This window comes from Manacus vitellinus, unplaced genomic scaffold (genome assembly GCF_001715985.3).
Source record: "Manacus vitellinus isolate BGI_N305 unplaced genomic scaffold, ASM171598v3 scaffold_2_pilon, whole genome shotgun sequence".
In the NCBI taxonomy this organism is placed as follows: Eukaryota; Metazoa; Chordata; class Aves; order Passeriformes; family Pipridae; genus Manacus; species Manacus vitellinus.
In genome coordinates this window covers 1,281,908-1,353,996 of record NW_021940208.1, presented here as the reverse complement: position 1 = coordinate 1,353,996, position 72,089 = coordinate 1,281,908, and positions in this window count along the sequence as shown.

Genomic DNA, 72,089 nt, shown 5'->3' with positions numbered 1-72,089 from the left:
ATGTTCTGGTGGTAAACAAGTATTGTATTTTAACTTATTATCCACTTGTTTATGTTCCTTTAAATATTCTACTCTTCATAATACAGTCTTCAAAATTTGGAGTTAAAGGCATTTAGTTACATAGATCACTTTTGTTCTCCAAACTTAGCTATTAAACTTTTTTTTTCCAGTCATATGGTACCTTTCTGTCTTGAAATGTTTGTTCCAATCCTGGTGCCTGGATTACACTGCCATAAGAAGGAGACATATGGTGTCACAATCTGGGAAACGGATAAAGACCACCAGATCATGTCACACATCTTGCGTACCAGCTCCTAGTCACTGGTAACATAAAACTAAAAAGATCTTCTGATCGATATTTCAAGCCATACAGTTTGTGCTTGGTACTGCTTTACATCCAAGTTCATTTTATCTGATAAAAGTGAAATTTGTGTGGAAGAAACTGAAATTATTCAAATGCCTTATATTTACATTCTGTGGTTGGTACCTTCCTAATGTTACTTTATCTGTGATATATAGATCTATCACAAATTGTGCTACTGTGCTATAAATTTAAAGACTTAAAAAAAATGATGAATGTAGACATTAGCAGTCTCATGGGCTTGGTCATCAATATTTCATGTTAGGTAAACAGCAGCTTTTCCTAATTTATTGGTTCTCATTATGTCTGGCATGAAGAAGCTGAATTCCCCTCTGCAAGGGAAATTTCCCATCTGCCTGGAAAATGACCTTTTCTGCTTTGCAAATCAGTAGGGACACAAATCAAAAGGGACACAGTTGGTTAATATTGTAGAAAAATGACTTAATTTGTCACTAACTAAATTGTCATGAATTTGACCCATTTTGAGATTAGTTAACATTTGCTTCTTTTCTCATGTTTCATGTATAATTCATTTGGATTCTCACTATACTTGTGCTATGCTTCCAGAGTGGGGATGTTTTGTATAGTCACTCTTAAGATCAATAGTAACACAACATTTGTCAAAGTGTAATAATGAACAATGACACCTTATTATATGTCACTCAAAGAGCTGAATGAAAAGTGATGCCACATCTAGACAATTTTATAACCAAATCATGGAAAGTGAAAGATGAAAAACAGGTTTTTATTGCTTTGATTGTATTCCAGTTTGATTTGTTCTCTGAGAGCTCCCACAAAAGTCAATGCTAATATTCCTGGTCTTGATCCTGCTCTGCAGGAGGTACTGAGAATTTCACCAGTGACTTCACTGGGTACAGAAATAAACTGCAAGTGAATAAAATTTCTCATTTGTAAAAGTTTGCAAGATATGATCCTCAAGGGCAGAGACTCAATTTTGTTGTACTGCACAACCCTGAAGACGCTCTTCATGCTACTCTAAAAAAAATACAGGAGTTGAACACTTCATGCCGTACAACATTGTTTTACTGCAATCCCCCCAAATAAGAAGTCATTACTCACACCAGAAAAACAGGCATTATGAACAGTTCAGTTTGGCTACTGAAGAGGACCTTGCAAGCTATAATTTCTAATTCAAAAAAATATACTGAACATTTACACCCTATCTTTGAACAAAAGGCTTTTTCTGTGCCTCTTTCCTTTTTATCTTGTCTACCTATCTGCATATAAGGCTTTTTCTTTACTGCTATGATCATGAAGTGTCTCTATCCACCAACCTTGAATGCAAAGAAAAATAATTGCACCCATGTATTGATTATATCCTAAATATTCAAATTCCATGCCATAAAACCTCTTTTCTCAAAGTTAAAATTTACTCACATTTCATCAAATCTAATCCTTCCATGGAAAAATAAGTAGACTCAAATGCCCATCACTAATATAAAACTTTCAACAACAAAGCAGGAAATATAAACTAGACTTTCTTAAAGTGAATGTAATCTCACCATGAAGTGAAAAAAACAGAAGCAGCATCAGTGTTTAATAGGTTTACCTGTCACTTCACCTATAATCCATCTTTCCCTAAAACACAAGTCACTTCTAGGGGTGAGGGGTGAATCAAGGCTTCCCAAAAGCGTGAAATGTCTCTATCTAGGAATTTCATTAGAAAAGTTTTATGTGATCAAAGATGATAAAAAAACCCAGGAGTTAATCCAAGGATGACAATATAAAAACATAAGCATAAGCTTTGCCAGGTCGATATACAGCCATACTGTCAGTCATTGTCAAAATTATAGAGCAGAGCAGTATATCACATCTTTTCCTGTCAAAATGTTCCTTCTGACAAAGGTCAGTGCCTTCATGACATAAATCTGTTATCCTATTATTGTCATAAGTATCATGAGAAGAAAGGAGTCAAGTGTTTGGAACAGATAGAGTCAATGCAACTTAATTCAGGAAAGGGCCATATTTCCCACTTCCCTTTGTCAGGCTGCCAGCCATCAGCATGAGCGTTCCCTCTCACAATCTGTTTGTGTTCCAGTGAGTAATAGCTTTTTACTGGCCTGGAAAATGACTATCCCATTACTAGCAAAGTGCATTCATGGAATCAAGAACCTTTTGAATAGTTAAGCACATTGTGCCCTTTAAATAGACCAGACAGCTTCAGATGAAACCCTTAAAACTGTGGCCAATCTGTTGGAAAATTAAAAATATAGTAAATCTAGGGCTGAAATCAGGCATATTTATGAGGTAATCAAATATACAGACACTTAAAATAGTTTGCTACTCATTGGAATTTATGAGGGTTTTTTTTCTCCACAATAACCAACATCTCCAATAAGTCATGTACATTTGTAATAGATGGAAAATAAAGAAAAAATATAATATCTGGCATAAATTATGTCAAATTGCTCACAGCAGTATTTAGTTTCACATCTATTTGAAAAGATACCAAATCACAAAAACTGGGAGCATGATTCTCTTCCCAGTAACACCAAGGTGAACTGGCAGTAAATGGAACTGAACTTAATAAATGCACATGAATTTAAAGCTACAGTGAACAGGAACATTGAGACTACTGGATATGAATATAAATTGCTTAAAACACATAGAAACATGCATAAACATGTGAGGAAGTGGAAATTATAGATATCAAGTTTTCTAGATGGGACTGGCCTGCTTCATACAATCAACAAGAAAACTGGTCTAAGTATGCTCCCCCACAAATATGATTCATAAATTGTATTTGTATGATCCATGTGACTTAAAATTTTATTTTGACATAGTCATAATATTATAAGCATGCTATCATAAACTTAAAGAAATGGGAGAGGACAGTGACATGGAGTTTACAGACTAGTATAAATTGTAGAGTAAATTCTAGAGTAAAATTTGAAGGATTTGATTATTCACCCACTGAATACAGAACTGCAGCATTGGAGGATTAATTGGGCTATTTTTCATCTATCTCTTACTGGTTAACTTTGTGCTTTACACTAAATTACTTTTTTTTCTATTGAAAATAAAACAAAAGCTTTGCAGATTTGATACATAAAACACCTGCTGATCCCTCCTTCTGCATGAATAGACCTCCAGGATTTACAATTCTAATAACAGGAATTTGAAGAAGAAGGTTAAAAAAGTGTATGGTTTTTTCCCTTCTTTGTTTGACAGCCTGTCTTTTTTTTTAGAATATGGAAATGGAAAAATACAGAAACTGGAAAACAAAATAAAATTGGAACCAGCTTAGAAGAAATAGACAAAACACGGTCAATCTCATCTTTGCTCCCTAGAGAAATTAATTAGGGCTTCATTCCCACCCACATTTGTTTCAAATACCTCAGTTCTGGTTTGGCCTCCTCCTGCATTTAACATAACTGGAGAAACTCTCCTGGTGAATGTCACACAGCTTTGCAGTTTTCAGAGAACTAATGCCTGTACTTTCCCCACAACTTCCTTCCTCAAGATATTTAATAGGTTCCAGCTGTAGCACTAGCATCCTCTTTACTCAAGTTCCCTGTAAATGCTTAATACACTTGGAAACAACCCTTATGGGAGCAGCAGGCATTACAAGTTTGAGTAGGAAGGCATAGGATGTTATAAAAGAGAAGAGGAGACTGAGAGGAGACCTCATTGTGGTCTTTAACATCCTTATGAGCGGAAGTAGAGGGGCAAGTACCGATTTCTTCACTCTTGTGGCCAGTGACCGGACTCAAGCAAAAGGTATGAAGCTGAGCTGGGGGAGGTTTAGGTTGAATACTAGGAAAAAGTTTTTCACCCAGAGGGTGGTTGAGAACTGGAACAGGCTCCCCAGGGAAGTACTTACAACACCAAGCCTGACAGAGTCCAGATGCATTTGGACAACACTGGTAGGCACATGTGGAGTAGGTGTGATTCTCTGTAGGTCCAGGAGTTGGACTTGATCATCCCGATGGGTCCCTTCCAACTCAGCATATTCTATGATTCTATAAAATCTTTTCACTGGGGTACTTCAACTCTGATAGGGTGGGGTATTTCTGAATTATGCAATAAAATTAAAGCAAAAGGAGGTGCAAAAGGGGAAGTAGGAACTTGGGACTTAAACAAAAGATTCATTTCCACGGGCAGCTTGAGGAGAAGATCAAGACTGACCTTGGTATTTGCTGTTAGTTACTAGGAAAAAATATATTCTAAAAGGATCTTAAAATGGGTGCTGTCACTTAGGTGTTTATTCTGGTGTTGAAGAACAGTTGTGTTGAAATACAGACTGCACTCATGCTCTCAGTCTTTTAGAACACACCTGCATAAGGAAACTGAAGGTAAATCAGTGATAACTCAGCTTCTTACTTTTAGGCTTTTTCACCCCTCCCAGAACAATTAGTGATGCATATCTGAGTCATTGAAAACAAATGCCTGAACCTGTCCTTATGCTAATTCATTTGGTCATTTCATCACAGAAACACAAAGTGAAAGGTATTTGAGTGAGAAGTTCTCTGATTAGAACTGAAAGAACTTTTCAGGGTTTAGGGCTTAAAGCACATTAATTTTTACTTTTCTGTGAATTCAGACATGAAGCCTCTTTCCTAAATGCTTTCATGTCCACTTATGCTTTCACAGATATCTTGTAGCAATGAGTTTTAGAAGCTCAAGAAGAAACTTATGAAGAAATAAGTGTTTCTTAACATGCTTTACATTTTATTTCCTTCACATCTATTTAATTTCCCCTAGCTCTTATATTATGACTAAAACTTGAGTAGTAATATCACTTTTGGAGTTATATGCCTTTAGTTTTTACTGATTGTCTTAAAATTGCATGAAGAATAGTAAGATAATATAATTTTTCTAATATTTTTAACTTACATTAAAATCTGTAATTTTTAGTTTCATTAGTCTCAGATCTCAATTAAATATAAAAAGCAAATAAGGATAACCCTCAGGTATGATGAAAAAAACTGTGGAACTAAAATAATATCTTCCAGAAATCTGGAGAGAACATTCAGCTATTGTTTTGAAACTAGTCGTCCTACTAGTAATGTCATGAAAGATAAGAAAGCATTTCAATCATTATTAGTTTCCTCTATAATTTTGGATGCAATATGTAGGTAAGTTTCATATGCTGATCAGACTTGGGACAAAAAAAAATTTAATATTAGCAGCAAATAATATAATACATATTTATTTATTTAATAAAAGTTTAAATGTTCATCTACAGTTGGGGTTAACCAAACACTGGGGAGGAGGATGTGTATCCTGATTTGTTGCTGGCATAAGAAGTTCTCTGCAGACTGATTATCTTCATTTATTGAACAATCATAGTTTTGAACACAGTATTTATTTGTGTATATATATATATATTTTTTTTTTCCCTTAGGAAGTTGGCTGTATTTTCAGAGGATTTTTCCAGACATCCTGCTGGCTATATTAAGGTAGGAATACAAGGTACAGACTATATATAATTTAAAATAATCTGTCATCTACACTGATGTACAACCAAGTATAAAATCAATTAAAAATTCATGAGAGGTAGGTTGTGTCAGAAGAAAAAGTGTTGTCAAATGAAAGGAGTGGATAAAGCTATTAATTTTACGCTTTAATATGGTACAACCTGGAGAGCTGGTTTCGGGAGTTTAAGTCACCATTACATGCACAACCATTGGGGTGTCTGTACCCTGTGCACTCACCAAATATAAGAGAGGGAAGGACAGGGTTTTGATATCCACTACGCATTTATATTTCAACAGCAGTTCTGTTCCTACTGTCATGACCAGATTCTTATCACAGAATATTCAGAGTTGCAAGGGACTCGCAAGGATCATCAAGTCTGACTCTTAAGTGAATGGCCCATATGTGAATCAAACCTCCAACCTGGATGTTTTTAGCACCGTGCTCTAACCACCTGAGCTAATCTCAGAGTCAGTTTGTTGGTACTCAACACAGTCAGACCAGGCATGTGTGAAAGAGCTGCTCAGATGGTGATTTCAATTCTAAAAAAAAGAGCAAAAAGTAGAAAGTAATAATTTTCTTTTCCTTTCTCTCCTTAAAAATACCACCTCTTCCCTCTTATGTATTAGCCATTATATGGCCTTGGTTATAACTGGAGTGCCAGAATCCATTTGACTTGTATATGGATTTTTCACAGCTTCGTTTGGAAATCATAATTTTAAACTTTTGCTAGTTTTTACATCTCAGGTATGGGGAAACCTTCGTAATGGTTTGGCAGCCTGGCCCCAAGATGTGGTGTATGCTGCCTTGGACAATGCATCTGTCTTTTCTGACACACACCATTGTTATGTCAACAAATTTAAAAGATATATATATTCCCATGTGTGATATTTTCACTAGTGGCTAGATTAAAAATGGCATTAGACACACATATCTAACCATGACAGAAGATAACATTTTCAACCGTTCTCATCAAAGTGCAAAAGTCCGAGTCAAAATCTGAATAACTCTTTGTAATTAGCAGTATATGGTTCTATCTCAAGGAGATTTACAGTTCATTCCCATGAATAAAATAGCTGGGCCCAGAAAGCTGCGTATTATTAGAAGTCAATGAAATATTTCACAGTGAAACAAGACAGGCTTCCACTCTCTATCACCAAGTCCTGCATGAGTTTACTGAGAAGGGGACTAATATAATTTCTTCACTTGTTAATTACTCTTATTACTATTTTCAGTTATTTCATGTTTTACTGAAATTATTTTGAACTCTTGAACTAGATTGGAGTCAATGAATAATTTCATGCAGGCAGAAAGATGATGTGTAACTACAGTCCTTTCCCGATGAAAGCTGGTACTGTACCCTAACAGGTCAGAAAGATGAATTGAGTAGATTACCCCTTATAATACAAAAGAAATCAAACAAACTCAAGTCTGGTTTAAAAAATTAAATCAATCCATTAGAATACATATTTTAGCTTTCATCTTTCTGGTTTTGTTTGGTGATGGTTTTTTGTTTGGTTTGGGTTTTTGGGGTTTTTTTGGTTAGTTGGTTGGTTGGTTTGGGTTGGTTTAATGTAGCTCAGTTTATTATTATAATTATAACCTATGTTATAATAAAAAATGAGGTTTTCATATGACTCCTGCAGTTACAGATTTTAGAAAAAAGTGCAAAGAGATGCGAGCAATACAAGTAAATATTCTTAGTAAAACTAAGAATATTTATTAGACAAATAAATATACTTTTGATGGAATCAAGGATTTTATTTATTATCTATGCCTTATCCCTATTTACCCAAGTCTTCACGATGCTATTGAAATCCTCCTTCCTCCCCCCCAGCCCTATGATATTGCAAATTTGATAAAGCAATATAGTATAAAGGGAGGGAGTCTTCCTGTATTCCATATTTTCTCATATTAATTGCCATGCTTTTCTTTTTTTCTTTTGTGGTGTATTCCAGATAGCTTTTCTTTTTTTCTTTTGTGGTGTATTCCAGATATGTTTTGAATTAAGTTATCGCTTATGACCTTGGATAAAATTGCTCAACTCTTTTTGTTGGCTGTTTATTTCTCCATCATCCACTCGATAGAAGAGCCATTGAGAAAAATGTGTAATATCCCTGACATTTAGAAACCTCAGTAGAAAAAGCATGTGCTGCAGCTACCCACCCAGTGAACATATGTGGAGCAGTTTGTGTGTAGTATATAGTGTCAAAAATTAAATCCTTGTGTGTTACTACTGCATATTCAGGAGATTCAAGATACTATGGAACAGACTTCTGAGTCTTGTATGGTGTGAGTGTGATTGTCACTATGATCTTTATAAAGTAAATCCCCAAAACATTATGGGATACTGTTTGGAGATTCTGAGGCTGGGGTCTATCTCACATGTCCAGTATCTGCTGTCTCAGCCTACCCTGTTTACAGCAGGCTTGTGGCTGCTCTGACATATGCTGCTAACATCAAGTCTTTAAGGGGCTAATACTTGCAGAACTGAGCTCTGCTATGTTCTTCACACATCCTACACAAAATCCCCCTGGCTGAAAATGGACAGAAATAGCATTATCAGGAGACTTCTTTAGTACAAATGTGTCTAAATCAAACTACTTTTCAGTTTCTGATCAAAAAGAATGAATTAGAATCATGCCTGAAGGTTTCGTATTACAAAAATTCAAGTTGTGCAAAGAAGTTCAAAGAATCCCTTTGTGCACTGGTAACCATGACGCTACAAACAATTGTGCAGTCTCAGCTGTCCTGTGATGCAAAGGGTCTCCAGCTCAACAGAAGAGTGGCTGATGCCCAGCACTTTGATATTGTCTTCTCTTTATTAATCTCCTTAGGTTAATTTTGGCACAATCTGCCCTGCACCTTGAGATCTTCATGGCTGGGAAAGAGTTTTGTTTACCTTGCAAAACTCACTCAAGGCATCCTTTCCAAACACAGGGCAACATACTTGGATAACATTGAGACACCAAGATGAAAGGAGACAGTTTCCTAGCAGGATCTATCCAACTGTTTATTAACACAATCAAGCCAGGGCATAATGGTGGCACTCACTCAAAATAAGAAAGAGTCAGCTGCTGAGTCCTCTGGGCTGCTTCCTCTTTTCTCCCTGATCATGGTTATTTCAGAAGTTTAGTTTAATAATATATCCCCTTCATTGCTGCCCAGCTGAAGAACAGGGGACTTAGTATTTTGTTACATATCTCTTTCAGATCATTTCCTTTATTCAAAAGCTTCCTTCCCTGTATACGCTCATTCCCTGCAAATAGCCTGTCATCACCTGTTCTCCACTTGTTTGCATGCTGATAGCACTTCTCCTCTCATAAATTCCATTAATTAATGAATAGTCAGCAGGGAATTGTTTCCTCAGGCTCATTAAAGAAATGGACACTAAATTGATATGAAAGCAGCTGCCTCCTTTCTGTCATTCCCTTCTGACGGCTACTGCTTCCCTCATCACTCTTAAATTATAACAGTACTTTGATTAGCAGTCCTGTTACTTGCTGCAGCTGCATTTAGAGATGGAAGTTTTAACTACAGAGTCATGTTTAATAGATATTCTCATCAAACTGTTAGCATTGTAAAAAAAAAAAAAATGCAGCACTTCAATACATCAAGCTTGTGTACATATATTAAATCCTGCTGGAATTTTTTGACCTTGTAGGCAGATTGAAAAGACATGTTTCTTGATTCTTTCTAGTAAGTCACTGATTATTAGCAGAGCTCATTTGGGAACCAGATGTAAAATTTGTGAAAAATCTCAGGCCAGGGATCATCCTAAAGAGAAACATATTTGATCACCAACCCAGTGCCAAAGTGTGAGTGCTCATTTCTGTGTTGAAAAATTTAGAAATTATTTATTTTAAAGTGCAGGGTGAGATCTGAATTTCACCAAGATTTCAAATCGAAAAATGTTCCCCATCAGAAGAGTAAACCTGTGTCAGGTAGATAATTTATATCATGGCTGGCACAAATTATCATAGTTCGGAAGATGCTCTAATTAATAGAAGAAGGATGGTTCAGCCAAGCTTGCCTATATTCGGGGTTTAGCTTCTAACTCATCCCTTATTGAAAAAACATTATTCATAGAACAGTCCAAATGAGGACAGGTCCCTCTACTCTGAGGTGCTGACACATGCTGACCCTCTGCTACCATAGTCTTTAAACAAGATACTGTAGAATCCTCGAATCACTAAGGTTGAAAAAAGCCTTCATGATAATCGAGTCCAACCATTAACCCATCTCTGCCAAATCCACCACTAAACTGTGTCCCCAAAGTGCCAAACCTACATGTTTTTTGAACACTTCCAGGGACAGTGATTCTATCATTGCCCTGGGCAGTGCTTGAACACTTTCTGCGATGAAATTTTCCCTAGCATCCAATATAAACCTTTCCTGGTGCAACTTTAGGCAGTGTCCTCTTGCCCTAAAAGATGATGTCTTGCAGGTTTGAGATAACATATCAAGAATTGTTGCTCACTGCCTTTTAGCGGTTGATATTCTCACTCAGATTAAATAAAATCCCTTATATCCTCTGAGGCTAAGTGGTAGATTAGCCACAGGACAAGGGGAAAAGACTTTGGTGTGGTACCAACTTGTGATGCTGAAATCCATGTGAAAGTTCTGCCCAAAGGATGGAAGAGGTCATTTGCCATGGTATATACCAGCAAGCATCCAAAATCAGAACAAATGAGAGCAGCTCTTTAAACCCTATCTCTAGAAATAATATACTGAACACAATTCTGAAATTTTCTAAAATGGAATGGAAAGGCTTCTGAACTATTTTTCTCCCTATTCATTAATTTGCATTTCAACGTTGGATTTGGACTTTGGTTATCAAACATAATCACTTTTGATGACAAACCAAAACCTTTCTAATTCAAATGTGTTACTTATTTTTAAAAATAAAAGAAAGTCCTTACCTGACCTTGAGAACTGCTCGGCTTCACTTCGAGAGACTTTGTTAGATGTTTCAAAGTTTGTGCAGGGTGAATATAGTTTCTGATTAACCTACAGTACTTAAAATCACAATTTTATTTCATATCAGGATGAACATTTAAAGGGAACCTCTCAGCTGTCTCTAATTTCTGTGTTGTTGAAACATCATCTGTTTCTGTTCTGCTGCACCTTCAGTGTGGGCACAGCCTCTAGTGTCTGAGATCTGGTCTAGATTCAAACTGCTTTTCTGGTTTTGTTTCTGCTTTTAGAGTTTCAATATCTAAAAAATGGGATCCTAACTTGTTACAGAGATCGGTAAAGGTGAGTACAGAAAAGCACTAGGTGAGACAATTCCTTGTTGATCAAGCAGGAAACATATGCTCTTGCTGTAAACATTTTAAATTTTCCTGCTGTGGAGAACCTCAGCTTTTCTACTCTAGACATAGCGGAAAAAATTGACCTTAGAACTGAGGCAACCAGATTTTGAAAAAGTAGTGACAACCCCTTTTTCCCCTTCAATTCTTCATTTGAAATGTTCTCATGTTTTGTTGATGGTTGGTGTTGTTAAATATTTCTACTTGAAGTAAATATCCAGAAATGATCCCTTTCTTCTTTCAAGTGCTTAACTTCTTTCTTTCTTTGATAGCCTGTAATTACACTGTATTATTCTCTATTAATTGAATGATGTCTCCCTCTGAACTGACTTGTAGCAGCAGTGAAAATGTCTAGGTAGTTTATTATATTGTCTATATATATCAATATATATGTGGGGGATTCACATCTGTTATTAGGATTATTTAGAAATGTCACGTCTCTACCATAAAAAATAATTTTAAGAAATCATTCTCTGTAGCAGTTTGTAGCTTGGCTTCAAGTATGGGCATCTCAGCTGCCTTAAATTAGATTAAATTATTTCAGGCCTAAGAGGATGATTCATGGGCATGCTATAAAGTTTATGGTGCAATTTCAAAACTTCTAGTGGCTTCAGTATGTTTTGGCTTGAATTCAAGCAGAGCAAGATTCTAAAATGAAAGAACTATTATTCTTGAAGTGTGAGTACCTCTTCTGATTGGTTCAATACCTAACCTTAATTTTAATATTTGACTAGAAATTTTAATAACGGTTGTATTCACTAAAGATGTTCTAGATTTCCAGTACCTTCAGACCTTTCCTTTGGTGAACAGAAGTCTCTTGAAAGCCACTCTCTAATCCAAGGATCCAATAAGGCAGACAGCATTTATCAATCTATTATACATAAAAAGCCCACTTATCCTGTGGTAGAATTTCTTTTCTCTCTCAGGAGGGTTAAATATTAATTTATTCCATGAATGTGAAAAAATTTTACCTCTTATTAAACCTCTCATATGTTTTCCATGCCTACATCAATTTTTGTGTATACTGATCTCTAACCTTCAAGTCATTAAAAGATTCATGCCTTTAAGGTAATTTATTAATTATAACACACATTTATTGTTAATTAAAAGGTTCAGTTAGCTTAGTACTTGATATTGTTGCTAAATTAATTCATTAGAACCTTTAGAAAAAGCCAAGAAATGACCTTCCTATAGTGTTATACCTGATGTTGTTGTTCTACACCAACTACTGCAAGATGTAGTAATAATTACAGAAGATTCAGGCTATCTAGCTGCTAGTAAGGGTCTCAAGACAGGAGAGGAGGGCAAATTATTAGAATTAAGATCTGTGACCACACTCATAAAGACAAGGAGCTTGTATAAAAGGAAAAGGAGACTCCTGACAGCACAGACTATATATGTAAGAAATTTTTATTTAGCCATACTGGCAAATGAATCAGTGTTTCAGGGCAGTCGGAAACAATGCCCTGAAAAAAAACCTGTTTTTTTTTCCTAGTACAAGAGTGAAGAATAAGAGGCAGACTGAATTAACCTAATCTGGGTTGTTTTTAATTTAGAAATGTACAGTATATAGGTCTATAAATATTGGAAGTCCAGTGATGAAAATGCTTCTATATCTTTACCTCACTGTCTGAAAAGCCTTGCTGCTGGGATTATTTAAAGTGTTTGACAGTGTAGTGATCTGCAGCCTTTTCTATTTGGTAGAGAATCTGAGATATTTCCAAGGTAAAGAATTTTGGGTTTTTTTGGGACATCCCTGATATTTGTGCTGGTTTGGAGAATAAGACAAAATCAATTCTGCAAGACAGATCTAACAATATGTGGAGGGAAAAATTAGTTGGGATGTAGTCTTTGGTCCAGAAGACTTCAAGAAGGCTCCAACAGATGCAGGAAATTACTGACATCTCTCATCTCTTCCCAGGCAGTGATGTCCTAGCATTCCCTAATGCACTGACATTCTCGTTTACTCTTGTCCTGAATTATTCCAGTCTCACCAAAGGTCCCCACGGCAGAGTACCTGCTTTGTTCTTCCTGTACCACTCATTTCTTCGTATATATCCATGTTTATTTTTGATAATTATTCTTTGGCTATTACTAGTATCGACAACACATACTGTGTTTGGGCCATACGCACATTTGTGGCCAGTATGACAATCACAAATTATTTTCTCTATAATTAATTCTCATATATCAGTTTGGTTTTATTTGCTTTTTTAGAAACACAGAAACACCCATCTTTTATATTAATTGCTGAACTTTTAACTAATTGGTCAGAAATCGAAATCAGTGGAAAAAAAACTACCATGTGAGAAGATGAGTGTGAAGATCATGTGGACAGGTCATTGTTTGCACTAATTATATTATTTGGTCTAATACACTGCATAAATGAAAGTGGCACCAGTTCCTCATCTATTCATACAGATAATTTTAGATTTCTGAACAACTAAATACACTTATGCTTTTATGTAAAACTCTCTCACATCTTCAGGAAAAGAAATATATTCTCATTTATGTAAACTCCACCTTTCTAGAAGTTCATACAAATAAGTTAAAAGAAATTACAATAATCTAAGTCATTATGTAAAAAATGGTAAAAAGGAAGACATTCTTTCTAGTCATATGTTTCATTTAATTCAAGGACTCTGGAAACTAAATAATATTACTATAGATTTAATTTTTTCATTTTCGATATTCTATTTTGATGAACTTTTTCAAAATGTTACACCAATGTGAGCAAAACATGAGATCAACATTCTTTCAGAATTATGCTGGGGTACTGTGGTCGCATTAGAAAATGATATGTCACTCTGGTCACTTTTTAGGAATGTATATTAGCTAGGGATACATCAGTAAAATGTTTAGTCATCAGAGTCAATAGGAAGGTGCTAACTTGTGCCAAAGCAAAATTGTAATTGACTAAACACCAGGCTAACATAATTTATTTCAAAAAGGAATCTTTTCCTCACTGCTTATCCTGCACAGTTCCAGTTAATTGGAAATAAATTGTGCTAATGTGGGATTGAAAGTCATATTTACCCAGATACTAAAAAAGGCTTTTACTGGTCCCTTAAAGCAGAAGTTCACATCGAACCACTGTCAAACCTGTCAAAAGCATACTTTTCAGCTCTTTAGGAAGAAATTTGAAATTTTAATGATAATAATTAGAATTATTTTGATAAATGACACAATAGAAAGGACATGTTGTTTAGGAGAAAGAATAATCACAATTGTCTGGTGCAGAGTTTGTAAAAAATAATAAACAGATCTGCATCCCATGCTAAATATAAAAACAGCTTCACTGGAAAGGAAAATAAAGGCATCAGAAGGATAAGGAGCTTCCAAAGCCACAAATGTGAGTAAATATGAACAGAAGGAATTTAAGGTTATTTGGGGTTATCACGGCAACTCAAATAAAATGGATTTTAGTGTCGATCTTGTTTTGTGAGATGCTAGTGAAACACACAGATGCTTTAGAGATGATCAAATTTAACAGCTCTGAAACTTTGTGTATTTAAAAGCATAATATAAATTTTAATCAGCATTTCCATAAGGGAAGTTCTGTGGATGAAGCTGCAGAGCTCACAGAAATACAGCCACTGATACCAGTGTTTGTGGTGCTGGGGCTAATAAGAAATGCCTCACAAGGACAAAAGAGAAAGGTGTTATAAACACTGGGTTCAGCACCATGCAAAAATGCTGACTTCCAGCCACTGACACCTTCCACAGTCCTCAGCCCTCCTGTTCCTTTTCTAGAGCACACTGTAACTAGGATTCTTTAGGAAGGTCTGAGCTGTGTGGGATTTGGAAGCACATGTATCATATATTTGCTGTATGTTTCCTGCAATCACAAGTGATAGGACTTGCTGATCAGATGATTATTCATGTTTTTCATCATGAGGAACTGTTGGCCACTAGAAGTGGTATCATAACTTTAAGAAAACGACTCCTAAAAACTGCATAATGAATCAACTGATAAATTACCATTATTAGGCTTCTTGTTAGAAAGACTTTTTTGAAACAAATGACATTGTACTCTAAGCTTTTACTCAGTAAAAACAGTACTCAGGGGTCTTAAACAATGACCAGAAAAATGTAAAAGAAAATTAAAGTTATTCCATTTACATGATTACATAGCACATAGGTTGCTGAGTTTGTGATGATTTTTCCTCTTTGTACTCAGTCTAAGCAGCTTTTAAAATTGGGATATGACAAATGATCAGCCACTGACAAGATTTATGATATTTTTAAATTCTGGGGGGAAAAAAAAGAGTAAAGATCATTGCATTTCAGATGAAGTGTATTTAGCAAACACAGCTTCCCCTGGAGTTTTGTACTCCACATAATTATGTTCCACATACAGTAATTGAAACTTGTGAATACGTCAAACTGTGTGTTTTCACAAACCAGAAGTAATCAGCTCAAATTATTTAAATTCACTATTTGACATAATTGCTATAAATATGACAGAAAAAGACATTTCTGGGGTGTATTGCTTCATAACTTTATCAAATGACTACCTAGGGAGATAACTGCATTGTGTTCCTATGGAAATCTGCAGGATAGCAACATTCAGTACTGAACACATGTTTTTCCACAAACCCTATTTAGATTTACTAAGAGATCTACTGAAATTAAAGGGAAATTAAAGGAATAGTCTGGGACTATCTGTGTACTTCTCTGATTCAGAAATTACTATAAAATTAAGCAACTGGAACTGCTGACCAGAAGCTGAGCAGCTGTCATCAGGAACAGCTCCACTGAAGTCCGAATCCTGTGATACATGTCACGGCTGCTCCGTCCCTGGAAGTGTTCAAGGCCAGGCTGGATGGGGCTCTGAGCAATCTGATCTGCTGGAAAGTGTCCTATGACAGGGTATTTGGAACTTGATGATCTTTAGGGTCCCTTCCAACCTAAACCTTTCTATGATTCTGTGATACACAGAAAACATTTCTGATCTGTGTTAACCATCATGCTGCAAAGGAATATTTGTAGTGTGCTGCCCTTTGCTCAACTAGGATGACCTTCCTTTGGATCACATTATAGTCATCATGGGAGAAGGGAGCAGAGACAGCTTAGCCTTTAGAAAATGTTTTAGAAACCTTTTTCTGGGTGCTGTATGAAGTCTCTTTTGAGTTTTGGCATGCCCTTGTCACTTTTACTTATAGCCTCCTGTCTTTCTCTTCCATTCTACGTGGGGCAGGTTTTTTGTGGCAAATTGAAGAACAAGCAAAGACAAAAATGCCAAAATCATGGAAATTACTTCAGAATATACAAAAAAGTAATGGAATTTTACAGACACGTAAAATTTTTTTTTTTTTTTTTTATTTTTCTGTGATGGATCTTTATTCAAAGGGTGGCTTGCTAGTCATGGACTTTATGTCTATTAGCTTTCTTTAAGCTCAGACTGTAAAAATATGACATTTGTGTGGACTTAGAATTTTTCTTTCCATTCGTACTTGATGCCACCTGTATTTGTTGTTAAGCATGAGGTGTTCAGACATTTCAGATCTACTTCCCAAACCAGTTTTTCTCTTGATATTGTTCCTCTTTCTTTTAATATGATTACCATTTAAAAATCTATGTTTTTTAATGTTAACTGGTTTGGTTTGTTTTCTTTTTTATTTCTCAGTTATATAAGAAATGGGTTTATCTAGGTAGATATGTAGAAGCCATTGGCACATTTTCATATTTTATTTAATAGGTAAGATACCTACTCATCCTCTGACTGCTTTATGAATTTATAGATTAGAGGGAGGGGGCTCATCTCTGATATCACTGCTGGCCTTTGCTCTTGTCTTGTCTCATGACTTATTCTTGAGCTACTCATTCACCTACACTCTCACAGATCAGAACAAAAATTTCAAAATATCAAAATGTCACTAGAGGAAGAACAGAGAATCCTGTCAGTGACTTTAAGATACTGATGACAACTATGACTTACAATCTCTGGTGTTCTGACACAATGGTATAAAATAAAGATCTTGTGGATCTCAGATCATTCTCATGTTGCCATAAATTCAGTGGACCTTTTTTCTCCCAAACATTTTGTAAATATATGCAGGCAAAATTACTATAAAAACACTGCAACTGAGAATGGAGAATATTTTCTATTTTTTTGGATACAGGTGAATAATTTATTGGTTGGGCTTCCCCTGAGTGGCTTTTTCTGACACAAATTTATGGTGTCCAAAGACAACATTATCTATTTTCTGTGGTAGTCACAAGATAATATATCATCTCCCATTGAGGAATTCAACTGAGCACTCTTTCCAAATTGCAGTTCCAATAGGGGACAATTACTGTTGGTAAATGCTAATACACCCCTTCCTATACACTTTTTTTGTTGCCTAATCCATCTAATAGCCAGCCATGGAAAAGGCATTACTTTCTGCAATGCAGATCTCTCCTTTCTTTCAATTTTTGTGACGGTGGCAATGTCCTATCCTAAACTTCTCTACAGGGAACATATTTATAATTTGATCTCTTTGAGTGCTATTCCACCTCCACATAGTTGCAAGTAAATTTAATGGCTAGGTTTTAAAGTCAGCTTATCTCTCAAGCTTGGTCTGTATAGATAAGGAGGTGGGAAAGAAGTAGAGAGACAATCAAAGCTGATGGCTTTGTATTGCTGTACAATGTGTTTCTATGAAATAGGAAGTACTTTGTTTTTAGGATAGGCATGAGTACATTTTTTGCTATCTTATGCAATTAATTTGCAATTTCTCTAGCAAAATTTTGGTTATTCGACTTGTTGCTCACTTTAAATTACATGTGGAATTCGTTTAACCTAATGTCAGGATCAGGATTCAGCTGTCTATATACATCCTTCTTTACCATTTGAGATATCATGATATACATGAGATATCCTCATGGAGGTCACAGATGTAATACAGGAAATTTGTATCCAGCTGGAGCAGTAGCTGGAAGACAAGTCCACACAGTTTACAGATATAAACTCTCAGGTACAGACCTGAATCCCACGCTGCAATTCATATGAGATCAATCCTATCCTTGGAATAGCTATAATGGGAGCTTTTAGCCAGTTATGCATCACAAACCTTCTGTAATACTAAATGGGTTTCATAAGATGGTGTAGATATTTTCACATTTGGGGTGTGAAATTTGACATCATTTAACACAATTTCTTTTCATACATATGACTTCCGCAGACTAGTTACACACTATTGAAAAAGCCCACCACATAAGGGACAGACTTTTAGGTAAAGACCAAGCTACTTGTTGGTGTACACTTTACCGTAACTGATAAATAGTATTTTTCCTAGGTTGAACTCCGTGTGTTTGTTTGGCTCTCAAGATCATTTGTAGCAGTGCCATCTAGGGGCTGCATCTAACAGCAACGCTCACAGGAAGGGAAATTTTCAAACCCATTTTTCTGTTTCACAGGCACAGCTAAACAGTTCAATAAGATTCATTTGGAATTTTAACATTTCTTTGTTCAGTGAACTTCAGTGAATCTTTTTTTTCTTTTCTTTTTTTTTCTTTTTTTAGTCTGAAATATAGAGATGTGAGGAGAAAGGAAGTGGTTTTGACTTGATTTTTAAATGAAATCTCTCGGTGAAAAGCTGGCTGCACTGAAAGCAGTGAAAAAGCTTCCATTGATGTCTATGAGCTGAAACCTCACTTGATTACTTTTCCTATTTAAACACATTTCTCCTTTAATGAAATACATTTACATCTATAACCATTTGAGACAGACAATTCTAAGGCTTAATCTTTCTGTAGCATCTTTAATCTTGAGTTGAAGAGTTGAAAGCAAATCAGAAATAATAACCAGACATTTATGCTTTCCACTCAAGAGACTGTGCAGAAATGCATTGCTCTACTTTGTCTGGTTCTCTTCCCTTTCCAATACACAAACCATTTCATCTATCAGTAGCTGCTGCCTCAAAGCCCCAAAGACTCCGTAAATCCTGGATTGTCTTCACAATCTCTAATAAGAAAGGAAATATTTGAGGGATGACCTCCTTCTTGTTAATTTTCCTGGTAAAAGCACAAATAGCCGATCACATCAGTAGGATTAAATTGATGGAAATAATAGTATCTCAAGAATTATCCGCAGATATTATAGTCCACCTTCAAAAATTATCTGCAACAGTCATCTGCTAGTTTTGCTTTTCCTTTCTACCTGTTTTACTTTAAAGGTTTTCACATACAGGAATACTCATGATAATGTACTCCTTTCCAATTAGTAAGCTTTTCGTGGATTTGTAGAATGAATTACAAAATTATGTAGGAAACTAAGATACTGTAAAAAGCCAAGACACTGAAGAAAATTCATGCTTGCTTTAATATTACTATTAGCTTCAATTAGCTTACATCGGGAAGGGAGGTAGCACTTAGTACACTGCTTTTTAAAAAGTAGAAACCGGTGTTATGTCCAGATCTGCTCAGCGGGTTTAGGACAGGATTGTTTGATTCATACTGCTCTCAATCCATTGTCTGCCCAGCCTGTGCTTGTGCTTGGGATGTCACTAAGCAGGTTTTTATTTTCCTTTATTTATTGCCTATCCTTATGCACTTTTTCTACGTACATTTCACTGTGCGTGTTTATGCATATTTATGAGTTATTACGTAAATCACCTCCTGGTTCTGGCCAGGGCAGGATTAATTTTTGCAGTAGCTGGGATGGGACATGGCTAAGACCCGGAGGTTATTCTATACCACCTCACATCATTTTCCAGGGATGGGGGAGGAAGTTATTCCAGGTTGTGTAGCATGGCGGAGGGAGCAGTCAGGTACTGTCAGGGGTTTCCCGTGTGAATTGTTCACCTCTTTCTTGTACCCTCTGTCATTAGTATTGTTGCTGTTACTGTTCATTGCCTTTTGTGCTTCCAGTTCTCCTGCCACAGGGTGGAGGGAGGGGAGGAGGGGAGAGTGAGCAAGCAGCGCATGGATTGGAGTGTTTCAGTGGGAACAATAAATTGGGCAATACCATTCCTAAACTACAACAGCTTGTGAGAAAACTATGTGATTTCTTTTGGAGATTTTCCCCTCTCAGGGGAATTGAGGAAGCTTAAAATCCTCTTTCCTCCAGCATTATACACAGTTGTTTGTGAAAATACACCCACCAGGGCAAGAAGTAATAGCATGAATACATTTTGTGTGGTGGATGAGTGTTTATGGAAACATCTTCACAATATTTATTTTTTGATTCGATAGTAGTGTTTTTTATGGATAATAAAATTTATTAGTAGAAAATATGAAGAAAAGTACAGCCACAAAAAGCACTGTTATTTTATGTGGTTCGGCTTCTTAACAGCTTGACTTTGCCTTTGTATCCACTTCTTGATTATTATTTTTCTATCACTAGTGATAAAAGTAAAGGAGATGGAGTAACTGTTTAACTGAACTCACGTTTCTACTGAACACATATGTATGTAAGATTTAAACCACCATAGAAGTGAAGTTATTTTTAATATTACAATGCTCTTAAAGAATTGTTGCTCTGCAGAGTCTACTTAGGCAGAATTTCTCTGTCTATATTCAGCCCAGACCACATCCTGACTGTGAAAGTGACAATATTTTCCTGGTCGCTTTAACGAAATTGAGATTTGATTCTACACACAAATTTCACTGTTTGTATCCATTTTAACCTAGTAGTTTATCTTCTTGCCCCCATCAACATAACATTTTGTTATAGAAAAACATGGTTTTGAATAGAAGCTACGTGGCTTCAATACAGTGGGAGCGTCCATAGATTCATTCAAATGGCTCCATGTCACAACTTTTTCTCAGGCTGCTTTTTCATGTCACCTTCAAGTCAGTGTTTACATGATCTAATGCTAATGCAGATGTTGCAGGGCTCCTTAGAAAGTAGGGAGCCATAAGAGGATGCCAAGTTTGCTGAGCTTCTCTGAGGATTTATGCCTGACTCATCTACTAGAAGAAATCAAATCATAGAATCATGCCACAGAACCCTAAAATGGTTCTTAAAGATCCTTAAAGATCATCTAGTTTCAACTCTTCTGCCATGGGCAGGGACACCTTCCACTAGACCAGGTAGCTCAAAATCCCATCCAAGCTGGCCTTGAACATTTTCAGGGATGGAGCAGACGCAACTTCTTTGGAAAAGAAGTCAAGGAGAGTCCCGCTGTTTTCTGCATCATCTTTAAAGCATTGTAAATCATGTTAACATGAGTACTCGTGTCTAAAAGTGCATATATATTTATGTTCTTGACTGAACAAGGATCTTCTATTGCTACAAATGGAAAGAGAGGAAAGAAAAGGGTTTTTTTCTTTAAATCTTTAAAATCAGGTGGTTTTAATGCAGTAAAACCATCATTAAACTTCAGCGACAATTTACAGAGAGTTCAGAGCATGAAATCAACGTGGTGTTTTGGACACAGGAGTACAGCTTCTCTTTGCTGCCTCAGAAGGAAAGAGTGATGCCTTCCAAAGAACTAGAAAACAAAACCTCTGCAGGCAAAGGGCTGAGACAACTGCATGGTAAATACAGATGTAAGCAATGCTTGAATAATTTATTTGTTCTGTGTGAAAGAGAATTTCCATCTTCGCTGTACAAATTCTCCCTTGATCTGCTTTGCTACACATTTACATATCAGAGCTGAAGGTCACTGAAGAGTTATAAGGCAGAACTTTTCCATTGTATTAATCACTTACAATCCTAATTTCACACTGCACCAGTCCTTTTTACTTGGGCTCACAGAGCCCACTGCAACCTCTCTCTAAAAATCTTACCTCAAAATCTGCTTGCTCACTGTGCATTCAAACAAGGAGTATCTATGATATCCTAGACAGATAGGGAAGAACAAGCAATTATAGAAAAACTATTTTGAGTAAACTAGATATGGTTTAGCTTCTGGTGCCTTTCAGGAAGCCCCAAGGCATCTCTGAGTAGTGCCTAGCTGTCAGTAATTCTGACCCTAATGGTGTATGGAAATTAGGAGAATACTAATAATTTTAGTAGCGAAGTGGAGAACATTCTTCTTAGAGTAGTAAGTGCACAAAACCCACTAGCTAACAGCTATAATCATTAATTTCTCAGATGGAGCTGCATCAGATTAGGAAGATTTAGGTTAGGTAGACTCAATACTCAGTGTTTCAGTGTCCAAAATTCACCATTCTATAGCTTTAGAAGAGGTCTCTTTGCAACCTCACAAATCTATGTCCGTTCAATCTTTCACTAGTACTCAGTTTTCAGAGTAAATTCCAGAGTACAGCAGATCCTATTCAATTAATATTAACATATATGAATTAGATGTTGTCTATCAGAAGATGTATATCACATATTACATTTAATTATATATCATTTGCAACTGAAGGAAAGAAAATACTTAGTATTTGATCATTACTTTTCAAGGCAGAATAAAATATTTCCAGGTCTTTAATATCCTGATTTACAGATTATCAACTGTTGTATCTTTTCACTTTTCCATGTTCTTTTTCTATATTCAACCTGTCTTCCTTCTTCCATAAATTTTATTTGACATATATACTAATATTTTCTCCCTAGTATCTCATAGCACTCTGACCACTTCATAGCTTTATACATTTGTAAATACTCCCACAATTCTTTTTTAATTCAGCAAAATGCAGAAATGCAAGCTAAAATCCATCCCTAAGATGCAAAGAAATTTTAAAATTGCTTCTAAGTGCATTGCAGATTCAAGACCTTAATATTATTGGGAAGAAATATTAGAGGAAAAGTTTTGGTTGAAGCTGTACATAAAAGAGACATTTCACAAATAGATATTGTTAGCCTTCATATTTTCAGTTTCTTCTCTTTAAGCTTTTTATTGAGCATTAAATTCTACCAGGCTCTAAAACACCCTGGAAGTCAATGTAATATTACACGTAGGGTGAATCAGAATATCCTGTGTAGATGTTAATTATTCTTTTTATTAGAGTTTGGATTTAGAAATAAAACCCCACGGTGATTTACACTTCTTTGTAATTAGATGTAATAATTGGAATTTCTTTCATAGTGAGCCATGGTTTTGATTTGAAGGAAGAGCGATATTGTATACCTATTGATTTTTAATATTTATCAATTTTCTAACATTTCTGTGTGGATCTCTCCACTGAAACTTCCCATTATGACCACTCTGCTACCATTACAGCAGTGCCCATCACTTTCTGCAGGTCAAGGACTTTTGCATTAATTTCTTAATTTCCTTCCATTTCTCTAACTGCAATTTCCTAATGGCTCAAAAGTGCATTTGTGCCATTTGTGATGTGTCTGAGGAAGGTACAGTACAAACCAAACAAAGCCGTGGAAATTTGACGCAGCAAATTTGACTTTCCAGAGAAGTGAGTCTCATATCACAAATAGCTCTCCTGTAACTTCCTTCCAAACCTGTTTTTGAGTACTTTTTGTTATCTATTTCTTTGGGCTCAGGTGGCAGCTCTCTGGGTCATTACTCAAATATGAAATTACATAAAGAGAATGGGCTAAATCACTAATTATTTTGTAACTATATTAAATATGCAGCTCAGAACTAAAATTGGATTCTAACAGCTGTCTAATATGTCCTTTTTACAAATAATCCCTTCATACTGACAGCTGGAATTTCCTGGGTTTGAGGACAATCATCTTCCCTCTCATGGGGAGTGACTAATTAAAAATGTCTCTTCAATCGTTCCTCACTATCCAAGGATTCTCTAGTGCTGAGGGACATCTGCACAGGGCCAGGTATTCTACCTTTAGCACAGTCACAGTAAGCTAAAGAAAAAAAATATGAACTAAAATCCAACTTATTTTTTAGAAATGTCTCTGAGATGTGTTCATTGCCCTAATTTTCGGTCTTCTGTAAGTAAAGATATTGACATTCAGTGCTTTGTTGTCAGTACTTAAGATAGAAACCAATAGTAAAATTTAAGTCTGAATTCAGGTTTGGTCATCTAGAGCTAGAGATCTGATATGATGGATAAAACATCTGTTTTATACTCTACATTTTTGTGCAGATCAGCTGATTTATAGCATGAAATAGCATCATCTGGTGAATTTTGCTGGTTTTGTCCTTGTTTCCCATATTATTTTGTCTTTACTTCTGTTTTTAATGTTATTTTTGTAGATAATTCCTCATTTTCATGATAGTAGCAAATTATTGAAGCATATAAAAATGTTGCAAGATATTTTTTATATTGAGTTTATAACCTTTGATCCAGTATTCCAGAGTATCTAGAAGAAGAAAGCAAAAATGGGGAGAATAGAGGATTCATAGTAATAGAAATCAAAGCATTGAACAATAAAGCGAGAACTCCATGTCTGAACAGAGGGCAAAGTTATAACAAAATTAGGAGACGGTTGCCACAGAAACAAAGGTGAACACTGCAAAATACATTTCCACAGTTTGTTACTGCACATTATACCAAAGCTAAAATATCCAGTCTGGAGTTAAATTCAGATGATTTTAGCCTAGAAGTAATGCAAATATTTTTTTTATTCAGTTATTCTACTAGAATTTCATGATAATAAAGGGTTGTCTTATATCTAAATTGTAAAATTTCCAAAGTGAAGGGTGCTTGGATGTTAGCCACAGCTGAAAGCACTATGGCTAGAGAACCTATCTTAGCAAGCAACAGCTTACATCAGTAAATGCAACCCAATAGGCCAAGAAAACAGAAGGATTTAAGAAATACAGGGAGAGGCTGAGGGAACTTGTTTATTCAGCTCTGAGAGAAGAATAAGGTAGTGGAGACTTTTGTCTTCAGATACTTAACAAAGAGCTGTGGAGATGAAAGAGCAAGGCTCTTCTGAGAGGTGCAGAGTAAAGGACAAAACACTGTGGAAAAAAAAGCTGAATAAAAGACAATTCTGGCTAAATATAAGTAAAAATGGAAAAAAATCACAAGAGCATCTGAACATAGAAACAGGAACCTGGAAAATCTGAGCAATCTTCAGCCTTGCTTATTTTCAAAATTCAACTAGCTGAGGCCTCAAGCAAAGTGATAAAACATATGCACTGATACTTCTTCAAATGAGAAGGTGGACTGGACAATCTCCAGATGTCCCTTCCAATCTGTTCTTTTACGTGCATGGGAAAGGGTCTGTATTAACAACATTAAAATGTACATGATTTTTTTGGCAGTGCAAATTTGAGGTTTGATTCCTTCTTACAGATATTATAGATGTGGCCTATAATTCTACCAGCCTATGATAATCATTAGTAAGACACATAATTTGAGATACAATTTTTTAAAAGTTTATTCTTACATATTCTTATTAAAAAGTAACAATATACATAGTATAACACACATATTTAGCCTGCTTTAATGCTTCTATCCAACTCACAACAAACACATAGAAGGAGCAAGTGATTTCAATTTGATAAGACTCTTCAGCCATGTTGTAGAAAAATTCAGGTATAATTTAAATTTTGTAGGACAGATTATAATGACAGCTCCATTGGGCAAATGCTGAAGATACTTTTTACTCAAATTTACACAACAGTGCCTAGGATTGGTTAGTTGCTTTGTTTTGTTATAATCAGATTCTATTCTATAGTCCACTTTTTACTAATATACCTTGCTCACAGATTAATGCAGGCTGATGTTGAGCATTTGTGAAAACAAAAATCATTTCAATCAGAAGATAAACAATTTTATTCTCTGAAAGCTTCTAAGTCATCCATAACTGAGATTTCTGCTTTCAGGATCATTGCTTTTCCCCATTACATGCACTGAAATTAATGTTTGCTGAAAGCAAATAAAAGTAAAATTAAATATTTTCTGATAAAAATGATAATTGGGCACTCATCTGATAAGATGGATTTATTTAAACCAAATGTACTCATGTAACACTGCATTTCCGTTTCTACAATCCTGTAATCTTCAGGCTGCTTCTCTTTTCCAAGTCATCATAATTAAAGGCAGGTGTTCAATTTAGCCACCAGAAGGGATGAGTTAATACTGTAATTATTAGTTGTAAAAGATTTCTAATTAGAATTATAAAGTATTTAGTTGTGATAAAAGCAGGTAGATGCTCTTTAAGTGGTTTTTTTTTAAGTACATAAGCACCTATCTCCAATAAAATGAGGACTTTAGCTCCTAAGTATGTTCAAAATGTCATTAGGAGCTTATTTATGTCTCAGGGCAATAATTAAAAATGTTTCTTTGTGTGAGATTAAGATTTAAATTGTTATCAAGGCTTGCTGGTAACACATATGTATTACTAATAAAATCCTCCTTTGTTACTAGCAGAATGGAAAGCATTTCATTGTGTTGTAGCATTTTATCCTGATTTTCTATTTTCAAATAGAAAACAAAAATATGTTCAAATAATTCCAACTTAACTACCTTATTAACAATGTTAAACATTTAGTAGACATAGATTTCTTTTTCTTTCTCCTCAACAGATACTGAACACATGGTTAAACCATGACATGAAGAAAGTGAGGAAGTTGGATTTTCTACACCATATACTTATTCACTAAGCCTCTTAGAACAGAAAAAATAAAATAGAAACCATCAATGAAGTTATATTAAAGCCTGATAAATGCTTTCTTTGCTTTAAAGACCATAACTAGTGTTTTGACCAGGGCAGACATTTCAAGGTGACCCAGAAAGCTGTAGTAGTACCAAACACTACAGTGGGACACAGTGCAGACTGCTTTCTTATATTACATGTGTTAATTAACTGTGCAGGGATGGCAAAGGGTGGATGTTTCTGTGGTCTAATGCATAGATGAAAACCGTTCAGGGCTAATAGCATAAGCATAAGCTAAGAGCCTGTGATTCATGAGGTTCTCAAGATATTCAAGACACATGCTATTGAAAACAGACATTGTTGTACTCTAGTCTTCTACTAACAGGTTTTTTTTGATGATGAATTCTGGCCTTGATGGAAATTTGGCTTGAACAATATGATTTTTTTCCCCTATGCTTGTGTATTTTCTTTTATCAAAATAAACTAAACATATTCTCCAGAGCAAGGAGTGACAGTCTATCCAGTTAAATCAGCATCTGTTTAAGCTGAATTGTCATGATTCATCTCATTTTGCACAGTGTGAATGTCTATGTTAGAGCTAGTAATCCACATCTTATTCTCAATGGAGACAAATAGGCACTTTCAGACTGTGATTCAGTGTATCTTAAGGTAGATCTCTAGAATGCATGTCATAAAACAGCATTAACTGCCAACACTGTGAAATAAATCCATGCAAATGCCTTAGCAGGATACTTACTGTTGTGTGATTTTCACATGGCCTTTTGACCCTTGCTGTGAAATCATTGTGATCCAATCAGAAATTTAAATCTAATAAGTCATTTCTCTCACACATTCCTTCAGAACTCATTAAAGGAAAGGTAGGAGGTAAAACCTCTGTCAAGGAACTTTATTTTAGTCAGTTGTTACATCATTAATAAGAATACTTTACTTCTATTTCTGAAATTATTTCAATATTTAAAGGAACATAAGAAGTGCCCTGCTGGGAGGGACCATCTAGCCCTGTATTTGGTCTCTAGGAGGAACAATAAGGGAAGCTACCTGTAGAAAGCATCAAATCCTGACACTGCAGTGGTCTACAGTTCACTTCTCTTGCATTTCCCCAGCATCCAGAACTAGGGTTTCTTAGATATTAGAGTTTACATCCCTACCTTTTCAAGTTTCTTTTAACGAGTGTGGTGTCTATGAATTTTTTTGGCTCTTTTCATACCAGTTTCTCTTGACATCAGCTTTTGGAGGTTCACTTTTCATTATACAAAGAGGAGTTTCAGATATTTGTTTTAAACCTATCCCCTGAAGCTTAAGACAGTGTCCTGCCTGTCTTGTAGTGTGAGGTTTTGGAGAAAAAAAACAAAGGAAAACATGAGCAGTTCTGCATTCCCCTTATCTTCTCCTTTTTGACTTTGTTAACCATGTTTAGAGCTACTCCCACTCCAAGGGCAGTTGCTCCATTCACTTGATCATTAATTAACCTTTTTTTCCTATGGAAATACTAATCATGTGTGGAAAAAGTCCTTAATAACCATCCTCAAGTGATTTTCTAAACTTTATTCTCTATTCATCTTCTAAGTCCCCTATTACTAGCTTGCATGGAATACCTTCACAAAACCATCTCTTAATTCAGCACAGAAGGAAGTGCCAATCCCTCCTGGAAATAACTGCACACTGACTGTCAGATACGTGTCCTTCTTCCACAATGTAAAACAACACCTGTAAATTCTCACTTTAGTGAACATAAAGGGTGTAACAATGTAAGGTGATGCATAAAATGGAAACATCTTGTAACACATTAAATCTATTTGAGAAACTTCACATATCTTTGGGGGGGGGAAGAACCGCCACACCCCCCAAAACAAACAAACAAACAAAACCCACAAAGCCCACAAACAAATAAACACAGGCAAATCAAAACAAAACCAAAGCAAAATCTTCCTTGTAGTTACTAGATTTCAGTGCCTTTAACATAAACACAGAAAATATTCAAGAGGACAGGCAATGATGATTGTAACTCTGTTTCCTCCAGTTTCTCAAAAAGCATTTCCCTAAGGTAATATGTGTTTTAAAAGTTATCTAGGGATTATTTCTTACATGTTATTGTAAAATCAGTGAAGAGAAACACATACCTAAAAGCCCTTAATTTATTACATCTCAGAAATCCTACTTTGCACTAAACAGCCTGTATGGTGTGTTTTGTGGTGTAGTACAGCAGCCACTTCTTTGTTCTTTTTTTGATAAGATAACTTAGAAGTTCATAATATGCCTTATATGCCTGATCCATTTTGCCTCCTCAAGGACCTCCTCCAGCAAATCTTTTGTCATATTTGATCTTTGTTTTTTATTCCTTTCTAATAATTCTCTCATTATTGAGATGTTTCAGCTGCCAACCATGAAAAACTATCAATGTCTCATTATTAATGTCTCATAAGTGGATATTTGTAGGCAGAATTTCATGGTGCCTAAACATAGCTAAACAGTGGAGGTCAGTTACCTAATAGCTGATATTGGAAATAAAGAAAAAAATAGAATGAAATGCAGCAAAATAGGAAAAAAAAAAGAGTAAAAAAGCGGGTAGTAGAATGGTTACTTAAATTCATGAAGGAAGCCTGATGAGAGAGAAGGAAGCTTGATAATTTATTTTTAAAATATTTTTTTCAGTAAGTAATGAAGTCCAAAAAATCTGAAGCTGTCATATTTGTAAGAGTGTGTACTGCTGTGGGTGCTCTGGAGTCTAATAATCTTGGGCTGCTGCCTCAGCCTCAGGTTGGCTGTTTTCAGGTCTCTTATTTCCCCTAGCTCCTGCTTATCTTCAACTTCTTGTCCATTCACTCAACTTTGTCTGAAAGTGGTAGACAGGCTTTGAATGGATCAAAACTAAATGAAATTTTGAATAGGTAGAATCCCTGTTTTTAGGAACTCTTCTTCTGTAAGAAGCTTGGCTACAAATGGTTACATCAGCTGCAATTTCTTTTATATGCTTTTCTGTAGAAAGCTATTAACAGAAATTGCATCTCTGAGTGTGGTTGTAAATCGTAAGTCTTCGTAATTTATTCCTAAAATAATCTGGGGGTCCTACTTCAGTATTCCACAAAAAGCTCAATGGCCATGTGAAATATTTTTGGCCCAGGGTTGTTAAAAACATTAATAGTTTATATATGGAGACTAATTAACAATTCCAAATCTTATTAAACAATGCCTGTATTCTAGTCACTGTTAAGAATATAAGAATATTCTACTCAAGGAGAGCAAAGGTGAGAGCTCTTCTGGTCATTCTAACCTTCATATACAAAAGCTAATGCTACTGAAAAGTACATCATTTGATTATCAAAGTAAAAAAAAGTAAACTTACTTAATTGGTAGCATTCAAGAATTTTCTCCCATGGACCCAAGTGATGTTTTAGAGGTTCTCTGCATTTACAGGAAGGCTGCTTTCTCATGCTTTCCCTCTTGCAATATGGCACCATTACTCCAGCTCCTAATAACCTACTAGATACTGTGTAACTGTGTCACAGAGGAATGTCCATGTCTCAGAGTAGATACCACATTTATACTCTGTTACACTTTAGCCTATAATACTTTCAGTATCAGAACTGGTTTGTAGTCAGTACTCCCCTCGTGCTATGCTGGAGGTGATCTTGCCCTTAAAGTTTTTGTTTTTCTAGCATTGAAAAATAAAACAAATTTATTTTTTCACCGTTATTCTTCTTTATTCTAAGATATTCTATTTAGTATTCCACATTAGAGATGTACCTCTTTCTTTAATATAGTGCAGTTGACTTCTGACTAATCTAACCTCATGCTTTATGACTTGTCATTTACAGCCTGCTCTCAACTGGTAACAAAAGCATTATATTAAATAGTTTATATGAAGCACAACAGCTAACGTTTATATAGCATATTTCCAAATGTACAAAAATTAAGTGAATTAGTTATTAGGAGAAAAATATGACAAAAACGCAGGCTGAAATGTAGAATGTGCACTGTTCAGTCATGCTATCACATCTAGGAACAACATGAATCTTTCAGGAGTTGTTCATGTTAGGGCTTTGCATATTTGTCTGTCTCTTTATAAAATCCCGTGCTATGATTCCTCAAGATTTTGGAAATTAAAATAGTTACAATGAATACGAAAGACAATACTTGAGTTCATTTGTAAGAAATGAGTAGATAGCGAGAAGATGCATACCTGATATTCACCTCCTTTACATAGTTATAATGACATGTTAATGTTAAGCCACCATTCTCTCTTCTGTCAATCGTTTTACTTCACTTATTTGAAGCAAAATATTGAGTGAAACAGTTGCAGATCTCTTCTGGTATAGGGAGCTCTTACTTTATTATAAGAGAATTGTATGAACACACTTAAGGCACAATTACTTTACCTAATAAAATCTAATAATATCTAATCTAAACCTGCCCTCCTTCAATTTAAAGTCATTCCCCCTTGTCCTATCTCTACATGTTCTTGTAAAGAGTTCCTCTGCAGCCTGCTTGTAAGTCCCCTGTAAGTATAGGAAGGCTGCTATAACACGTCCCCGAAGGGTTCTCTTCTCCATGCTGGACAGCCTCAACTGTCTCAGCCTGTCAATATAACACAGAAGATGACATGGAGATGATAATCCCCTTCTAAACCACACTGGTTAGGAAATATGTAAAGAGCCACAACAGACACTTATTAGTATGATGGAAATTACTTGAGAAGTAAAAATAATAGAACTAAACATCTGTGGTGTACCTTCACCAGATGCACCCTCTAATTGTGTGCAAATATCTGAAAAGTACAAACAACAAGGAACAACTCATACATACCAGTGTGTGGGTGAGAGCAGGTGCAGTACAGCCCCTGAAGCATAGGTGAACTTCAAGAAGGGCCATGATTCACTCATTCCTGTATTTTCTCTCATCTTTCTTATTCTTTCCAGTTTTATATTCCATCTAATGTAGCTAAAGATTTTATATTAATTTCTCAGAGTGCTGGAGGCTGTTTCTGAGTAATTTGTCAGCTTGTTACAGTAAGCTCCTTGGTTTATTTCTGAAATCTTTTGTATAAAAATTATATTTCCTTTCATATAACAGATTTTTTTTTCCCTTTGTATTTTCCTTTGGTATTACATGAAGGAGTAAATAGAAACACTCTCTTGACTTGCGTAACATCTCTGATTTAATAAGCCCCTATGATATCAACCCTTACTTAACTCTGAAATTAAACAGCCCTGATTTGTTTAATCTCCCTTCCCATGATAGTCTTTTCATGCCTTTAATAATTTGCATTGCCCTACTACAGATTTTTCTATTTCTGTTATCTCTTTCTTTGAGATGGTATGACCAGAAATGAGCACAAGCTTCAAAGGGGGACTTGCCATTAATTTATATAATGGTATAATAATAGTTTATGAATTTGGGACATTTCTGGACTCATTACATATACTTACTGCAGAATTCTGAGTAGTTCACTAAATTCAGAGGATGATTGTTATCCTGTTAAGCTTTCAGAGGAGCAGAATTGGAAGGCTAAGGGTTCCTTTTTTTTTCCTTTTCTTATTTTTTGGAAGTCACCATTACATATGATGGAGGCCTGCTGTCCTGGAGGTGGCTGAACATCTGCTTGTGCATGGGAAGTGGTGAATGAATTCCTTGTTTTGTTTTGTTTATGTGCACGGCTTTAGCTTTATCTATGAAGCTGTCTTTATCTCAACACATGAGTTTTCTCACTTTTACCCTTACGATTCTCTCTCCATATGCTGAGGAACAAGTGACTGCCAGATGCTAAGCCTAGTGAGTTTAAACCAAGATGGGTACAGTACATGTGATGTACGTCAGGATACTGCTTACATTAAGTTCTGTTATCTTACCCAGAAGACCTGTGGATTGGTGAGCTCTACAAATTGGAAAGATCCTAAATGTTCAAGGATGCTACTGTGTCTTCTCCTCTTGTATAGCCAGTCAAGAAAGACCAGATTTCAGAACATTTCATACTTTGTTGCTGTGGATGACAGGTTGTTGAAGTCTCTTTTGACACTTAAAGGTAGTTGTAGTATACTATACACACGTAATACATACTGTGACTAGCCCTTAAGATAATGATTCTTCAGGTTCCAAGAAAAGCAAGATAAACATGGTTTTATCTTCTTTCTATACCTGCATACTTTGAGTTCTAGATATTATTGTCCTGATATGTTGACTTTTCAGTGGCAGAAGACAAAGTCTTTCTGAATGAGTGGAAAATCTAAGACACCACAGGTCCAGCAGGTGTTATGTCACAGTCTCTGGGAAGAGAGACAACTTTGATGATCCTGTACCTCCCTCATAGAAAACTGAATTCTGACTGGCCAAGACCAAGTAGAATTTTACCAAACTAACTGTGTTCTAATTCTACTTATTCATACACCGAAAAGGAGAGTGGAAATTTGGCTTGCATCTCAATTTAGGCCAGTTACTAATGAAGATATATTGATAAAAAAAATCAACACAAGATTTCAAAAATAATTTGTGCATAATTAAGAAAGAACCTGCATACTCTCTAAATTACAGAAGAAATATTACTGTTGCTAGGCAACAATAGTTCATGAAAGATCAACTTCTACTTAAGGCAGTTAAAACCATAATAAACATAAAGCAGTTTCAGGTATATCCTTAAATAAAGAGTAACACAAAGCAGAGGATTTTTATATCATGCTATGAGTGTGAGGAAAAGATTTGTCCCTTTTATCCATAAAATGAAAATTAGGGCTATCCATTACATAGTATTATACCTTGATTCTACTACCAGAAGCTCATATAGCATGGTGGTAAAGCCTTCTGACTACTCCTGAGTTTCCCCAGATTGGTGTGAGTTGTTGTGAACTTCAGAACTATACCAGTGCTTTTCTTTCAAATGAATTCCCAGCTTCATAAATGAAATAATGGCTTGACAGCATCCAAAAATCTATCAACAACTAGAAAAGTAGAATAATAGCAGTACGAGATTTAATAAAATAGTTACAGTTCTTAGAGACAGGTGCATAAAGAGAAAAGAAAACTACACCTACAGAAATTTGAACTTTCCAAGAGATTGTCTGTCTTCAATTCATCCAGTTAAAGCATAATCACAACTTCCATGAGAGTAAAACAACCTGGTCATCAGTCAAGATTTTGTCTTGAATTCTTGAATCAAACCTAGTTATAAGCTAGAGCTACACAAGACATAGGTACTCCTTTTCTCCCTAACATTTCCACTAGATTTTTTTTCTTCATCTGCTTCATCCTAAACTCAATATGTAATTAAGATACCTGTTTCTAAAAAATAAGTTTTTTCCCCCAAGCAGAAATGTTAATATCTTGAGACACAATCAGCCCTTAACCATGTAGCAAAAGACAAAGAAAAAAAAAAGTAAGGGAAAAAAAGAACAATTAAAATCTGCTTTTCTACTTAACTTGACTAAGACAAACTGGACACTGCACATGAAAAAACTCCATCAGGTTGTCAGATCACAGATAAACTTTAGTATCTGAATTTCATGCTCATTTAAAAAAAAAAAAAAGCCACATTTTCCTACAAATATATACATGATCTATTGAATTTATCACAAACATGCCAAGAGACTAATGCACAAAGGTCATTTAATAAATAATAGAAATCATGTTAATCAGAGAATTCTGGTACATAGTAAGATGGGGAATATTGTAAGACCTGGGTATACTGAGGGACAAATGATCTTCCATCCTGATTTTGAGAAATCAAAACTGATCTCTGAAAGATGTGGTATGTTTAAATTCTATGGCACAGAATGTTTCTCCTTAAGTCAGTCTACATCAGTTCTAGAGCAGACTTTTTAGCAGGGCCTGTTGTGATAGGACAATGGGAATGGATTTAAACTAAAAGAGAATAGAATCAGACTAGAGTTAAGGAGTAAATTTTTTAAAATTAGAGTGGTGAAACATTGGCACAGGTTGCCCAGAGAGGTGGTAGATCTCCATCCTTGGAAACATTCAAGGCCAGTTTTGACAGGTCTTTCAGAAAACTGATCCAATTGAAGATGTACGTGCTCATTGCAAGGGCTTGGGTTAGATGGTATTTGAAGGTCCCTTCCAACTCAAACCATTCTATCACTCTATGATTATAGAAACACAAAAGAACTCCACAGAATGGAGACCAAGTATTAAGGGTGAAGCCTTCAGTATTATGACCTTCATGTTTGAGGATCATCTGATCAACTGTGTCAGTCAGACCAGGATCAAAAGAAGGAATTCAGAGACCTTCTGTGTACAGCAGTGGCTTCCAAATCAAAGCAGTAAGTGGTACAACAGACAAATTCTCTCCAACCTTCTTACCTCAACCCCCTCTACCTCCTCTTCCTTCTCCTTTCTGAGTATTTTACATCCCTAGCTCTTCCTTTTTTCCTACATGCCCTGTGCTCAACACCCTCCTTATGGACAATAAATCCAAATCATCTAAAAGTGCCCATCTTTTCTTGTCAGCATCTCAACTTTCTCCCAGATTCCTTCAGTGTTCCCCACACATCCATGAAAATACTTCCAGCTCTACTACAGACTGGGCAATATCCCAAGCTCCATCTCCACTTCTGCCACTCTCCTACTATTGAGTGTCTATGCTCTCTTTCCCCCTTATGTCTTTTCTTCTCCACTGCAGTGTTTCTGTACAATAATATGCTATGTATAGTCCTGAATTATGCTTGTGCATAATTAGTTACTGCTTTGGTAGCTCATCCTGCTGCAGCAACAAGTAACTGAGCAAGTCAGGAGTTACACATGTTCACATCAAGCAGACAAATCAATGAGAATCACAACCAACTTTGGTTAACTCACATTATTGTCACACCTATGAGCCAGAAATGCTGTGTTGCATTTTAGCCACTCACGGGTGTTCTGGTGGGAATATATAACTCTTTGACTCTGGGTCATACAGACCCAATTAGAGTTGTATGGAGCATATAGGAGATTCAGATTTTTTTGAGAACCAGAATTTTTGTTTTGTTTTGCTGGTCTTTTTTTTTTTGGTTTTGTTTGTGGGTTTGGTTTTTTGGTTTTGTTTATTTGGTTATTTGTTTTTGTATGGGAACATGCTGGCCTTTTCCCTTAAAAAAAAAAAAAATAAAAGAAAAACTATTTTGCCAACAATGAAAAATGCTTAGTGTTCTCAATAAGCTTCATATTTTACAGAGTCTCATTATTCTGTTCCTAAATTTCTTCAAAAATATTTGTTTCAAATGTTTATATGTCCTTTTTACAACACTTGCTTGCAGTTTTCTGGGAAATACAGTTATAGCTAGGTGAGTATTTGAACATAGCTACAGTGAAGATGTTTTCAATTTAAAATAAATATTCTGCTTTCTTCAAGACAGATTATTAGATGTGAGTTTTGTTCCCTGTTTGGACTAACAAACTTCCATTAGTCTTTGAACGTCATGTTCATGAATTGAAATCTGAAGTGTCTTTATTTAAAATTATCATCATTTACTTTTCAGGCATATTGAAGTTTAGGATTTAGTCCTTGCTATCATTTAACATAATAAATTCGACAGCTAAGACATCTCTAAAAACACAAGAGAAGAAACTTGAAAATCAACTCCCCCCCTCCACCACCACTCCCCCCAAAAAAATACAGGAAATATCTTGCAGACTGGTGTGAGGGCTAATGCGTGAATCCTGTTCTGACTGGTACCACTCACAGACACAGCTTATTTTTTAACACTTGCAAACTATAGAAATGGAAAATGTATGTCCTTGTTTGCAATCCTTTAGCCATCATTCAATTTATGGGGATTAGTGCTTTTAAGAAAGTGAGTTCCTGCATCTTCCTTTGCCTCTATTAGAGGAATATCCTAGTTTAACCAATACACTTTTATTTCCTTGCATAAGCTTTAAAATTCCTTTACTTTCTACCATCTGACACAAGGGACAGTAATTTACACACTTCTGCATTGAAACACTGTTTAGTTAAGTCAACCAAACCTTTTAGCATGTTTTTTTAATTCTTCCTCTTTTCTTCTTTTTAGCCTTATATGCATATGTTTCTGTCCTCCTTCACAGCTACCTCATTTAAAACCTAAAGCCTCTGGCACTTTTGACTATTTTTCCTTCTTAAAGTTTGCGGTTTTGGTTAGGTACTAATCTAGGCAGCCTATATTTTGTACCTTAGCAGAAATTAGCTTTTATATAATAAAAGAACATCTTTAGACTCAATGATCTTAGAGGTCTTTTCCAATTTAAAAGACGTTGAGATGCCTTTACTTGCAAGAACCCCTTATTTTCTGGCCTTGCCTTGCCTTGCTACCCTCTTTGATTTCACAACTCTTATGTCTACATAAACTCTTGCTCTGTATTTTCAGCAATATGTTGTAGCTCTTACAACATCAGAAAACAAATTTCACCATTCTGAAAATGGTGTAATAATAAAGACAACCACAACTTGCCTGAAGTTAGAGCTCAAGAATACAGTCAATTTACCATTGTTAATCCAATTAGTAGGCACCTCTTGATCCCCAGTAACACTTATGGACTGCATTAAACTTTGACTCAGGTAGCTGTGGTGAGCAACAAGCATTGTGACCCTATTAAGAGCAGTTTTCCAAAGGTGCACAGGCTTATTTTGAAGATAAAACAGGATATACTGAAAATACGAATTATTTCATCTGCCAAAGTGTTTTGTGTGATACTACCTAGGGGCTGCAGTCAGAGATCAGATATCTTATATGCTCAGCTTCGAATAAAGCCTATAGTGAAAAGCTATTATCCATTTCAGAGGCAACAGAAAAAGGCAACTAGAACCCAAAAAGACACAGAAAAAGGATGACTAGAGAACAAGAAATCAGTGAGACGATACTCATTATCATAACTTCCTTTAATAGTCATCCTAGAAAAGGTGACAGCTCCAATAACTCAGTATAAAATTATAGAAACATAATTTAAAAATTAGCTTTTCAGTTCCAATTTGTGACCCGACCACAATAACTACTGTTACCTTATTAAAAGCAAAAACATCTGTTTACAAGTGATCAAATGCATACCAAGTTAATAATTTCTTTGGTGGTGTTATTTTGTGGGACAGCACTTATCTAGAATTGTGAATAACACACTCATTTCATAGCAATCAGTACTGAGATAACAGTGAGTTTTAGTTGCTACTGGTATAAACAAGCTTTATGTATTTTCACATTTCTATAATGTATAGGCAAAAGGACATATTCATAATCTAAATAAAACAAAGGGGGAGAAAAGGCATCTTCCAGAATTATTATTATGACATATCTCAGAGAATGAGGATCTGGTTAAATTCAAAAATGCTGTTGTCACAGTTCATGCAGAATGTCTCCTGCCAGTGCAAGACACTCACTAATCACAATTCAATCTTAGGTGTGTTTTATTGAACTGAATGCAGAAAATTAAATCTTAGTTTAACCTATAGAAAATGGATACCTTGATACTTTGATCAAAAGCGTAAATATAAATGAAATGACAGAACAATTGCAAGAGCCTCAATTATGATAATTAGCATTCATGCTTCACTGATGCCACAATTTTACTGCTGTAAGTACTCCAGCATCATAATTTGGATACCACATAATTCTTCTTTCAGGAATAAGTTGAATCTAAGGTTGGGTTGAATTCAGAATTATTATTTTTACATAAATAGTTTACTAGAATTATGTTCTTAATATATACTCTAGAAACGTTATTTTATTAATACATTTCCAAACTTAACAAAAGTTTTGATAGTAAATAGAAAACATATCAAAGCTCCAGGTGAAAGTCAGGCTTCTTCAATTCAAATGAAAGTTTTAGCATGGTTCCAATGGGATCTTCACTCTAAAATAGTGAGTAGAACAGGAAATTTAGTAGGAATAACCTCCTTCAAATTATAGAAATGCTTTGAGTTTTATTCTATGTATTTTACCGTAGATTCAATGTAAATAAGTTACACCAACACCTTGATATTACCAAGGGATCTCTGTCATACGTGGGATTACCTTAAGGAGATTCAGGCTTGGAATGCTTTTAGATGTAGATTTAAAAATATTTATGGGTGTGTTGATGTAGTTACACCTGAGCTCATTATTTCTGCTGAAAGGTAATGACTATTACATTAGTTAGTCCTGTGACACACTGTTTTGGTGTTTTGTTTTTGAGGTCAGAGCTAGAACTACAGACTCACAGAAATATTTTACCATGCTCAGAGTTATCTCAGAGGCCTTTACCAAAGTTCTCTGTTGCCCTATGAAAGTGTATCTAACAATGGTTCAGTGTATGGTGGACTCACTCCTATATCACTTATGCTGCAGTAGGTAGGAATTTCAATATAGGAATTTGTTTAGCTGTGTTGCAATCAGGGCATACTAATGGTAATTTTTCCTTTACTCACGTCATTCAGCATATGACCAGCCTCAACAACTCAATGGAGGAAAGCTGATCCACGTGAGAAAAGAAGCAGAGCCTAAGAGAAGGAAATGACTGTTGTTATTAGGTGAAAATACAGCTATTTAGAAATTCTTAAAGGTGTTGACACACGATATTGCATGCAAATGGAAGGCTGTAAAACAAAAGAACAACCACAAACTTGGTCTCTATATAAACAGTGATTAAAGGAATACAGGATTTGTGTAAACCAGTAACCCTCTGTCTTTTTCATAGTTTTTTTTTCCAGCTGTAAGACTCCTTCATTTACCTATGTATAATTAAAAACATTTGAAAATGGAGGCAGATGGAAGACAATGCATTCAATTCTGAGATTATTTGTAAAGGTGAAATCCCATGTAAAGGTGGTACTGGAGGTACAATTAGGCAACCTTAGAAATCCAGCCAAAAATCATATATTCCAGAGAATTTGATAATTTCCTGTAATGTCTTGTAGTTTCCCATAGAATTTCATGTAGAGTAGGAGGAACATCTGTTTCTTCACTCTTATTCAAGATAGACAGAAAGTAGACATCAACCAATCATATGTTAATCCAAGAATTTGTGAAGTTTGCAGAATTTTTCTAATAAAAAACAAAACCAAAAAAGACCCACAAAAAAATCAAATATACTTACTTGAAATTATATTTAATCATATATCTATGCATATATGTATATGCATATACACACAGGTAAATATATACGTAGAATTTAAACTACATGCATATTCATATATACATTCACGTACATGCACAAAATTTTTATTGTTCATCTCAAAATCTAAAGAACTGGTTTGTTTTCAAAGCCGGAGATTAAAATGCAAATTGAGCTGCACTTAACTTTTTGTAGTGCTTCATTTCGTGCAGTTCTAAGCAGTTACTGGTCAGATAACAAATGCAGCAGAACATTGTTGGCCACTTTAGTGCTAAATGATTCCTTACCTCCACGCTATGTGACCCACATAACAACATTTTTGAGGAGGTTTTTTTCTTGTCCTTTGTGACCTCATTTAGAGGGAGGAAAAAAATCTGGCATTTATTATTAAGTTTTCTCTGGATGCTAAAGAGGGAAGCACTGCTTTTCACTAGACTATTTAGAGGTTGGGCATCAAACCGAACTTAGTTTACTAAACTCTTTTCAAAGACCTCTATTCTCTCTGAATCTATGTCTGTAACCCAGAGGGGGCAATTCCAAACTCCAAGGCCAAGTGTTTCCAAAGCCAGTGTTTCCACTGTGTAGGGTTCACTAACGGACTGGCAACTTCCCTATGACCTGAGTCTCCCCTGCAGATCTAAACCCTCTACCACAAAACATACATGTACCTGAAACACAAAGAGGGATATTTTTTAGCCTACCAGATTGATGTTTTTACAGCCTCGTGTTCAGGTTTGTGTTGCCTTGGAACTGAACTGGCATGGATTTCCATGGACTAACGGACCAGTGTTGAGGAACCAGTTGAGTGCACAAAGCAAGCCTGGTTTAACTTCTTGTAGGGGGCAAGACTTATGGAAAACCCTCTGTGGAACAATATCCAGGCTTCTTTTGGGTAGAATTAATTACTAAAAAATTAAATAAATTATTCTGGGGATACAGTATAAAACACAATGTACAATCAGGGAACAAACTAGGGATCTGCTTTCTTTCCCATCATGCCTGTACCTGTATCTGTATGCTATTGCAAAATGGGAAAAATCATTCCTCAGGTGTCCTTCTTGAGCTCTTTGGAATATAGAGAAAACCCATACAATAATTTAAAGAAAGTTTATTTGCAATGGCTAAAGTTCAGTGAGCTGAATCCCACCCAGTGTATTCACATGCACAGCAGCTGTTACGAAAAGTTTTCTCCAGTCAAATCTACCTGTTTGTGCAGCTCAGCTGTAATCAGTTCAGCTAGCAGCTGAGGAAGAAGTTCAGACTCCAGGTCATTAAGCTCCCAGCAGTACATCCAGGAGTGGAGATGCTGCAGAAAGTGTTTACTGCCAGGTTTACCTTTCTGCTGCAAGTAGTCCCACCACTACTCATCTCTGTAACTCACACAAACAAAATATGGCTCATTTCAATAGTGATAAATAAAGATATAGGAAATTTTATTCTTATTCCCTGTGGTCTGCTAGTTTTCCCCATTTTTTGGAAGCTCCGACCCACTGGAATCAGTGGTTTGGGGACCAGTCTATTTTGTAATCCACAACATAACATGTCCCATTAAGGGAGCAACAGGCTGGAGCAAAGAAGCCATTGGAGCATCTCACTATTTCCCATTTGAAATGCTCCTTGCTTTGCCTGTTGTTAATCAGCAGAAAAACTTGCTGTCTCAAAGAAGTGAAACTCATTGTTGTAAAGTAAATCCTCAAACTCTTAGCAGCAATAGCAAAAGGAAGAAAGATGAACATTTATGGTCATCTTGGAGAGGGGGTTATTTCCTTATTTATTTCTTAATGGCAGACTGTCTAGAGTAGTTAAAAATTTTCAACTGAGAAGGTAATTATATTTTAATTGAATTATTTTAAGTGTGCAATTTGTCACATCTAGTGGTAATTTTAATTACTTAATAAATTGCTTTGGTGTCATGTTTGAATCTCATTTTGAGTACTGTATTTCTTAAAAATGACTGAATTGATTAATATTAAAAGGTAAGTATTTAAATCAAGCAATTATTTAAGCAATTAATGACTTAATTTGAACTTAGAAATACGAGAAATGAATGTCAGCTAAACAGCATTAGAGTTTGACCCTGAATTCTTTGCATAATGAATCAATATCTTAGCTGTTTTCAGTGAAACCATTCCTGGAAATTAGTATAAGTTTGCATATTCAAGAAATGAAGGTTACCTATCCTAACTACTTACTTATTTCTGAGTTCTATGTTTGAGAGAACACATAGTTAGGTGGAAATATTTGGGGTTAATTGAAGAATTCCATCTTTGCAGGTAGAAGTGTTTAAAAAAGCATGAGGAATCTGAATTTGTTTTGCATGTATCATTGTACAAATGGAAGGAATTATGTTTGCAGACAATTACGTTTGCATAATTGAGTTGTTTTGAGGGAAGATATTCCAAATATTCAGAGCTTGTAAAGATAAAATTTGCCATCACCTAATTCAATTTTCTGTATAGCTGAGCCAGATGATACAACCCACATGATCTTGTTTTAAGCCAAATAAATTATATTTAAAATTGTAAATGAGGAAACAAATATATGTAGACATGAAACATCAATATGTCCACCTGAAAGAGTTAAATTCAGAGTAAAAAAGGAAAGATCCAGAACTGTAATTTCCAAATCTACCCTGCCCAACATCTAACTCATGGCAATATGCTAAAGTTCTCTTCAGAGAAGTTGAGCAAATTGGATGTACAACGAAAGTGGCCTTAAGCAACTACCTAGGGGAAGAAATTGATTGCCTAATTTTAACTAAAAGTCAAACAAATTAGTCCTGAAATCCTTAGGGGTACTTAATGATCACACAAGGGTTGGAGTTACTTATTGGTAACAAAGAAGACTTAATGTATTTTTGAGCTTTCACTATTTTTCCATTTTATGCATAACACTTATTTTACGTCTATTAAGCTTCAGATTTAATAACATTAATCAGCCTCCACTTAACTAGTAATTAAGAGATAGAACAGTACAACACAATCTAAAAAGTCAGAGGGCTTTCTGTTTCTCACCTTCCTTCATTTTTTATAGCTGAAAACATCACTGACTCATGGCGAGGCAAGAACACAGTATAGGTGTGAATCAGGCTGTGCAGTTAGCAATAACTGATAAGCTCCCTTTCATCAGGTTTTTAAGATGTGGTCACCAATGCTGATTTTGTCGCTCTTCAAAAGGAAATGTTCTTACCACAAAAAAAAGAAAAAAAAAAGATAAACTGGAGGTCCTCTCTGACATCTAGATCAACTCAGCTCATTAAGACAGCTTTCTTTGATGCTGTTCTTTGTCAGAAATGTTCCTCCTATGGCAATTCAATTGCCAACAAGCCTGCAGGTGACACCAATCTGGGAGGGAAGCGAGCAAATAGACAGAATCAAGCTGTCTCAAGCTGTGGAGTAACCTGGTGGCAACTCAGGCTGCAGGCAATGTCTAAGAGATCCAATACCAATAAATATCTGTCTAAATACTCATGAGGAACTTGGTGACATATGAACATCTGGGTATCTGTGGTACTATGGGGTAAGTTGTACAGAATGAGGGGACTAATTGGTTCCTATTTTCTGCCTTAAAGAAGTTTAGAGTTAATGGTATCATTGCTTCCAACCTTTTCCATGTTGTTACACTTCACCTCAGGTGAAAAAAACCAGCAACAGGAAAACCTTCCCTGATGACTTGAAACTGCCTTCCCAGCTCTGATGATTCTATTATCTTGAGAAATATATTGCCAGTCTAATCGTATGTTTGTCTGATCTTTCCATTCATATGTGACCCTTCCCACCTTCTGCTAATACACTCTTGTTATTTTGACTTTTCTAAAATCCTGTCTTTCTGTGTAAAAAGTGTTTCTAGAAAAATTCATGTCTTCTTCATCCTAAATTCTCTTTCACAATCTACTATTTACAGTCATATGACAGGCAATTGGCTCATTCTCTGTGAGACATACAGTCAATGTGGAGATCCCTGCTCCCAGAAGAAAAAAGCAATATTTTTCACTTCTGTATTGGTCCAGGGCAGAGAAAACCCCACTTACTTTGTTCCTCCTTCCAGAACATTTTTTATGAGCTTTGGTAAATTTTGTAAACAGATTAAGTTTTGTATTTCTCTGTAGAAAGAATATGCCCACAGGTACATATATTGATACATGTATTTGTATATATTGAGTATAAATAATTGGATAAACATATATCCAATTGTATATCTGGTCAAATTTTGCCTCAAAGAGTATACTTTATAATATCTGAGCATGTGAGGTGATCAGACAGTGTTTATAACCTGTGTGAAAATACAAAATTACATTATTCTTGCATGATGAGACTATGAAATACAGAATAAGATAGTAGATGGGGGTCATGACCTTAGAGAAAGGAAAACTGGGATTTATAAAACCGCAGACTCTCCTTAACTAACACATGGTCCAAGACACCAAGTTTGCTACTGTCTGCTTCACTAAGGAGAAAAGGCAAAACACTGGAATTAATGCACCCCAATAAAGCTAAGTGATATATCTGTGTTTTACTTTTCTTGATTGCTAAAGTCCGGAGATCAGGGAAAAAATAACATTAAGAACGCTTATATGGGTCTTGCATGGCTCTATTGTGAGCAATTCCCTACTTTGTTGTATACTCTTGTATAACCTCAGGGAGATGAGTCATAAGATTCACATTTTTAGAGACATTTTAGGAACCTTTCTAGGACTTTGGATCCCCTGAGCATGGAAAAGTTCTTGTGTACAAGTATGTAAGTAATTCACTCTAGTTTGGTTTATTACGTTTCTCTTTCTGCGTACAATTACTTGGAGCTGTATAAATATTTAAGACTGCCTATATAGAGAGACAGATACTCCATATAGATTACTTGTGTAGAGTGATTCTACTACCAAAAGGAAGCTGGAGTGGAATTCAGACCTACTAATCAAAAGAATACGTCAGTGAGTCTCTTCTGAATATCTATTCGAGCATAAGGAGACCACATTTTGAAATGATTAAGCCACTCAGCTGTGAGTAGGAGCATAGTGTTCTGATCCATCTGACTAGGATAATTTATGGGTTTTGTTTGGAGGTCATTTCACAGCATAAATCATTAGATCAGAGATTTAAAGGCTTCCTGCTCTTTGCAGAGTACACGAACAAGCTCCAGTCTAGCCAACAAGGTTAGCTCATTTCAGCGCATACCCTCAGAGGAGGACTTGGCTTTCTGGACCAAGAGCAGAGACAGATAGCCCATGCTCAGGCCTAATCAGAGCCATGTGCTTCAGCAAGGTTCACGTCTCCCTCTGTCAGGTGGTATTTCCTTCTAACTGACTGCAGAGCCCTGAATAATACCAATACACATATGTTTAAAATACTCATGTGTAATGTGTTCATATATAAACACTTGAACTTCTGTGATACTGCAGGAAAAGTCTATAAAATCACAGAATCAGAAAAGACCTTTAAGATCACAAAACCATGTCCCTCAGTGCCACATCTACAGGTCTTTTAGATACTTCCAGGGATGGACACTCATCTAAAATTCATCAGTTTGAATGACATGCAGCAGCAGGACAGTCAAACTGAAATATATACAGAGGGAGGTGACTAATGGCTTAGTTTTGCTGCAACTCTATTATGCAAGAACAGAGTTAATGAACTGCTTCCAACATCCTAGCCATTACATTGACCTGCAATCAAAAACAAATAAAGAAAATAAATCCCTAAGAGACAAAAAACCACCCCAAACAAACTGATGCCTGGAAATCGCCTTTCCCAGTTTTATGTGCCTATCATGTGTGTAAGAAGCCTAGCTACTTAGGTGGCACACAAAATAATCACTCTGCTGGAGGCACATGTACTCTTTTGGCACTAAAATGCTTGTGCTTAGCATCAAAATCGGAATCCTGGCTTTACCCCATTGCATCTCTTTATTTTACAAACCTTAAAAAGTAAAGAAGACTAAACTATGCTTTCTTAAACAGTTGAGTTTTACTACATTTTTAAAAAGTTGCTTTTCATTTTCTTTTCCATTTTTATTTTGTTACTTTTACTGTGTGTTTTTGTTGTGTTTTTTTTTTCTTCCAAGTAAAATTACTACCAATATCAAAGTGGTAAAAAAAATTACATGCAATCAAGCACAAGACGGTTTAAAAAATAGATTTATGCTAAAATCACACCTTTTAAAATAAGCAATTCATTGCTCTAATCAGTTTTTCTTTCAGATTTTCTACCCCTTACCATTAAAATAAGCAGGATTATTAAAGTACATAAGCTTAGTCATTAGTAGATTGTTAAGATGCTGCAGTGATTGACATCTGTATTTTTTAATATTAGCAGCTTAATCTGCTGGTATGGCCAATCAAAACAAAAAGTAGGTTGATTATTTGGTGAGTGTTTAGCTTGAACAGGTAATTTAACATGCTTGTACAATCAGAATACTGATATACTTTTAGAGATCACCAGATAGAAGCAAACAATTCTGAAGGCTTTCAAATTATTGTGCCATCAGATTTGAAACAAATATGTGAGGCGAAAGTTATGGTAAAAAGCCTGTCATTTTTTTTCCTAGACGATAACTGTAATTCATTGTGTATGTATCTACATAAAACACCTTGAGTGTGGATATGAAATTTAGTTTTGTTCCGTAAGTTTTCCAATTGCTCTCATTCCAGGGAAAAGAAAAATGAAGAAAAAAAGGCATTTAATTGAAGTTTAGTTTGCCTTCAGAGTGATTCTTTGAAGCTACCTTATTGAGCTTGTATTTTCAATTCCAACCAAAGTGACCTTACATTTTGTAAACAAGGCCTTTGAAGATGGAGAGCTGTGTTTTCATGCTAGTTCACTGCCAGCTGTGTTGCCTTTCATCTTCTTTCTATTTCAGAGCTTTTTCAAAGGAAAAAACAATAGAATTTTTATAATTAACAATACACCTTGACCTACATCTCGTGGTAAAATATTTAAATCAGCAGCATGTCAGATGGAAGTGAACAATGTTGCAGTAAATTAGAAGCAGCAAACCTTTTCAAAAAAACTGCAAAACCTTTCACAAAAAAAAGCATTATAAAAATGCTTGAGCCCTGAGTGCTCCTTAAACCAAAATATACATAAAACTCTTAAAACGTCTTCAAATGAAACTTAATTTAGTAGTAGTAGTAAAAGCTCTTTCCATTAATGTTCCATGTTTCATCTAACAACTGCAAATGCCTAGGAAGTATTGGTTGATTAAACTTTAGGAAATTGTCAGTATACTGCTGTACTGATGTAAATTGAGGTGATGAGCATAGGGCTACATGCAGGCTGAATATAGTGTGTACAGCTATCATTTTTTTTTTAATTAAGTCATTGAAACTAAATTATATGCTAATGTAGAATCCAAGCCCCTTATTCCAAATGCATTAGCTGAAACCTCAAAAAAAAAAGTTTTCAGTTAAAGGGGTTTCCTTCACAGTTGGAGAAACTGGGAATACAAGCACGGTAAAGTACCACAACTATGCTAGTTTATGGATTCTTAAACTACATATGGTTTAAAATATTCTAATCAAGAAGCAAAAAAAGAATATTTGATTTCTGAAGAATTAATGTCAACAAGGTTCCAAAAATGACACTGTTCCATCCACAGGTGCTACTACAAGCAGATTACTAAGAAAACCAGGGCATTGCCACAAATCCTCATATTTAAAGAGAGCTGGGAAATAGTAGTCACATATAAGGCAGTAATTTGACATGGTTTCTTATCTAATTGTCCTTTTTCATATTAAGTATTATCAAAGTGATAAATATAAACAATGACCACTATCTGAGTCATTCCCTGACCTGGGAAAAGCTTTAAATCAAAGACAGTGATTGGATATAAGAAAGAAATTCCTTACTTTGAGAGTAGTGAAGTGCTGAAACAGGTTGTCCAAAGCTGTGGATGCCCCGTCCCTGGAAGTGTTCAAAGGCAGGTTGGATGGGGCCCTGAGAACCTGATCTAGTGGAAGGTGTTCCTGCCCACAGCAAGGGAGTTGAAATTAGATTATCTTCACGGTCACTTCCAACCCAAAATATTCTTTAATTCTATGATTCTCTTTTAAGCATCAAAGTCCATTTAGACAAAAAAAGTGAAAGAAAATGAAGTGGACCCACCACGCATTTGTCTGGTTTTAATATATGAGAGTAAAATTAATAAATTTGAAATTAATTAATCCTTGGACTCTATGTGCTTGAACCCCAAGATGCTTGGATCCGACGGGTTTTAAATAATTTTGCTGAATAAATTGCCACGGTGTGAAATATAAGACTGTATGTCTTTCCCAGCTAAATTAATGGAGGTAACTAAGCATTTCATGGCTAAAGGAGTAATTTGTCATATTAATGAAATATTCCTTTTAAAAAATCTATATACAGCCTATTCTGCTGGTGAATAATTTATATGGACAATGGAGCTCTCTGAAAAAGAGTGCTCATTACCATTGCAAAGGAAAGGTAGTATATGATCATTCTGACCCCATATCCTATTTTGATGCTAAGAGCACTTTATTGTATGAATGAAAGACTTTTCCCCCTAACTACAGTTATGTGACAGTAATAAAGTATTTCTTATTTAGAAGAAAAAAATTACATTCCTCCTTCTTCTGCAGGTTTAGGTATCTGGGCTATATGTTCACTCACAGTCACAGGTTCAGGCTACGTGTCTTTGGATGGTGATGCGAGTACCGAAGAAAGGAAGACAGAATCATAATTTAAACTGGAAAGAACCTCTGGAAATCATCTGATCAACCTTCCTCCAAAACCAATCAGAACAGGTCCTCTTGAACACCTGTAAGTGTTCAAAGTCAGGTTGGATAGGACTCTTAACAATCTGGTGTAGTGAGAGGTGTCCCTGTCCATGGCATGGGGGTTGAAACTAGATGATCTCTAAGGTCCCTTCCAACCCAAATCGTAGAATGGTTCGATGATTTTGAGTCTATGATTCTTTCAAAGTTGGATGTCAGTTTGAAAATAGATTGTGTTATTGGAGCCTTGGCCAGTCAAGTTCTGAGTACCTCCCAGAACTGAGGTTTTGTGTAATCAATGGTAGAGAGAGAAACTTCCTAGGGTGATATATCTTCCTCAAACACTATATAGAAGTGGACTTCTAACTATTAAAAGAAGAATAAAACTAGCAACAACAAAAAAGACTTTAGTTAAGTGTCTAATTTGAGGAAAGCATGACCAAATCTCAAAATTATCTTTCTACATATTACACTGTACCAGAAAATTGTATCAGACCAGTGATCAACAATATTATGTTCTGCATTTTATAATTGAATGCTTTATAATAAATCAGACTTCACAAAAAAAAAAAAATACAGCTGAAGGAGTTGTCTGTCAACATAAAAATAAGGTATCTTTTGATTACTTAGTAAGTTGTGTCATTCAATTTTACTTTTTTACTTTCTTTTCTGCTCCAGTGTTGTTGATCCCCAGGGCTACTGGAAAAGGCACCACTGATTTAATACCTCATTCTTGTAGTATCTTACATTTGAGGTTTACCTTAGAACAGGATAGTGTTGAACAATAAAACTTAAAGACCGCTGTACACCCTTCAAAGAAAATATATCTCATTTTATTGGGGTCAACATTATGAAGGTTATTTTCAAGCAATGTTTATGAATTATTCTTTTACAGGGACTTGTGAAGCAGCAGTATGGGTCTTGAAAAAAGAAAATTATATTGCTGGACTAGTGAAATCCCTTCATATTGCTGATTTGGGAAGGGAAAATTTGTATAGCTAGATTCTTTCTTTGAAAGACTTTATAGTTAGTTCAGCATTACTCTGTGTTATTTTTTAACCCAAACCATCTGAATTAACTCTCAGATGTAAAAAAAAAAGGGTTGTGAAATAGAGAAAGGAAATACTTGAAAAATACAAAGTTGTCTACTTTGGTCAACCATTGCAGTTGTGAGGACTTCATGGCCAGTCTGTTCAAAGTGTCTTTTTCTTTTAAATCACAAGTGTCATTAACTGAGATAATATTAACTGTGTCACAACTGTTATGCAAATCATCTATTTATTTCTCATCACAGTTAATATAAGCTGCTCTTTTTGAAAAAAAAAATATGTATTGCTGATTTCAAAGATAAGGTTTAGGTTTAAATTAATATTATTTTTGTTTTCTTGAACTTTAGCTTTAATATTACATTTCACTTGTTAACACTACCATTTCATTTAATTATGTGGGTCAGAACATTGCTGGATGTAAACCACTGTACTACTGATGTACTGGTGCTGTTCAATGACTGGCACAATAAGGACCCACAATATGGAGTACTTATTATTTTAGATTGAGAAACAGTATTGGGTTGTGACATCACTCTGTTGAGTTGGAGGCACTTTTAGATTAGTTTTTGAACTGCCTTTAGATTTAGTACTTTGAATGTGTTTCGGATGTTGTTAAGCCTTCCTGACTACAATAGCTTCCAAACATCAAGTTTTCAGGAAACATGTAATCCTATCAGATTTTATCAACCAAATAGGTTTAGATCTTGTCAATACTTAGAAAGACTTGAAAAGAAAGCCTGACGATGATGTAGATGCACACTTGTAGCAATGATGATTTTCTAATTTCCTAGGCTTACTGTGATGTCACTGGACCTTTTTCTCATTGGAAACATAAACCATTTATTCAATTTTTTCTTTATGAAATAATTTTATTAAGATTTCAAGAAAATCAGTAGTCATTTTTTACTTTTAATCCTACTAGCAAATAACATTCTCCCAATTATGAATAAAATATTACAAGCGAATATTTTTGTGGGTTTTTTTAGGATATGATATTATGATAGCTTCCTTCTTAGAGACTGTGAATGAGATTTAATATCTGACTTAATAACTCCTAATATATGACTTACACTGCACCAAGATATTAATGCAATTCAACAAGTTGGAAACAAAACCTGGTTGTTTTGGAAACAAGTCGTGGACTCTGTTTTGTTAGTTCCATGGAATTTCTGAAATGAAGACACACCAATATTATCATTCTTGATGCAGAACTGGTCTTTGTCTCAGATATACGAAACATCCTGGAAGTTACAGAAATGGGGTCTCTGCTCAGTCAGGAAGAGCAAGGACTCCATTAATCTTTTTTTTGGGGGGAATGGTATTAACACTTGCGTTTTATGAATTCTGTTAGAGTCACGTTTTATGTCTGAATAGGTCTCTTGATTCAGGATTCATTCAGATTCAGAATCCATTCTTGTAGATGGTTATAGATTGACTGCTTCCTCCTGTATTTTCCCTGCCTCTGTGGCTACAACAATCTACCAACTACCACTGTCACAGGCATCCCACAGAAAGTCTTCTTCAGAGCTTGAAGTTCTAGAAAGGTGAGATAAAATCACAAGGACCAGGATGCAAGAATGGTCAGCACTACCTATGTTCTCATGTGTTACACAGTCCTAAAATCCCAATTTTATGACTGAACAGTCCTTTAAATGTTCTCATGCCTATCATGTCAGGAAATGTACTTCTCTGACACTGAACCAGAAGATGGACTAGAAATCCTCACAAAGGTGAGGAGTTAGTGTTGGATTCCACTATCCACGCAAACCAAGGTTTAATCAACAGCAGGAATCAGAGCTTAGAAAACACTTAACTCTCAGCTGCGTACTCTGTTTACTGCTCTAAGGTGATTCTGTAATGTTTGATAAGAAACAGATTATTTTTTCCTCTGTTTTAACATTATGAACAAAAGGCATTGTAAAATATTTTACTTTTTACTTATGTAAAGTATTGTCTTCTTGGAATGCTGAATTCAAGGAAAAGTGGTAATATTAGAAAAAGTAACCACTGTTGGTGTTCAAATTGCATTAGATAAGTTTGCAATAGATTCCTTTATACAATAGAGACTATCTCTAGTGATCATGTTTCAAATCAAAATTCACCTATAAACTGAAATGAAGCATATTATACTCATATTGAATTAATAAATATAAATTTCCCCACACTTCTGTGAAAGGCTCAGGGGAAATCTCAAGGAATTTTCTTTCTCTTGCCCTTTAGATTTTTTCTTCTGATAAAATGTCATTGAGTTGTCTGTTACCTTAATAGGGTCTTGACGAGGAGTTGAGAGGTTTTCCTTCATTTCAGCAGAGGGCTCCAGAACATACACAGGCTGGGGAATTTCTGTCTTCATTACCTCCACAGTGCAATGGAGTGGTTAAATTCCCTGCTGCAAGCTAATTACACTTCTCTATTGCACAGAACCTTTGTCTTCCCATAATTAGTTATGAGTAAGGAAAAAAAATGCCCTTTTGTTGCTTTTAATGAATTAATCCTTCACAAAAATCATTTCTGTGACATAATAACAAAAGGACATTTGTTCACTGTCCTCATCACCATACACACTATAGTACATAAATGGCTTCATGTGGGGAGCCTCTTTGTCTCTTCTGTTCAAGAACATACCTTACTGCAGACATGTCACAGGAGTATTAATACCCCCAATTGCTGTACAGGCAGATAAGACTGTCTAGATCATTATAACAAAAAACTACAGAGGAAAGAGCCCAGTGTTTTGATAGTAATTCTCTGTCTAAAATCAAAGGAATGGTTCTATTAAATGGATTTTTCTTTAGACATTAAAAACCCATATTGCCCTACTTAATCTAGTCATTCAAAACATGGCTTAGATAAATCTATTCAACTAAATGAAGAAAGTCAATCTCTGTTTGATCGCTCATCCAAGGTGCAGGAAAGGAATCCATTATGTCACAAGATTGAGTAACTCAAGACTGTACTTTGTAAGATTAATGGATACCATGTCAAATGTATATTTAACTGGCTTGCACTGAGGAGCTGGAATACAGCTAGAATATTTGGTATTTTGCTAAATCTGACATAAGATGAAATTTTCTAATATTGCACATAGTAGGTTCATTTCTTTAATTCTTCATGGAAGCTGAATGAATTGTCAAAGCTTAATAGATAAATGTTTACACTACCAATGAGCTTCCACCAGCTTTAGTATGCTTTCTATCACATAAAATCATAGAATCATAGGATGATTTGGGTTGGAAGTGACCTTAAAGATCATCTAGTTCCCTGCCATGGGAATGAACACCTTCCATTAAGCCAGGTAACTCAGAGCTCCATCCAACCTGGCCTTGAACACTTCCAGGTATGGGGCATCCACAACTTCTCTGGGCAACCTGTGCCCAGAGAATTCTTCCTAAATCTTTCCCTTTAAAAACATTATCCCTTATCCTATCACTGTACTGAGTTTATTTTAAAGATGGGTGCTATGTTACCTATCCAAATGGATGTACTGTGGCAGCAGCACGCAGCTGTTGCATCACTCGATATGGAAGTGAGCACCACAACACCGGTGAAAATGGGAGAATCTAAAAGATTAATCACTAAATTCTTTCAATAAAATCTGTCTGTTGCTACAACAGATATAGCAGGCATTGCAAAACTTGTTTGTATTCACAATGCTGCTTTTATGACAAAATGGTGGTTCACACATTTGTCTTGCCCCATGACATTTTCTCTTGCATTCTTATTCATCTTCTCTTGAGAAGTTTATAATTTTTTTTTACATTTTAATTTCCTTAAACTTACCTTTTTTAAGAAAAAGTGATATGAATGAAAAGTGGTATGAATTGCTGAAAATTGTGATGTTTATTTTGGATGAAAATACAGAACTCCTGCCACCAGGAGTAATATTGAGTTATAAATCCTATATAATAAGAAGTTCACACATTTCCCCTACATCCCTTTCATAATTTTAAAGAGCTGTCCTTTACCTTTTGAGATAATTAAATAATTTTATAGACACTGAGACAATTGCATTCCCCTTTCACTAGTAATAAACTAAATATATTGAGGTTCTACCATTAGTAAACTCTTCTGTGACAGGAGCCTGCCCATATATCTTTATATATCTCTTGTAAGGCAGCTATTCAGACTCACTCATTACTCAATGGGAAGAAATAACACAACATATTCTTTCAGTCAAACATTTATGTTGAGATGAAGCAGCTTCTCCAAGAATCATCTTTCTATAAAAACTCTACAGGAGGCCAGGACTATAATTTACTTTAGGTCACTCATCAAATACTAAGAAAGGTAATATTGTCCATTTCACAGATAACAACCAAAAATTTTACCCTCTTTCACTGGAAATCTTACAAACATCCAGCAAGACACACAGGCTTCTGATGTGAAATGCAGAGATAGTGACTGCACTTGGATTTACTTACAAGCTTTTGTGAATAATTCCAACAGCTATTCCAGAGCACTTGTCTCTATTTGTTGAAGATGTCCCTGCTCATAGCAGGGTTTTGGACTAGATGACCTTTGAAGGACCCTTCCAACCCAAACTTTTCTATTACTCTAACATTTCAGATTCAGAAGAGCAATGTATTTCCAGTTAGTTTTGTTGTTATTTAATGCTTTGCATCCAGCTTTTATTGCTTTATCTTTTCAGCATCAAGACTTTTTCAACATCATTTGCTCTTACTTATTCTGGTTTATATGTTCATTCTATTAACTCACCAGAAATTGATTACTGTGTTCTGTAATCCTCATTGCCTTATAAAAAAGTCCAACATCAACAGATTATTTTATTTTATTATTTACTATCTAACAGTTACCTATATTAGCACAGAATGGAAAGCACAGCTAAAGCATCTTCCTGCAGAGATGTGTTATTTCCCTCCACAAACTATTGAAAAGCTGAACAAACAGTAAGCATAAATTCGACTTCTGTTTGGTTATTTGGAGTGGAGGTCAAGCACAAAGAGGAACATTAGTTATGAAGACACTACAAAGACCAAGGACCTCAGCACTTCTGACTCCAGGAAGTCCTTCTCTGCAGGCTACAACCACTAAACAACCCCCTAGCACAGGAATTACAATAGTGGATTCTGAAAAAGAAGAGAGGAGCAGGGTCATATATAAATTAGGACACAGAACTGTGACTTGATGATATTAGAGATCTTTTACAAGCTTAACATTTTTATGATTCTATGGTTCCATGGAGGTCTCTGCTGTTAACTTCCAATACAACAGAAATGCAAGGCCCCAGAAGCTGTTGTGTATGTGTGTCCACCCATACACATGTGTGTCGGTAAGTCTCCAACAGATGGTCCTGCCTCTGCTTGTGTAGAAATATTAGTACCGTTTGGAAGAAACCATGGAGTTCCTAAGAAAGTCCGATATGAATGTAAACCAAAGTTGAAATTTAAGGATGGAATGAGCCATAGAACTAAAGTGCAGCTAATATTTAGGTTAGCACAGATATCACTACACCTCACATCAGCTTACTGTGTACAAGCTCCCATACAGTTGCCATTACATAAATGCCAGTCATGTGAAACAGTCCAAAAAGTAGGATGTCTGGCTTAGTAAAAGATGGACAGAATCTATTTTCTGGTAAGGTTTTGGAAGGAGGTTAAAGCTGAAAGAAGAAGAGAGCAAAGGTTGGGGTAAAAGCTTGTTTCTTTGGACCTGAGGTTAAACCCCAAGAATAAATGCAGTGGAAAGATATTAAAGGAATATGAATAGAAGCAGCAGAGGTCAAAAGCTGTGACTGGGTAGAAACATCATATAAGAAAGAGCTGAAGTTGAAAAGAATCCAAATATTTCAACCAAGATTGGGGGACAGAATGAAATATAGATAAGTGTCAAGGAGAAGTTCATACAAATATATTTTTTTTTTAAACTCAGCAAACATCTGGAAAACATGGCAAAATGTGTAACAAAGACTAAGTGTTGTGCATGTTCTTCAGAACTGCAATGAAAAAGCATTAGCTCTTCCATAACTGCAGTAATTTTAAAAATGTGATTTTCTTCTTTTCCTATAACATTGTCTTAGACAATAAAACTAGTTAAACTACTGTCCCACAGCAATGGAAAATGCTGCTGCATTTTGAATTAATCTTGTCACACATTTTGGTAGGAAGTGGGGACATAAAATTTCTCTCTTTGAAGTCAGAAAAATTCTTCTTTGACCATATTCTTCTGTGGGAACAAGATCAGACACAATTATCAATATTTTCAAGTGTGGGCTCTAATTTAAGCCAAACATGGGCAGCCCAGTTTGGCTGCACAGCTTGAGGTGCCCTGGGTTTAATTTTCATAATCAAAGCATATTCACGGCATTCCTGTACAAAGCTAAGTTGGTCTCCCTCTAGCTGGGTGGTCATTTTATTAAAACATTGAGTTTATAAGTTCTTATGAACATATTTCTGGCTGGTTGAAACTTAGAAAAAGCATCTATTCATAGTTTATAGCTAAATGGAATTTAGTGTTAGCTTTCAAGGGAAACACTCATATTCTTGGATTCTTAGGATTGGAGGTTTTGTCTTTCTATTTCTATATTCCCAAAGAAATTAATGCATGTGTTCATTGTTTTGTCAGTATAAGATTTATAATGCCTTTAACTATTCATTTCCTTGCCAGAAAGTGCATAGGTTTTGTAAATGATGTGAGAGTGACAACACTGTAGTTTCCTTGGCAACCTTAACTGGTTTTCAAAACAGTGCTTTTCATGTTTGGAATAAGCATTGATTTGTAGGATCTGGCAGGAGAAGAAAAAAAAAGGAGAGGAGAAAAATTAAAAGAAAGAAGAAAGAAAGAGAAAAGAAACCACTTGAGGGAAACAATTGGCAACTGAAAAGGTTGCAAATCAGCCTTCCACCAGTTAGTCATCTATGTGATATGAACTTTAAAGTGCTCAAACTTAAAGAAAAATGCATGTGAAACTGTCACTTTTTTTTTATTTACTCTGCTTGAAATCTAGCAAAACTAGACTTTTAGCTTGAACTTAATTTGGCCTTTTTCTTCCTAAACTTGGCTCACTCTGAATTTGAAAATCTGTCTCATGTTGAGACACTAATAAAATGCATATCTAGGCAACCTTTTCTAGGTTTCGATGATTTTTTTTTTTCTAGTTTCAAAATCAAATACACAATACCTTTGCAATCGCAAAAAGGGAAGTCAGGTAAGGTGAGTACAGGATCAATCTCTAAACAAAATATCTTAATGCATAAAACATTTTCTGGGAGCTGACTGCAAAAAGAAGTCTTGTGTTAGTTAATATGGATCATTAGTCTTGAAAAAAATTTCAATAATTGGAAAAATAATATGTACTCTGTGTTTCGTACAACTCTATGTTGTTTCCTCTGTCCTTCTGTTTTCTTTATAAATTCCTCAGCTTTGTAATAAAGAAATATATTAGAGAAAAAGAACATCATGGAAATAATATCATTCTAGTAGTATGGAGGGGTCGTGCATGTTGAAGTCATTCCATTATCTCCTGATTTCTGTTCATCATTAGCCATGACCCTGTAAAAATGCTCAGTTTTGGAAGATGCTTTCATTAATCTGAAACCTGATTCTCATTTAAAGTAGTTATTCAGAGTTATGAGTATCAAACAACAAGAACACAGAAAGCTGTAATGCTGTTGTATGTGGAAAAACTGCAGATGTCATCATTTACCCACTCAGTCCTTGGATTGTGTACTGATGAGCAGCAAACAGAATCAAAGCTGGGTGGAGGTTTGTGATTTGTAGGGAGCTTGGATATATGAGCTGAAGTCATATAGGATGACTCTTCATAAGAGTCATGAGGTAGAAATCCCTATATAGACAATATAAAGGCATAGGAAAAAAAAAAGAAACAACCGTAGAATTTGTACCCTATATGGTATTCTATCCTGTGCATGTAATGCATTGAACTGGGCATCAAAGTTTTTCTAACAAATGTAACAAAATATTCTGAACTGGAAGCAACCCACAAGAATCATCGAGTCCAACTCCTGGCACTGCACGGGCCAACCAAAATCACTCCATGTGTCTTAGAGCATTGTCCAAACACTTCTTGAATTGTGGCAGTCTTGGTACCATGACCACTTCCCTGGGGAGCCTGTTCTAGTGCCCAACCACCCTCTGGGTGAAGAACCTTTTCCTAAGATCTGAACTAAACTTCCTCTGATAGTTTCACGTCATTCTCTTGGATGCTGGTCATTGGTCACCACAGATCAGTGCCTACCTACCACTCTGCTTCCCCTCCCGAGGAAGCTGTTGACCGCTATGAGGTCTCCCCTCAGTCTCGTCTTCTCCAGGCTGTACAGAACAAGTGACCTCAGCTGCTCCTTATACAGCTTCCCCTCAAGCCTCTTCACCGTGTTCCTAGCCCTTCTTTGAGCACTCTGTAATATCTTATGTTCTGTCACCCAAAACTGCACACAGTAAGATGTCACTTCTTACTGACATCGAAGGCAGAATTCTTCTCCCATATTAGACACTTGTGATTCACGTATCTTGAGATGAAAGGGACAGAAGAGTTTGTATCTACATCAAGGCTCCTGTAGCCATGATGGTCTGTGTTTTCTGGAGCTAAGATATTTTTACTAAAGCACAACCTTTTTAAGTCTCCTTCCCTTGGAGCAATATCCTACAAGACATCTGTGTAACAAGAATATAGCTGCATGTCCTTGTAAAGTTTGTTTTGGACCTCATTTGTTTCTGCCATTTTAGGTTTCTGACAATGCTTGATGCATATCTTTGCTCATGCTATTGCATTGTCAGTCTCTGAAATAATCTTCTCTGACATTTGACTCATGACATTAGGAATCGATCATTGCTACCAAGCAGAGGGCAAACACTGATGACCAAAGAACACAGACTTCCTTTGGCAGGTACCTGTGCTAGAAAGTAGGGAATGGTATCAGAAAGTCATGCACGTGCATGAACTTTTCACGCTCAGAAAAAGAATTTGCCTTGGCTAAGAGCAACACTGCTTAGATTCTTATGAGGGTGGCTTTTATGGTTGGTTTTTTTTTTTTCTTAAGTCTCTGAAAGATTGCATCCATTTAAGAGTGAGTAAACACTTGTTCTTGTCCTGTGACATTCATCTCTCCTTGCTTTTCCGCATTTAACTGTCTAAATGATGCATCATAATAAGGGTCCTGCTCCTACTGGCTACTCCTGTCAGGGCTATCCTTCCATCAGATATATCCTTATATCTACTACAAATATGCATGTGTTGTCTTCACATGGACACACATAGGTGTAGGTACCTATGCAGAGATTTACTATCATGAATTTTGAGCATCCTTTAAACTATGAGGAAAATGTAGGTATGTTGTAAAGTCATCTGGATTACAAATCCATCTACCTTTAGGCCCACACTCTCATATCAAAGTGTAGAAACCTGGCACTTATATTAAAAGTCTTCAGGAGTTCTTGCAGCTCCATACCCTAGTGAACATTTAAACATATCTATAGATGATCTAAAATTAGGAAGAAAAATATTTTTACAAACCCTGCAGGCCTGCATAGCTCATTACATTCTCTTATGTATTTGTTCCTTTTTGTGTTTTCTCTGCATAAAATAAAATATAGGAATACATGTGTGTTTTTGTACACTTATTCTCACAAGTGTGGTATTTTCCTGCTAGCCTTCTACTAGAAAAGAAATGAAAACTCAAGCATAATGCCGGTACTTATTTCTGTAGGAGATTCGTGTTCATTTGATGGGAAAAAAGAAACAACAAGGGAAAAGGTCTCAGACAATTAAAAAAATTGTAGGGCTTACTGCCTATGTGCACAGAAACAGAGAAGTAATATATTTGTGCTTTTCAAGGCTTTGCAGCACTTTTGAGTCAGCATTACATTCTCTAATTACATGTAATAAATAGGTAGTGGAATAGACCAGCATGGGGCTTGAGAGCCCGAGTCCTCGTACAGCACAGCAATGCTCATAAAGAGACTTTTTAGTAACAGAAGAGACAATTAACTATGGCATCAGAGATATGGTAGTTTTAGCATATGTTCAACACCGTTGCTTTGATGGGAGGAGTTAAATCACTAGAGAACTGCAATGGCTCTGATATGATTAAGCACAAATTGTTCTGCTCTATACTTCCAATTATCTTGTAGGTAAAAGAAAAAGATTGCATAAGCTCATAATATATGAATCCTCAGCTCTTTCCACTGTGGCTACTGATATAAAGTGTTCTCTCTATATGAAGGGCAAGGCCTGATTTTATGGTTGTTTACTGTCCCTATGCACGTGAATAAATGGCTAATCCAAGTACCAGGCGGCAAAGAGTCAGACAAAGTGTTTGACAGTTGCATTATAGTACCTGATCTAACACTGAGGAGACTCCTCCAGTTGTACTGGTTATTCCTGTGAGCTAATAAACTTGTATCAGTGGTGGCCATACTATTGTCCATGAGGAAATGATTAATGCTGACCTGCTGGCCCTCAGTGTCTTTCCTTTGTAGCACATGGTGTTTGAAATCATTAGGGCTTGAGTTGTTTGAAATCATTAGGGCAGTTGATCTGCAATTGTAAAAGGTCTACTTTTGCACTAAATTGTTCTTAGTTTGTGTTTCTGGGATATATTGAGCTTATAGTGGGTTTGATTCTCTCTCACTTACCTTAAATTAGATACTTTACCTGGATCTAATGGGTAAAAGTCAGAGGTAAGGAGAACTGTTTTTGTTTATTGCAAGCTCGGGGAAAAAACCAAAACAACTAGCATAACAGATAAGAGGAATGTAGTTTAAAGACACTTTTGTATACCCCTCCAAGGTGTGATGGTTCTGTTCCCCCAGTTAGAACAGCCTATTGGCACCCATAAACTTGATTTCAAAGGCTGCAACAAGGGACTGAAACATCAGCTTACATTGATCTCATGTTTCACCTTCTTTGCTCTTCCAGGCAGTAAAACCCACTTGTCCCCTGCTCAATATCTGCCTTTGGAGGAAGGAGTGGAGGATCCTTGTTCATGGCTCTGTAGCAAAACAACTGCTTTCTAGTCTGGTGGTTTATTTAAGGGAGTTGGAAAGCTCATTATTTCATTCTAACAGTATCCATCTTGAGAAAAGGGTCTTAGTTTGTACTGCTTGGCTGGTGCATGTTGATTGCTTAGAATCAAATACAGGGTAAATGAATGTATTTGTTGGACTAGAGGAAAAAAATGAAGAATGTGTGCAGTCTCATGGAATGAACAGTTAAGATACCCATCTCAAAAGAGGGCCCTCAGTCCTCATTCTCTCTTTATCTCTTCCTATTTCTTCCTTTGTGTATCCTAATACAGGTGTGGCTAGCAATTCCTAAGTACCTGACTACCTTCATCATGGTATACCAACTCTGGGAGCACAGATTTTTAGATGAAGTTATTAAAACATCAGATCTGTATCTCTGAATCTTATTTCCATAGAACATAAGAATGTTGATAAGATAAGGAACTTGCAAAATTCCAGGGTGTCTATGCATATTGGCTTAATGCTCTATAGAACTATTGACATTTGCTTTTAAGATAAAAACCTTTCTTTAAAGTAATAACAAAGTAATAATAATGGAAATAAAGAAACAAAACCAAAGCAAAAAAAACAAACAAAAAAACCCCAAAACCCCCAACCAACCAAATCAAGGAAAGCTTATGAAGGGTATTTGAAGCATACTATTGAGCTAATAAATTTAAATCCAGGCAACCTTAGGAGCTACAGTCTCCTTTCTGGGGCAGAACTTGAATTTCTGTGAGAAAAAGAATACCATGAAGAAGATTTAATCACTTTATTCACAGAGGGCAGTTGTCAATCCATAGGTGTACTGCAAACTTTACTGTTTTGAAATCACGAGAGCAAAGTCATTTGTATTTTTTATTTCTTCCCGAGGCACAGCTTCCTGAGCAAAGACCAGTATCAATTTCCAAGGAAGAAAGTAATTGCATTTCTGAATGCGATCAAGTATCATCTTCAAATGAGATGTTTAAAAAGTAACATATTTTGTGTTTACAAACTCTCTTATTATATATTCTACATCTATTTCCTCTGTATTTGTTTGTCTTCTGAGTTCAGTTGTAGGATCATAATTATACTTGGCAAAACAAGTAATTTTCATTATGGTAATTCTAAAACTTTTTTTTTGCATTAACTTTGGTTAGGGTTTTCAGAACACCTCAAATGTAATTCTTTTCAAGACCATTTTTCACCATTTCTCTTCCTTCTCTCTGTATTACTGGAAACAATATTATAAAACAGATTTGACATTTCTTATCAATTAATCTGTTAACTTTTTAATGTGCTCATTAATTTCCTATTTATATTTATTGGTTATTTTTAAAACGGTTTTGCAGTCATAAATACAATTTTCCTATGGCACTGTCATGGTATGATGTAGGATAGAGTTAGACAAGACAAGATTTTTTCTAAAATGTGGAAGATACATTGAAAGCTTTTCTCTTATATACATTATGAAAAATCTGTAAGTTTCTGCAGCTTTAAAAGAAGTTTTTCTCAGCTAAAAGCAGTTGACCTGATGTAACTTGGCTTTTCAAAGACATTGTATGAAATATTCTGTGATCTCTGATAGAAACTGTTCTCCTAGGTCATTCAGAAAAATTTCCTCTGAAGGAAATTTTCTAATATCTACAAACAAATGAATTTACAAAGCAGTTTTTCTTTTAATGAGGTCCAAGACTCTATGTAAATTCCTATTTCATAAAACTTATGGGAACTTAGTAACTCTGGAACCTTTATGTATATGTCAAATTTCTGTCAGATTAATCAATAGGGTAAAAATTGTTTTTTTTCCTAGGAAACACATGAAACATACCTCTTCCACAAACACAATCACAGAGTGATTGCAGAGGCTTTCTTTTATGTAGAAATCCAAGGTAAAACATAATCGGAGAAAAAGTGTAAGTAGCAGTTATATGTAATGAATAGAAAAGCAAAGAACTTCATAGCAATAAGTGTAAATCAACAGTTAGGAAATGCAGGTAATTGAATTTGTAATCAGGAGTCAAGTATTCCTTCAGAATTTGAATTAAATTCTGAATTATTGATTTTTATTCTGAAGAAAATTAAATGGACTTGATGTCATAAAATACCATGCTCATCAGTAGCACCAATTTTGCAGACCATAAGACTGGAGATTTAAAACTGCAATGACTCTACAGTATATTTTTACTCTTTTCTGACCAAATTATTAACCTTTTCATGAGAACAAGTTAATATTATTGTTCGTTTCCTTTTTACATTGCAATCCTCACTAAAATTAGGTGCCACTATTTAAATCTCTTGTATATTTTGCAAGGGACAATGTACGAGTGTGCAAAGCAGACCTTTTCAGGGCTCTCTAAGTTGATTTGTGCACCCTTCTTAGTCCTTCATCCTCTCTGACTTGAGAGAGAGATGTAAATGAAGAAGAAAAGCAATCAAATTGGCAGGACAGCTCACTAATTGAACAGGCATCTCTGAGAGACTACACTGCAGACAAGGTGTATCTGCTCTGCACTTCTGTCATCTGCTGGCTCCTCCATCCATTCCCATGTCTTCTTTGGTTTTTAATTCCCTACATTAAGTACCATTAGCCTTTATCATTAGAAAAGGGTGGATGGAAAGGGGAAACAACTAAAACCTGAAGGTATACCAAAAAACACACTCTTTAATTGCTTTCATAGATGTATTTAATTTTTAAATCAGTTCCAAGGAACCAAGGATACAACACTTACTGTAATTTTGCATGCTTAGAAAGTAACAAATCTTTCAAAAATATACAATTTGCTGATAATTTTGGACCATCATGATCACTACCTAATTTTATGTGCAATACTGCAAGTCAGTAACTGGGTGCCAGGAAAGCCAGTGGCTTCCTGGGGGCTGGGATGGGGGACAGAGTGAAGCCTCGTGGCAAGGACCTGTCCTAGCACACTCCAGTCAGGAGGAGGGCAGCCAGAGGGCTGCAAGCCTTGCCCGTCAGTTATGGACATCAGGTCAAGGGGATGGATACAAGACAAGGACAGGGCAGGGCATAACCTGCAGGTAGTTTATCTTCTGCCTTCAAGCAGTGTCATCCCTGTTTATACCAAACTTCATTACTTTCCTTCCTGCATTCTTAAATGTCAGCCCACATCTAAACTTTTCAATTGGATTCAACAATTTTCTTTAAATTATGATTCTGTCCTCTCTAATATTGTCAGTACCTTCCAGTTTTTCCAGCCAAAAGTTTGGATGAATACTTACCCACTTCTTGTCTCTAGGTCATTGATAAATTATCTGGAACTCATCTCAGACTGATTATAGAAGAACAGTAACAGAAGTTCTTCTTCATTCAAATTAATTTATTTTAATATAAGTTATTGCAGTCTCTTCTTTAGTCAGCTCTTTATTGGCTTGCTATTCTTACATTGCTGTTCATCATCTCTCCCTTGAGCAGTAATTTCCTGTGGGAAATTGTATCTAATCTTTGGGGGTGTTTTATGGTGGGTTTTTTGTGGTGGTTTCTGTTGGTTTATTTTTTGCTTTTTTTTTTTTTTTAATCTACATGTACTAAATCCACTGCTTCATGTTATCTGAAATATCAATGCTTTAAAAAGTGCAGGCATTAGACTGGGCTGAAACCTTTGTTAAAACCACATGGGTAATTTACTCACTTTCCTTTGTCTCTGTGTCCTTAATTATTCTTTTTTTCAAGAACTGTTATAACACTTTACAAAGAATTTAAGTCAAATTTAGAGTCCTATAATTGCAGGGATCACCTTTATTTTACCTTTTTCTGTTGCCCATTATGTTTGTCATTTTTCAGGCAGGATATTACCCCCTGAATTTACAGATTCATTAAAAAATCCCTCCTACTGAACTTCTATTAGTTATACATAACTATTACCACCCCATCCTCTAGATTAGATTATGCTTTAGCATTGTTCAGATTTGTCTTTTAAGAAAGTATTCCCTAAACTGTAGGTCCAGCACTGCTCTTAGAGCAGAGGAAAGCTAAAGAGGGAGACACATTACTAAGGAAGGCAACAGCATCTCTGTCAACAGCAACTCTGCCAGCAGTCTTGCCATGCTGGTGAGTGTGGCTTAAACTAAGAACAAGGGAGGGAAATGATGAACTGCCAAGTCGAGAAGTGTTAGATTTGGTTGGAAAGTAAAGGGCAAACAGTGATGTGGATGAACGAAACTTTGTAAATCAGCAAAGTGTGCCTGAATGGGGCCTGTTGCAAGCAAATGAACATTAAAATGCAGAGAGGAGAACATCATGGAGAAGGTTTAAACATCTGTGAAATCAGCATGGTTGGGTACTGAAGCACATACATTTGTGTAGAGGAGGACCTAGGGGTCCAGGTGGACACCAAGTTGTCCATGTTGCATTTGGTAAAGAAAGTCAGTAGCCTTCTGGGCTGTGTTAGGCAGTATTGTATCAGAGTGTTGCTGGCAGTTCAAGGAGGATGATCCTTCTCCTCTGCTCAGCCCTGGTGAGGCACATCTGGAGAAAGGCCAGCCAAGGAGCTAAAGAATATTGAAGGACTGACCGTGGCATCTGACATACAGGTAGAGGTTGAGAAAGTTGGGACTGTTCAGCCTAGAGAAAAATGGTTCAGGATGATCTTGTCAATGTATATAAACACCTAATGGAGGAAGTAGCAGTGTCAGGCTCTTCTCAGTGGCAGGACAAGAATTAATGGGCACAAAGTGAAACACAGGAAAGTCCTGTTAAACATAAGAAAAAGACTTTTTTACTGTGACAGTGGTAAAACACTGGAAAAAAAATTCTAGAGGGATTATGAATCTTCCATTCCTGGAGATATTCAAAAGCCAACTGCATCCAGTCCTGAGCAACCTGGTCTACCTGTCCCTACTTTGTGCACTGGGCTGCATTAGATCATCTACAGAGGTCTCTTCAACCTATACTGCTCAACAAAATTCCATGATCTTTTATCAAATTGACTCATATGTTTAGGAAAATTCTGACAAGTATTTTTGTGCCTGAAAAGGCACAAAAGCCCTCTTAAGCAATCAAGGTTGTCATAAAATGTCACATAAACAACAGGACTATTTTATAAGTAAGTTATCCTACAAATAGCCATACATTTGCAGATATCAACTGTAATTGTAAATTTGCAAAGCAAGTGCAATTAAAACAAAATTTTAGTTCGTTCAGAAAACACTAAATAACAGATGGTAATAAATGGTATTTGAAAAATTATCCACAATTCTAAACAAAAATTAATAGAATCTAAAACAACTACTGGATTTTCTTCTAACCTGTTCCTTATTTAATTTATTATAATTTAATTTAATTTAATTTGATTTAAATTTATTTTATTTCTATTAATGTTTGAACATCAGGCTCCAGTGGGAAAATGATATTTCTATAATTTAAGACATATAGAAAGATGGCTTCTGATCTTTTCTGAGATGAATCTAAGCTTGTGTGACACGGCTGTTATGCGTAGTGTGTGTCGCATGTGTAGTGCAAAGCTGTAAGAAGAATCTCAATCCTGCTACAAATGCTTCAGACCTCTTTCAGTAAACAACCAGGGCTCTGACTGTTTGAATTACTTTGAATTAACAGCTGAGTGGTCTTCGGTTGGTGAGGCAGAAATTTCCAGATTGTAGTCAAGGCAATGCAGTTATTTGTACTGGTTTTAAAAATATCCACTCCTTGAACCTCTATAAGGCTGTACCAAGCACTGCCTTTAACCTGTAAGATCAGCTAAATCAGATAAGAATTTCTTTATCTTCACACCCATGACCTCTCTCTCCTGTCCGTCTTTGAGTTTAAAATCCAGTTTTGAGCAGCTGTGGCTGAATCCGCCAAAAAGACTTTTGTGTGCAAGTCTTGCCTAGCTTTCAAAAGTAGGTCTCAAAACTCCCAAGAATGACAGCCGAGTTGCTCTTAAACCCAGAGTCCTGTGAAGCTCACAGACACTTCTGTTTACTATAGTCTGCTTAACGGTACTAAGCATGATACACCTCATGCCTAAGTCACAGAATTGTAGAATCACAAAATGGTTTGGGTTGGAAGGGACCTTAAAGATAATTTAATTCCCACTGTCATGGTCAGGGACACCTCCCACTAGAGCAAGTTTCTCGAAGTGCCATCCAGCCTTGCTTCAAACACTTCCAAGGATGGGAACATCGGGATCAAAAAGAACTTGTGTTCCAGTTGAGGGACTGTAGTGTGTGGTGCACGCTCAGAGTGTGCTGACCAGAGAGTGCATAGAAGACCACTGCAAGAGGAGCTCTGCCTTTGCACAGTGGCCCTATCTTGTGGGTACTTATGCTTGTGCGCAGACTTGTAGACTTTAGGTTCTTCTGAATTTACTGGCACTCGGAGTCTTGCCTTGCAACAAATTATCATTCCCATTAAGCTATACAGACATTCAAGGGAAACAATTAATTTGGATAAATGAAAGTGTTGCCACAAGTAACATGAATGTTCACAGCTGTGATTTTCTTGCTTCTTCCCATCAGAAGGGTAACCTTGTAAATTATCTTTTAAAGTAGCTGGTCTTCTGCAGGCTACCATATTTCTTCACAATTAGAATCAAATGGACAGTGATTATAAACCTGTTGGAATGATTTTAGATATACTTCCTATGAACTGAGCACTTCATAAGGAAGGGTAAAATTATGACCTCTGATATCCTTGTCAAATCCTACTAGGAGTAATTAAATATTACTTGTATTTCCTGCCTAGTCTATCAATTATGTCTATTGAATAAATGATATGGGGATTGTGTAAAACTTAAGGGATTCTTCACAGGTAAAATCTCTTTATATAAGATCATATTAATGTTAGAAGTCTGTGTTCTGCTCCTTGATGTGTATGTGTAATTTTTATTAGTGAGGGGAATAATGTACTTACATTTAGTAGAGAAGAGATCCTTGTTACCTCCATCGTAATATAAATAACCTGACATATTCAGGTCTCTTTCTGGAGAGCTCTGGCTTGCAGCACTTTCAGTAGATAAAAACATTGAGTCATACCAAGAGAATATCAAATAAAGTACATCTTATCACTCTGAAACACAAGGAACTCATGTATAGTTGAAGAAACAATGAATTCCTAGAAGCATCTCATTAATAACACTTTCTGAAAACCCTTCTTCTTAAAAGAATCATGTCCATGGTTTTGAAGCACTACAGATTAAAAAGAACCAGGGTTAGAGCCAAAAGAAAAGGTGCAGAGCCTTTAGGCTCTGTAAAGGTGAGAGAGAAATCATTAAAATTAAAACAGATTGAAAAGTACTTTCTAGATAAATGTTTAACACTTTTGAAAGAAGCATCTTTGTAACTAGGAAGACAGTTTTCCATATGCAAAAACATTACAAAGATTTAATAATAAATAACCTCTTCAGGTCCACATCGTTATTGACTCCCAGCCTTGTGCTAATTCACACTGATTGTGTTTAAGGAATATCCTGCCCAATCATCCATACCTTGCTTGAAAAGCCAAAACAACACAATACTACCATCACTGTGCATCTACAAAAAAACTTTGGGACTTTAAAGAAATTTCAATCTCTTTAGGCATATATGTGAAGTAAAAGATCCCAGTGGTTCAACAATTGCTGTCAACAGTGGAAAAGCCAGTTAAAATAACTTAATTGTGGAATCTAACTCTGCCTCTAGACTTTACTGCAACAATGAGTATGTATGTTCAGAATGTGACTGGCAGTAAAATCTGCAAGAGTGATATTATGAGTTGTTTCTTGTCTTTTTCTGATGGTTATGGAAAGTTCCTTAAACTTTTCCCGAGAAACAGTCTTCTTCACTGAACAAATATCGGTGTAGAACAATCTGGAAATTCAGAGCTAGGTTAGTTTAATATTTACTGGATCAGCAGAGAAGAGAATAAGTTTTGTGCCTTGATGTATGACATGTCTGGAAGAGCAGGGTTTCTGGTTTCCATCTGTTTTTGCCTGGCATATTGAGATCTCATTTTGACAAGCTAGAGCAGCCTCAGAAGAGAAGTATGATAGCAAAAAGCACCACAGAGGTGGCAGTTAGGTTAGGAGAGTGAACTTTCCTATGGGATTCATAGCAAAACACATAACAAGCATTAGCTCCTCAAGTTTGGTCACATGGCAGTGTTACCATTCCATAGTGTTTCTATCAAAAAAAAAAAAAAAAAAGAGCCACCTCTTCTCTAGAAAAGTTCCTTTTTCCTTTCCAAGTGTTGGAATAGGTTATATCATTCCCACCAGTTGTGTTTCATGTTTGATTTGCAATGATTGAAGCACTAATGAAGGATATAGACCAGCAAGTATGCAAATGTCTCCAAGTGTCAGCCTTTTATCCTACCAGGATTGACAGGAGCTTTACATTTCCTACAGGTGACGTAAGTAAAATTGCATTCCGGGGAAACACTAAAATATAATACTTGAAGGAGAGTAGAAGCCAGCTGAAATCCCTGTTGAGTATTTTGATATCTTGTTCTGTCTCCTTTAACTTAAATCCTGTTTAACTAGCAGCATCTGCCACTGACATTTCCACAAGGATGGTACAGATGGAGCAGTGACTCAGATCACTGGCTCTGCAGAGTTATGAATAGCTGAAACTGTTGCTGAAGACTATCAACAAGGCTGTAGGAAAGGCTCACGTGTGTGATTGAGTCTTGCAAAATGTGGAATTTAGACTTTCCACTTGTATTGTTTTTATGAAAGAAATTGCATTTTTCTGCCTACACATACAGCTCCAAAAGTGGGCAAATTCTTAGTCATCAGATGCTTCTGTAATTGTAGCTTTCTCTGCTCTGCATTGGTTAAGAATGAGTTAATTCCAAAAGCAAAAATTACATGAAACAAAAAATTATTATGTTTATTGTCAGCATTTTAATCTGGAACACAAATTATTTCATTTCTTGATGTTCTTGCAGCCTGAAAATGGGTAGGGTGGGGAGAAGTAAAGCAGGGTAAATCTGTTCAATGAGCTTCCTTGTCATTTGGGTCACATCATTGCTTATCATCCTTCATTTTCCCTAGGGAAACAGAGAGTAAACAAGAAGATAGCTGCACTGAGCTTTTGTGATAAGGGTTTCTGTTGGAAAATATAATCTGTTTTGTGATTCCTTGGTCAAAAGGTAGTTTGAAATTGTTCGTTCATTTACAATAAGAGGTACATTTTTTTTTCTTTTTTCCTTTAACATTTTATGTGTATAGATTTCTTCAGAAAGGTACTAAGTTAGTAGACGTAATAATATACAGTTTCAACTCATTACAAGACCTGACACAGAACCCAATTCTTTATAGACTTGGATGATCTATATAGCAGAAACTAAGGTTACTTCAAACGGACTCTGCCTTTGCCTGGGACAGAACATGGTTTAATAAATGTTATTTACATGCTCAGCAATAATGCCTTACCCTGTTCAGACACCAAATAAACAACCATTTAACAATCTTCCTTCAGAAAATAATCCTTTCTGCTCAGAGCTTACACACGTACACTATAGAATATATCTCAGCTCAGAAAAAAACTTTGCTAGGGAATGGTTCAAATTCCTTCCTTTCCTTGAATTTTGACAGGGCTGATGAAAGTCCAATTAATTGTTACTTATGCTGGATTTTGTTTCCAAACAAGAGAGGCAGATCTCATTCTTTATACTTGCATAGCACTCACTACATTAAATTAAATAGCCACTGTGGGAGCAAGTGGAAGTTAATTAATTAACAAGAGTTAGAGGGTTTGTAATGGTGGCAGAAGTTATTGAATGGGATACATCTTTCATGTTTGGAAGGAAGAAAGGTGGTTAGTTTTGCTCAGGCTGTGACTTCCACCTATGGGTTTTCACTTGCAGCAGCCTTTATTAATCTCTACACATGGACTTATGGTTTAGGATGAAATAACTTCCTGGAAACAATGGTAGGCATGTGAGACTCCTGGAAGCATGGGAAATTTGTAAGCACTTTATGACTGGGTTTGTTCTAGCTCCAGTGTCAGTATAAAACTTAAACTACTCTTACCATAATCCATATTATACCATTCTTCTGCTTCTCCCTGAGAAGAAAACCATTAATCCCAAAATCCTGAGTTGGCTTTAAATTTATTAACAAGAAAGAAAAAAATAAAACAAAAAAATGAACAGAGATTGCAATGTGTAATCTGTTACCAAGATTTGGAATCCAGCCCTTGGAGAACCAGGAAAATATTCCGGAAAAGTTGCTCTACAAACACGAAATTGTAAATACTGTTAATCATTGCCCAGAGAAGTTGTGGATGCTCCACTCCTGGAAATGCTCAAGGTCAGGTTGGACAGGGCTTTGAGCAAGCTGATCTAGTGGGTGGCAATTCCTTTCCATGGCAGGAGGGTTGGAACTAAATGATCTTTAAAATTTCTTCCAACCCAAACATCTCTATGATTCTTTGATTCTAAGCATATTAGCTGCAGAAATATGTGTCACTGAGTGCGTTGATCGGTACTGTTGCAATTTATTGCACCTTGATCACAAGCGTTTTTAATTTGATAATGGAAAATGGGAAGCATAACAACCATTCGCAAGATTCAGATAAAAAAATATTTATTTGTCTTGCCAGATGACTTTTTAAGGAGCTCACCATAAGATTCAGGGAAGCAGATGCCAGAATGAATTTGATCAACATCATTTTCAGTATGGACATGTTAAGTTAACCTGGACACTGGTCAATCTTACAAGCCCCTAGAACACAAATTGTCTGCCATCTTTACTCAATTTCTTCTAAATTCTCTTTTTGGCCACCAGATGTCACCACAAGCGCATGGAGACCCTAGAGATCACTGAGAGGTCTCCTGAGGAGTAGTCTGCACAGTAACAATAATGTTTCAAGGCAGTTCTCATGTTCTTGAAAATATTCTCTATTTTTTAGTTCCACTGTGGAAATAAAAACAAAAAATTAAAAAAAAAAATAAAGATATTGCTTGCCCATCACAATAGCCCTTTGACCAGAGTAGTGTACGGCAGTTTTGCGTACTTTAGATATTCTAGAATCTCCACCCATCTTCTTCTCTGCCCTACGGTTGGTCACAGATCTGGAGTATATCCCTTCAGCCTCTAAGCTGAATATGTGAAGATTATGAGGAATAAGGCAGGAAGGAGGGATCATTGTTAAATGATATGGAAAATACAGCTGAAAGACTTCAGATCACTCATACCTATCCTGTTTTTTAAATCACTGTATGCCCCTTCTAATTGTTGATAATGCCTAGCAGTTATTTCCCCAAATCTCCTTTGTGAGAAGTGGGTCTTTGGTCCTTGGTGAAAACAGCACCCCGGGACTGCCCTGCTAAAGGCAGTGTCATGAGTTGGACTTCAGTTGGTCTTAACATATTACTAGAATTTCTTTTGTCTTCCCTTCAAACATTTGGGCTGCAGATATTTTTGATCAGAATTTCCTTATTGCAGCTTCAGTGCCCTGATGAAAAAGAAGTGTCTGTCTTGGTTTTAGCAAGTTTCTTGCATTACATGTTTTCTTGTTCCAGTCTTTTCACAGAGGTCACTGTAGCTTTGACTTGATTTAGACAGAGAGGAACCTCGGTTTAAAATATTTAGTTCTGTTTAATGTTAAACTTTGTTTTGAACAGGTGTTTTTAATAGGAGGAGAGAATTGAATGAGTATGAAGACAAATACAACAACATAACATTTTCATTATCATCACTGAACCTTCTTCCTTTTAGTGAAGAGCAAGCTCTCCTCGATGAGACGAGCTTTTCTTACAACCATTGAAATGCAGAGTGAAAGTATCTGGATATAAAGTTTTGTTTCAATAGTGCAACTATTTGCTTCA